General features: G+C 54.1%; 2 protein-coding genes across 3 annotated transcripts; both read right to left on the bottom strand.

Moving 5' to 3' along the window:
* Positions 1-15,881: 15,881 nt before the first annotated feature.
* LOC116574884 (ly-6/neurotoxin-like protein 1) lies at positions 15,882-17,742 on the bottom strand. Its single transcript, XM_032315831.1, has 3 exons — positions 17,693-17,742; positions 17,265-17,369; positions 15,882-16,613 (listed from the first exon to the last, which is right to left on the bottom strand). Exons 1-3 carry the CDS (start codon positions 17,733-17,735, stop codon positions 16,381-16,383), a joined length of 381 nt encoding a protein of 126 aa, XP_032171722.1. The 5' UTR covers positions 17,736-17,742; the 3' UTR covers positions 15,882-16,380.
* A 16,398-nt stretch (positions 17,743-34,140) lies between these two features.
* Positions 34,141-42,110, bottom strand: LOC116575244 (cytochrome P450 11B1, mitochondrial-like). Of its 2 annotated transcripts, XM_032316512.1 has the most exons (9): positions 41,872-42,110; positions 41,314-41,469; positions 37,394-37,593; positions 37,049-37,252; positions 36,619-36,773; positions 35,377-35,543; positions 34,866-34,944; positions 34,572-34,769; positions 34,141-34,307 (listed from the first exon to the last, which is right to left on the bottom strand). In XM_032316512.1, the coding sequence occupies exons 1-9, from the start codon at positions 42,108-42,110 to the stop codon at positions 34,194-34,196; spliced, it is 1,512 nt and encodes a 503-aa protein (XP_032172403.1). In that variant the 3' UTR covers positions 34,141-34,193. The 2 variants fall into 2 exon arrangements, with proteins under 2 accessions (XP_032172403.1, XP_032172404.1); XM_032316513.1 differs by lacking the exon at positions 34,572-34,769.
* Positions 42,111-69,837: the final 27,727 nt, after the last annotated feature.

Genomic DNA, 69,837 nt, shown 5'->3' with positions numbered 1-69,837 from the left:
GGTGGTAATGTTGTGTCTCTCAATGTTTTAAACCTTACTGCTTCTGTAATGTTTGCTCCTCTAAACTAGGGAAACTTTTTCTTAAGTTACCTGTAACTTATAGAGATGTAAAGGTATTCATTTGTAAATGAATCAAGGCATTCAACGTTTATCTATCTGAACCCTCTGAAACCAAAAGGGCTCAATAAGTTCTTCCTCGGCAATCATTCATTTGCATAAGTTCAATAAGAATCTGTTCTCCTTGTAACAGGACAGCATTGGACACTGGTTATTTTACCAAGGCTTTGACTGGAATGTCATATTTGAAAAGACTCTGATGACCAGCTTAAAGGAACTAAGGTTGACTTTGTAAAACCTGGAGCCGTAAAGCCCTTTGGAACTGTTGGCCTGATACTTTGCTTACAGAGTTCCCAGCAGCCTCACCAGGGGAGTAAAGAATGTCACTCCCTGGTAGGAGCAGGGCCTCAAGATACCTTGGGCACCTCCGGAGTTTGCCCAAGTCGACAGGTATTACAGGCACGTCTGATGGCAAGTACGTGGCTTGGCTTCTGGCACGGAGAGGCTATTAAAAGTTCAACCTATAGATTCCTTATAAAACATTCCAGCAAAGCAGATTCTAAAAGATCTATATGATCACACTTACTGATCTTGTTGAACTTATGTAAATAATTAGGCCAAGTTTGTTAAAACTGGACTTGTTTTTCAAACAAGTTAGTCCTGATTTGGCTATCTCTGGAAATGAGGGTTATTTTAGAGAGAAAAATTATGTTTTAATAACATGGCTTTATGGGTGTTAAGTTCTAGATTAGATTGTTATTAAATGTTTGTTTACCTAAGCTAGACAACTTAAGGTAAACTTCAGAGAAGTTGGACGATAACTCAGTGTAGGCCATTTTGCCTTTGCCAGTCAGTCAGCCCCAGATATAAGGGAGAAACTTCAGAAAATTGAGGAATTTGAAAAGAAGAATCTGACTTGAGTTAGTGGGAAATAGCCGCTGAAGACTATGGGTCTTGCTTGCAGGGGATGAGAGCTCTCTTACAGACTCTGCAGGAAAAAGGTATTGGGTGTCAGCAATGAAAACACAGCTTTGTAAGAGCTACAACATTTACTTAGGCTTTGGTCTCCATGAGGGAGTTTCTTCGGACGTTGGGCTACTGCAGGCTGTGGATACCGTGGTTGGTGGAGATGGCGTGACCTCTATGAACTGACTAAGGGAGGACTCACTATGGTGGAGCGGACTAAATTAGACTATAAAGGAGATTGGACTAAGACTAGAAGAACACGCAAGTTTAAAGAGCTTATGGGCAAGCAGTTCTAGGTTTCTAACTTAGGGCGTATGGCTCAAGCTATGGTTGATAGACGTGCTCAATGTCAGGCGGTAAATGCGGAAAGAACTAGAATGGGAAGAGGGAAAAGAGAAAGAGGTTGCTGTAGCAGAAAGGACGGATCAGTCTGTACTCCAGTCACTGCAGGCATCACAGTCTGTCTTCAAAGAGCCCATACAGGGATCCGGACTGCCCACGCTGGGACAGAATCGGAGGTGGAGCCACATCCTCGCCAACCCAGGGACTTCATTTGGATGCGCTACTGCCTGAGATCATGACCTGAGCCGAAGGCAGAGGCTTTAACCCACTGATGCTTGGAGCCCGGCTGGAAGGGACCGTTTATTGTCATCCTGACCACCCCCGTGGCAATAAAAGTAGAGGGCATCAGGATCTGGATTCCTGTGGGTCACGTCAAACGAGCCGAGCACGAGAACGCCGCCCAGAGATGGATGCCGCCGCCAATGGCCCTGCCAATCGTGGACTCAAACTAAGACTCGAAAAACAATGAGTTCATTAAATTCTTAAGATACAGGCGGGAGGTATAAGCAATTACAAATTAAAAAAAAAAAAAAAAAGGAGGGTATAGAACTGGCTAAAAAGTCAAAGATTTGACTTGTCTCCAAAGCAAAGGGGGGAATGTGGGGACCTATTTAGAAATTGTCCCCCTCCCTTCCCCCAGAGGGTTTACAGGTTACAACGCCCAGATACAAGGGTGGGCCAGGCCAGGTGGAGACCTCGGATCAGTGGGGGGTTGCGTACTGTCTCCCTGGTTACCAAGGAGTATGGGCCCGCCCTTTGGGAGCCCTTTTGGCGCCAATCCCAGTCAAGGTGTGATAGGCTGGGTCAAATGTCTGCTAGGGTAAATTGTAACTCTACTGGTCACCTAGCATCACTGTGGAGTTTCCTGTGTGTGTTACGATCTCATCGGTCACCTGTGCGTGGCCAGGCCCGACCGCATGGCCTTTGCCCTTAAAAGCTAGTCTCTGAAACAGAGGGGTCACCCTCTCTTGGGAGAGGTGCGGCCCCGAACGTTTGGTTAGATTCTTTTTTTTTTTTTAATATTTTATTTATTTGACAGATAGAAATCACAATTAGGCAGAGAGGCAGGAAGAGAGAGAGGAGGCAGGCTCCCCGCGGAGCAGAGAGCCTGATGCGGGGCTCGATCCCAGGACCCTGAGATCATGACCTGAGCCGAAGGCAGAGGCTTTAACCCACTGAGCCACCCAGGCGCCCCTGGTTAGATTCTTGATGCTTGGTGCGAAATAAAGCTTTGCTTGACCTTCGCTTTGTATCAGGCTTGCTCCTTTAATCACGGACCCATTATTGGGGCATAACAGCCATGACATTAAAAAAAAATCAGTCTTACATAATTACATTATCAACAAACAAAACAGAAATCATGCAAAATAGTTTCTCCAGTCACCATGCAATTATACTGTAAACTATTCACCATGCAATTATACTGTAAACTATTAACACAAATACAGAAAATCCCCCTCTTTTTGGAAATAAGTTTTTAAAATAAATACCTCATGGGTCACAGAAAAAATCAAAATGAGACTCGGCTTGCTAAGTAAGTGATCGCAGATATGGGATGTGTCCACTCACATGCAAACCACTGACCACACCTGGAGAGAACTGTGTGGTCTTACTTTCCTACATCCAAAACAAGAGTCAACATTGCGGCACCTGGGTGGCTCAGTGGGTTAAGCCTCTGCCTTCGGCTCAGGTCATGATCTCAGGGTCCTGGGATCGAGCCCCGCATCGGGCTCTCTGCTCAGCAGGGAGCCTGCTTCCTCCTCTCTCTCTGCCTGACTCTCTGCCTACTTGTGATCTCTGTCTGTCAAATAAATACAATCTTAAAAAAAAAAAAGGAAAAGAAAAGAGTCAACATTAATGAAGCAATTAAGTGTCTCTCAAAAAGAACCGCCAAAGAAGTCCCCAACTGCTGCTGCCCCTCGGAACAATTTGTTACTTAAACTGCAGCCCCTGGAGGATTTTACTAGTTGCCAAGCACATTTAGATACGGCCTTAAGAATACATAGACTGGCAACAGGTCTTTGGGGAGAAGGACGATGTCCGACCGTGAAGCTGGGCAGCTGGGGACGCCCGGCTCAGGGCGGAAGGCCGCCCCTTCACCGAAGCCGGGCAGCCGGGAACGCTGGCCCGCCCCGGGCAGAACGGCGCCTGCTTCAGGGAAGCCGAGCACCCGGGATCGCCCGGTCAGCTCAGGGTGGAACGAAATACCGGCTGCCTCCCTTCTCCTTTCTCTTCCCAGAGGCGCCCGTTGTCGGGTAGATGAGTCCTTCGAGTGTGCGCGGTTAACTGGAAACTTGACCCTCCCTCTTGCTTGTCCACAAGACGCGACCAGTGACTAACGTCGGACCTTCATCGGTTCTTCTGTTGGCTGTTGTTTTCTGTCGAATAAAAGTGCGACTGTGGAGTTGCTGGGGCCGCCGTCCCTTTCGACGGTTGTCCGCTGCTCCCAGTCTCTTGCCGCTGACTTGTTTGTGCCTAATTCTTCCCCGTCGCCGACTGGAAGCGGCACCCAACAAATAGAAGATACAAGAAAGCGGAGGGAACACGAACCAGAGTGGCACTTAACCACAGGGAAGCCACGCCTGCAGGGGACAGGGCTCTCCCGAAACAGGATGTGTTTGGAAACATTAATTGTAAAGTTTTGCACATGAGGTAGACACACCACCAGGCGAGGTGGGTAGGCGCAAGGCAAGATTTATTAAAGGCATCTCTGGTGAAGTTTTGGGGCTCAGGAGGAGAGCCAGGAAAGTCGCGAGGGGAGGAGGTGGGCACCCTCGGGCGAGGTTCCGGGACTCCAGGAAGGGGGGTCGGGGAAGTCGCGGTGGCAGGGAGTCGGCGGGGGTCTTTCTTCGGGCCAAGGCAGGGCATGGGTTCATGTCCATACATGGTAAGGTATTTGGTGATTGGAGGGCAGGGGGTGGGGGCCCCTAATACTCCTTTTTCCTGCATAGGTACTGGGTTACCTATGGAGACGTGACCTGGGCATACATCTTTAGGCGGGAGTCAAGGGTTAAGGGAGGCGGGGAGGGGCTGGATGACGGCGGCCCCGGCGGTCGTTTCTGTTGTTCCTCTGCATTTCCCGAGCCGCCCGAGCCACCGACCCAACATTAATGACAGGTGGAAATCTGGTGACACTAGTCAGGATAAAAAGGGGAACCAGTGGTCTCAGCCCCTGTAAAATCGTGCTCCTTCAAACCTGCCCCGCAGCCTAACCCTGGCTGGGATCCGAGTCCTGTGAGGGCCGCCTTCTGGAATGGGACTAGTGTCGGGATCCCCTGAGCCCTTGGGGAGGAGCTGACGGCCGGAGGAGACCGCTCTGAGCCAACGGGTGGCCCACACTGACCTCAGTGCTGGGCATGGCTCCCCGGCCCCCAGCCCGGCCTAGGCGTTTGTGGCTGCAGCCCAAACAGACACCAACTGGTTTAAAACACAGCACACAGCGCCTGGGGTTTTTTTTCTAAAAGATTTTATTTGACAGACAGAGATCGCAAGTAGGCGGAGAGGCAGGCAGAGAGAGAGGGGGAAGCAGGCTCCCTGCTGAGCAGAAAGCCCCATGCCCGGCTCCATCCCAGGACCCTGGGATCATGACCCAAACCGAAGGCAGAGACTTTAACCCACTGAGCCACCCAGGCGCCCCCACAGTGCAAGGATTTTACTAACATGTTCAATATAAAAAATTTTTGAAAATTAAAGTTAATGAGGTAAATTATGCATCAAAAGCTAATAAAACTTACAAGAAATAATAGGACACAAAAAGCTCTGATTTTTTTTGGGGGGGTGTTGGGTGTTAACTTTTACTTGGACGGAACTATGCACTCAGGGGAGGCTTGCGGGCAGGCGCTTGGCCCCTAGCAGCGGCCCAGCCTTGGAAGGGGGGGCAGGCGGTGTGGCGCGCACGGGGACACCGGTACAGGTGCAGGGAGGGCTTCCTCGCTGAGCGTCCCGCGGCCTTCACCCCTCCACCGCGCAGCCCCTCCTCCCCCGTCACTGGCTCCCATAGTTGGTCCGCGGCCGCCCTCTGCCCTGCAAACGGGCAGAGAATGATGCTTCGTGCACTTTGCCTTTTGCTTTCCCGCCCATTCTCCGGAGACCTGACCGACGTGAAGACCGCCGGCGTCCCGCGTGCAGTGTTGACGAAGTCACGTGGGCAGTGAACCCAGGGCGGCCACAGGCTGTCAGACGGGGACACAGGTGTCCTCTCCCTGGTCTGCGCTGGGAGCGCAGCAGCACGAGCCGCCCATCGGACGGTGCAGCTCCTGCTTCTCCACCAGGGAAATCGGTCCTTCGGACGCCCCCACCTCCTTCCTCCCGCACTCCACCTGAGGAAACCGCAGATCTGATTTCTCTTAAAAAACTTTTTTAAAAAAAGATTTTGAGAGAAAGAGCGAGCGAGCAAGCGTTACGGGAGTGAGCGAGCGCGCGCGCACGAGCGGGAGGGGTCAGGGGAAGGTGCAGAGGGAGAGGGAGAAGCAGGCCACCGCTCCCCTCCCAGAAGGGAACCCCATTAGGCACTGGGGCCTCTGTCCCAGGACCCTGCGATCATGACCTCAGCAGAAGGCAGAGGCTTAGCAGACTGAGCCACCCAGGCATCCAGATCTGATCTCTTTTTCTAGAAGTTTGGTTTTCCTGCCTTCCTCCTATTTTTTTAGGTTCCACGTGTATGTGAGATCGTGCAGTATCTGGCCGCATTTGTCTCTGTCTGACTTATCTCAGAAGGGCCATCATGCTTCCGGAATGGCAGGATTTCCTTCTTCCCCAGGAGTGACATTCCACTGCGTAACCACCACCACCAGTCCTTTACCCACGGACTGTGGGAGGACACTTAGGTTGCTTCCATGTCTTGGCGACTGTGAAGGATACTGCTGTGAACATGGATGCAGGACAATGTCATTTCAATGCAGTCACACAGCATTTCCCGCACAGCGTACATCCTGGAGACCCCGAGTTAGCTCTTCCACTGGGCCCTTCCCGAGGTGGGTCCGTGACCTGGAGAGGGGCATCTCGGGGGTCTCCACTTTAGGGTGTGGCAACAAAGCTGCCATCAAGTAGTCATGACCCGTGTCTACCTCCTCTTGTGTCGCAGAATTCACGTGTCGGAGCACCCTGGAGGGTGACCATGCCTGGAGATGGGTGTTTGTGGAAGTGTTAGGAGAAAGGCTCTGATCCACGCTGACCGGTGTCCCGAAGAGGAGGGGAGAGCAGGACGCAGACACACACAGAGATGCCCATGGGAGGACATGGGGAGGGGACGGTCATCTACATGCCAGGAGGAGCAGCCCCGCTCGTGCCCGGAGCTCAGACTTCCAGCCTCTGGGACTATGAGTAACAGCCTTCTGTCGCTTGAGCTGTCCTGTCTGTGGTGTCTGTCATGGACGCTGGCGAACAGCCCGCTCCAGGGGATATCTGGGGTCCCACTTGTCTGCAACCCGCCCTGGAGGTCTGTTGGGTGAAGGGGGGTGGAGGGGGTATGTGCGAGGGAGTCACGGGAAAGGGAGGGTGGAGGGGGCAGTGTGTGAGAGGGTCACGAGGAAGAGGGGGCCTGGACAGCTGTGGGCATTCGGGGAGCAGGGGGAAGGGTTTCCTGCTTTGACCACAGCTCAGGTGATGAGGCACGCCGGGTTGGAGAGAGTCAGGAGACAGTGAGGGCTCTAAGGGCCCCACCCCAGTCACAGCTGGACAGAGGCCCTCTGAGGACAGGCTGGCCTGATCCAGGCCCCACACAACTTGCCCTCTTGCCCTGCACCTGCTCTGTCCAGCCACTGCCTGTGCTCCTGCTGGCTTAGCCGGGTGAGCCAATGGATGTGCTGGCCTGGGTCCCCCTTCATTCTTTCCCCCCATCCCTGGGGTACCTGGGTTCCATCCTGGGAGCTGGGAGCTGACCTGCTGGAGGGGTCCCTTGCTGCCCAGAGGGGGAAGCCAGGGCACAGAAAGGAAGGGGGTTGCCAGAGGCCCCACAGTGAGCGCAGCCGGCAGCCGAGCCCTCCTCGTCCCGACATGCCCACACCCCTCCTTTTCCCACATTACCCAGACGTGTCGCTGGACCTACTGTTGCCTTTGCAGCCCCGGGAGAGGTGCCTTCCACCAGGCTGGCTGACGACCCTGGAAATGCTGTGAGGCACCGCCGGGCTGGGCTCACCGGTTCCCAGGACCTCTACCGCTCAGAGCCCCCACCGCAGGGCTTTGCGCTGCCCTCCTCTGGAGGCACCGACAGGCTCTGCATCGTGGCGGCTTCCTTGTCTGAGCCCATGTGTGCACCCACGGGGCAGTGACGTTCAGGGGCTGCCCTGCGTGGGTGAGGGGAGGCGAGCCTGGCAAGCTGGTACTTCCCAGAGTTAGTGTGGGAGACGGCAGTGGGCTCCTGCCAGGCCCCAGGCTGTGCAGCTGTGGTGTCAGAGGACCAGGCAGGGAACTGGGCGCGGTCTCTGACCACCAGCTGTGTCTCCCCCAGCAGCCAAGGTGCTCCTTGGTGCCCAGGGCAGTGCTTCCAGCCCACCTCCTGCAGAGAACATTTGTTTGGGGCACCAGGGGGCTCAGTCGTTAAGCGTCTGCCTTCGGCTCAGGTCATGATCTCGGGGTCCCAGGATGGAGCCCCGCATCGGGCTCCCTGCTCAGCGGAAAGTCAGCTCCTCCCTCTGCTCCTCCTCCCACCCCGTGCTCTCTCGCTCTCTCAAATGAACAAAATCCTTTAAAAAAAAAAAAAGGGAGAGAAGACTGCTCTGGCGGACCACACGAACAGCAAGCGCAGCGCTGCCGGAGGGCAGGGAGGCTGGGCGCCACGGAGCTCGTGGGTCCTTCAGCAGGAGGCGGCGGAGGGGCAGGCGAGATCGGCAGAGTCTGAGAAGACCCGGTTTCTCTTCTGTCTCCCTTCCATCCCCCCTTCCTTCTTCACATCTTTCCTTCCGATCCTTTTAGATTTTATTTGTAAGCAATCTCAACACCCAGCTTGGGGCTCAAACTTACAAACCTGAGATCAAGCCACATGCGTCACTGACTGAGTCAGCCAGGGGCCCCAAGAAAGCCTGGTTCCTTCCTTCCTTCCTTCCTCCGCTTTTTTTCCCATTTTTTTTTTTTTTTTAAAGATTTTGTTTATTTATTTGAGAGAGAGCATGAAAGCGGGAGATTGAGAAAACGAGCAGGGGGAGGGGCAGAGGGAGAAGCAGACTCCCCGCTGAGCAGGGAGCCAGACTCGGGGCTCCATCCCAGGACCCTGGCATATGACCTGAGCCGAAGGCAGACACTTCACCGACTGTAGCACCCAGGTGTCTAAAGACCTCGTTTTTTATTTTAAATTTTTTTTTCTAATGTTTTATTGATTTATTTGACAGACAGAGATCACAAGCAGGCAGAGAGGCAGGCAGAGAGAGAGGAAGCAGGCTCCCCGCCAAGCAGAGAGCCCGATGCGGACTCGATCCCAAGACCCTGAGATCACGACCTGAGCGGTAGGCAGAGGCTAACCCACTGAGCCACCCAGGTGCCCCTGAAGACCTCGTTTTTAATCCAAGTACATGCATTTGCCAGGAAAATGCTGGTCTCAGTCTTCTCTTGCCAGAATGGGACTGAGGTGGTTGTGTCCATCTCAAGGTCCTTAGGATGAGTGAAGGAGGTGGTCCATGTGGACATTCCACACAGCGTGTGGCACAGGCATGCCCAGGTGGTAAGACAGGTGGTTACAATTACTGACTGGAGGGTGTAGGCTGCACAGAAAGGAAGAGGGAGAAGTATGGGGCAGTGGATGGATCCCAGTCACACGCTGGGCCCTCTCCAACCCTGGTCACCCTCTGAGCCCCGATCCTGGGTACATGAGGAGACATGACTTCACTTACCTTTTCCTGTGCATCCCCACAGAATGGGAGAGTTATCTGAAAAGGTCCAGGCAGGCCGCTGGCAGGTTTGCTCAAAGGGGTGAAGAGTGCATTCTGCAGGTTTCAACCAATAACCCTCTGTCCCGTGGGTCCCGGGTTCCCCAGGCCGGGAAAGGATAGCCATCAAAACCGCTGCCCTGCGTTCCACGGAGACTGGTTTCCTCCAAGTCCTCCCGTCGGAGCACAGCTCTCTGCAGCCATGTGGCCAGTGCAGCAGCAGGGGGGCGGGGCTGCAGCGGCCGGGGGGCGGAGCTGCAGCGGCCGGGGGGCGGAGCTGCAGCGGCCGGGGGGCGGAGCTGCAGCGGCCGGGGGCGGAGCTGCAGCGGCCGGGGGCGGAGCTGCAGCGGCCGGGGGCGGCGCTGCAGCGGCCGGGGGGCGGAGCTGCAGCGGCCGGGGCGCGACTGGCCCTGCGTCCTGGAGCCCACCTCGGTAAATCGCAGAGGGGCCAGCCTCAGGAATACCCAGGAGACGCAGTGTTAGGAGTCTGGGGCCCGATCTCACTGTGAGGCTGACATGTTGTGTGACCTCAGGCATGGCGCTCCCCATCTCTGGGCCCCACCTCCCCGCCCCAGTTCCCGGCCTGCCCCACCACTGGGCCTGGCACCTCCATACTTCAGATTCCAAGAGAGACCATCCTCTCACAGATGTGAGACATTACAAGACACTTGTGTGTGTCTGCGCTGGGTCCTTGCCACTGTCCAGGGTATGGTCTGGGGAGCTGGCCACTGCTGGTCTTCCCCGGGGCTCCTGGGCTGAGCCCCGATCGCCTCCCCTAGCTGCCTCCAGGCCCAGACCTACAATCTCTGTCAGTCTCTTAACCCTCTGAAAAATCGCGCTCTCTCCTCTTCCTCTGGTTCTTCTCCTTCGAACTGATTCGCTCATGCCTTTCCTGAAATGAATAATATAGTCGTAAAAGCACATTGCATTTTTGTTTATTGACTTTCAATAATTTTCTTAAATTGGGATGACCAGGTCAGAGGCTGGGGATAGTCTAAAGCTTTGGGCGCAGATGAGCCTACTGCCTTCTAGAAGAACCCCCAGCTATGTGCTGTTTTCCGCAGTGCTCATTCCTAACTCTGAGTAACACTGGGTTTTATGACCAAAAATCAAATAGAACAGTGGAAGGCATGGGCTGGGTGAGACGGGGCTTCCTTGTTGGAATTTTATTGCCAGGGAGGCTGAGGGTTCACGTCTGTCTGTCCACATGCTTCAGAATCACTGGCCCCTCCTTCCTGTGATTTGCCTCCATGGAAATTTTAACACTTGCTCATGTATTAAAGATAAAAATCTCCCGTTGTGCATTTTCTCAGCTTTCTATATACTTTAAATTTTCTTGTGCATAAAATCGACGTTTCCTTTCTTTCTTTTTAACGATTTTATTATTTATTTGACAGAAAGACACAGGGAGAGAGGGAACACAAGCAGGGGGAGTGCGAGAGGGAGAAGCAGGCTCCCCATGGAGCAGGGAGCCTGACACGGGCTCGATCCCAGGGCCCTGGGAACGTGACCTGAGCCGAAGGCAGATGCTTCACTGACTGAGCCGCTGGGAACCCCAAGATTGACCTTTTCTATCCTGGAAACTATGAAGCCTTCCCTTTGCTGGCCAGAAAGTCCCTTCCACAGCTGGAGCAGAGTCTCTCTGAAGTTGCTGTCTCTCCTTTGAACTTTGACCCATCTGGGTCCCGATGACATTTGTTCTGATGCCAAGTGAAGGGCTGGCCCTCGGGGGAGGGGAGTGGCTGGCAGAACCCTGAGCATCTCTGCTTCCTGAGGGAGATGGCATTTCTCTGAGCCCGAGTCCGAGTCCCTTCCTTCCTCGTGTTCCTGACGCTGGGTGTGGGGGACAGACAGTGTCCGCGCCTCCCCAGCTCACAGCCTCAGGCAGGCCCCACTTTCTGCTTAGCTTGCAACGCCTGCGTGTGACATGAAATTGGGAAGATGAGTCCTTAGAACAAAAGGCTAGAATGGGGGGCGCCCGGGGGGCTCAGTCAGTTCAGTGTCTGCCTTTGGCTCAGGTCTTGATCCGGGAGTCACGGGATCGAGTCCGGCATCCGGCTCCTGGCTTGGCAGAAAGCCTGCTCCTCCCTCTCCCTCTGCCTGCCACTCCCCTTGCTTGTGCGCGCTCTCACTCTCTGTCAAATAAATAAGTTTTAGGAAAAAAGGCTAGAATGGCCTCAGAAAGGTCAAAAGTGGGCAAACAGGTAAAAACCCAAAACCGCACACTCTTGGGATGGACCCCGACCATTGTGACTGCTGTAAATTGCAAGCTAGATTTTCACGACTGGTCCATCCACCACGGTGTCCTTTTCTAGAATGTGACCGCCAGCCCCACCTGCTGGTGGGCAAGAGCGACAGGGCAGCTCTGCCCTTGGGGACAAGGGCAAGGCCAGGCTTAAAGGCGCAGCAGCAGCAGCCCTGCCCTAGCCGGGCATACCTACCACCCTCCCGCCCCGCACACAGCCACCTCTGCAGGCCTCGTCCAAGATCAGACCCAAAGCACAAGTCTGGGGATAGCTGGCAGGGAGGGGACCGTGCCAAGATAATGGAGGTTCCAGGGGTCTCTGCCATGTTCCCCCGCCGCCGCTGCCATGCAATTAGTTCTTCTACCTGACTAACATTCCCTGTGCACCTGGCCAGAGCAAGGAGGTCCCTAAAACAAGCGGGTCACCTGTCGCATGACAGGTGCTGGGAAAACCTGGTGAGAAATCGCTCCAGGGAAGGGAGTGGACACATCACCGGTTGCCTGTCTTCCCCGGGGTCCCTCCTGAGGGGCGGGTTGGTCGGGAGGGCAGAGGCCCCAGTCAGGTTTATGCAAAGTACTTCCAGCCCTTCCCTGGACATCTGCCTGCTGTGTACTCACCTCTGTCCCTCCACATGTTAGTCCACGGGATTGGGATGTGCCTTGATTTTAAAAACTGACAACACGTCTTAGAGATACTTGAATTTCAGGACCCAAATCTGGTTCTGTAAGCGGCCGCGTCAGGAGCTGTGGCTCAGCGCCTGCCCCTTCAGTTTGTACTTAGTGTGTTTCCAGGTTCTTGTTTTCACGGCTCTACAGATCATCCGCACACACCTTTGCGCCCAAATCAGTATTTCTATTGGACAATTCCTAGAAGAGAAATTTCTGGAAAAAGGAGAAATGCCAGCATGTGTAAAATTTTGGTTCTACTAACAAATCGCTACCCTCCATCACCCCCAAAATGTTGCATCAGCTTATACAGTGAATAAGCTCGTGTCTCCATCCCTTACAAAGTTTCAGCCGGCATGGACACCTTTGCCACTGTCGGGGACTGCCTCCGGCCGGGAAAGTCCCCGCCATTACAAGAAGGTGCTTGGCTCACTGCTAGCAAAGTACGCTGCAAGTATACAATGAACTTTCCGGTGAAGCCCGCCTAAAGGAGGACATAGTTATTGGCTGTATCAAATTTAATCAGCATAGTAACAGGGCTCTCATTGGCTCTCCCCATTGCTTGACCCCTTATTGGTCACCCTGCTGTATATAAGCTAAGGAAGTTGATTAAATAAACGGAAATGAAGCATTAACACCATACCAGGCTCATTGTCGTCCTTGCGGGCCGAGGGCGACAGCCACCTCCCAGAACATTCTGGAGTCGAGCTGAGTTTCCCTTAGTTGGGGGGGGGGGCAGGTTCTCGCCTACAAACTGCCTACTCATATCCCTTGCTCTTGTATTTGTTGGGATGTATATATTCCATGTTAATTAGGGGACAGTAGAAGGTACTGAATATTAACCTTTGCTTGTTACACGATTGCAAATATTTCCTCCTTTTTATTTTATTTATTTATTTATTTATTTATTTTAAGATTTTATTTATTTATTTGACAGACAGAGATCACAAGTAGGCCAAGAGGCAGGCAGAGAGACAGGGGGAAGCAGAGAGCCTGATGAGGGGCTCCATCTCAGGACCCTGGGATCATGACGTGAGCTGAAGGCAGAGGCTTAACCCATTGAGCCACCCAGGCGCCCATATTTCCTCCTTTTTACAGTTTGCTTTTTTTTTTTTTTTTTAAGATTTTGTTTATGTGGGGGTGCAGAGAGGGCATGGGCAAGGGGAGGGGCAGAGGCAGAGGGAGCAGCAGGCTCCCCACTGAGCAGGGAGCCCCATGTGGGGCTCGATCCCAGGACCCCAGAATCATGACCTGAGCCGAAGGCAGACACTTTGCCCGCTGAGCCCCCCAGGTGCCCCACATTTGCTGTTTTTACGTTTTACTGTTTATGTTTGTTATGCAAATATTTTTACTTTTGAAGAATTTAAAATTCATAAACATTGGTCCAAGCTATTCTGTTATAAGGCCTTCAGCAGGAACCTCTGGTCGTCTCTAAATCGCAGTTTCTAGATTTCTTTCTCTTGCCTCACTCCTCGACAGCCTGCGCTGCGCGGCTCTCCCCGCCTGCCCGGCCGCCCGCTCTTTCCTGCCGGCTCTGCGCGGGTAGGATGTCGCTGGGCGCGGCAGGCGTGGAGGCTGGAAACCTCCTGTCCGTCCTTGTATTGCATGCACCCGCGCGCCCATGTCTGGCGCGCGCGCGTCCGTCTGTCCTGCCGCCGGCCTGGCGCAGCTCCTCCGGCGCGGACGTCCGCTCCCTTGCTTCCTGCTCGGACACTTTTTAGTCCTCTGGGAGACCGGGGCGCACATGCAAGTCGCGCTGGGGAAGTATCTGGAGGGTCTAAATGCAACGACACGTCTCCCGCCACGGAAACAGCCCTGAGGCAGGGCTTAGATGCGTGCGAGCCGGGCGCGCTGGGCGCCGTGGAGACCCTGAGAGGCCACGCGGCGGCCTCCAAGTCCCGCTGGGCGGGGTTGTTAGGGTTCGTGGGATTCCAGTGGCTACCTCTCACCTCCAGAGAATAATTTCTTGGACTCTTCTTTATTTTTCAGAGTTGTCCGTCGGGTCATGAATTTACAGCTCTGGGGGGTCCTTGTGGGCCGAGGCCATCAGTGGGCTCAGGGCTTGGGGGTGGACTGGACGCGCTCTGCTCGCTCCGTCGCGGCCTTTCTGGGCGTTGCATCGTTGCTGCCGGTGTGCGGGGCCTGCCGTTCTCCATCTCACCGGCCCTTAACATCCACTGTAAGAGGCACGGTTACTAGCTTTGTCATACTGTGAAGTGAGGCAGCCGTCCCCGAGACCCCGTGGGGTCCGCTGATTCGCTCCAAGAGCTTCCAGAACTCACGAGAGCGGTCAGGCTCCCAGTTAGGCTCATCGCAGGGAAAGGACGCAGATTGCCCTCAGCCAGGGGCAGGGGCGCGCGGGCAGGGCCTGGGAGGGTCCGCACCGCCCTCTCCCCGTGGAGTCGCGGGCAGCGTGTGCTCTCCCGGCCCGAAGTGCCGGCTCGCACGAGTGCTGCCGGCCAGGGAAGCCCCCGCCTCCCCATCCAGGGTCTTTGTCCGGATCCCGTCACGCTGACCTGGTCGTCTTCCTGCGTGGCCGACCTCCGTCTCCAGCCCCTCGGGAGCCCGAGCTGACACTGTGTGGCCCAGAGCCCCGAAGAAACGGGACACTGGGCTCGGGATGTCCCCAGGCTCTGCGATGACCTCCCGAAGCGGAGGACCTATGCCGGCATTCCCTGGGGCGAGATTAAACATTCTACTCACAGGGACCTGCGCAGCTGTCTGGGCTGGACCTTCCAGCCGCTCGTGCTGGAGCAGCCCCTTCCCGTCTGTGGGATCCTGGTGAGTCTGAACTTGGACTTCAATGGGACCCTCCCTCCTCCTGTATAGTGGCCTGAATTGAGTCCTTCCCAAACTCCGAGGTTGAAGTGTTAAGCCTCAGGACCTCAGAAGGTGACTGTGTCTCGAGATGGTCCTACAGGTGCCCTAAACCTGTGTTATTGGTGTCCTGATAAGAAGGGGAAACCCGAAGACTATGTGAGAGTAGGGGGAGGAGACGCCGGCGGCCGCAGGACCAGGGGAGGCTAATCGCACTGGTCGCACTGGTAGCTGGTGATTTGTCACACCTGAGCTGACCAGCACTCAGACTCTCAGCAGGTCCCTTCACCAGACAAAGGACAATTAGAGTGACGTCTGATTCTCGGGGTGGGGGGGTGGGGGGGTGGGGGTGGTTTTGGGACTAAAGGAGAAAAGGAGCTGAGAGCCCCGCCCGGAGTGCCTTCTGCCCAGTGTTTGGTAAGGTCTTTGGGAAAAGCCCACCTCCCCCGGCTGTGTAGGGGGGGTCCATGGTGAGTACCCCCCGGCCTCCCACCGGCCACCCTCTCTGCCAGGCATCAACTTAGGGGTCTGAGTTCTGTCTGCAGGGCCTGAAATGGGCCAGTCCTGCCCAGTGCTCCCGCTGGTCCCTGGCCCTGCCTGGGACTCCTCCCCCGTTGCCTCAGGAGGAGGCGGCGGCTAACAGGCCACTGGACTCTGGCAAACTGATCCAGGCACCCCGGCTTGTGGCCACTTTGTCTCCAGAGGGCCCCCAAGTCACCTCTTCTCAGAGCACCCCGAGCACTTCCTGTCTGATGGCCTCAGTGCCACACGAATGACACACTGTATGGTTTGAAAGGTTTCGCGAGGCGCAGAGACCTCCCGGGAGAGCAGAGAACACGCCTCCGCCTGGGAGCCATGGCCACAGCCGGCACGAAGCTCGGCTTCAGGCTGGGTTCTCTTGAAGCAGACACTGAGGCAGGATTCCCATGTACGAGCTTTATTCCAGAGGCTCCTGGGGGACCCGTGAGGAAGCGAGGATTTGGACAGGGACGGGAGGCACTGCGGGGAGGGCTTGTGACCCCCAGAGCCCCAGCCTGACCAGGGGCTCTGGGGTGTGAGTCAGGCCTCACTTTCTGCCCTTGAAAGCAACATCCTGGCTGTTGGGTCCTCCACCCAGGGCAAAGGACACTCCTCCCAGCACCACCAGGGTGGGGCGGCAGCTCCCAGAGGACAGGGGCAGGGCCGGTTTTGCTGAAGGGCCAGGGAGGACCCTCAGACAAAGTCAAAGACTGGGGGGTTCTCTGCATCGGCGTGCGGGGGGTGGGGACATCTGTCAGCCTTGAAGATTGGGGATGAGTTGGCGCAGTCCTTTGTGACCATCCCGCCCAGTCCCCCACCTCCCCAGGCTCCGTCCTCCATGGATGTGCTCACAGACAGTTGGATGGGGACAGGGGCTGTGCTGCCTCATGCACGTCCTGCGCCTCTGGGTCACAAGAAGGCCCCTGGGAGGGTGACGAGGACAGTGGCCACAAGCATGAGGCCCACGGTGGTGGTCCCTGGGCCCCAGTTCCCGGCTCCGTTACACAGGTCAGTGCTACAACAGTGTTGGAAGACCTGCATCTCCTTGATGTACGCTCTGGCTTTCACGGGCATGGGGTAGTCGCAGGACTCCACACAGCTCTTGGCCACTAAGGTGTACTTCCCGCCCAGCATGTCCATGCCTGTCGCACAGAAGAAACACCCAGAGGCTGCGGGTCTGCGAGCCATGCCTGGAACCTTCCTCCTGACCCCAGAATGGGCTCATTCTGGAGCCCCAGGCCCGAGAGCCCACGGATGGCACCCAGCCCAACAGCCCAGAGAGCCAGGCTGGCCACAGAGCCCCTGGCTGGACCCACGGTGGAGGGGTGCCCTCGAGGCCAGGATCTGGCTCACACTACAAAGCCACATTTGGATTTACAGGAAATCCCCTGGGGATTCTCATTCTGACATCCAGATTTTGGGGTTTTTTTGGTTTTGTTTTTTGTTTTTTGAGTGAGAGCTAGAGAGGGAGGGGCAGACTGAGAATGAGAATCCCAAGCTGGCGCTCCCCTGAGCGCGGAGCTCCAACCCCCCACCCTGAGACTGTGACCCCCAGAAGTGAAGAGTGAGACGCTCAAGGACGGAGCCACCCAGATGCCCCGGAACACAGGCTTTCTTTTTACAGAGTGACATGTGTCGCACCTCTGCCAGGTGGGGAAGTGGCCACCCCCCCACCCCCCGCCCCGGGCTGCCCTGTCCTGCTCCCCCAACCCCTGCCGAGGTCTTCACATCCCATCTACCCCTCTTGGCTTCTAGAAGGCAGAAGGGGGAAGAGCAGGAGGAGAGGGACTCACTTAGCTTCTCTGAAATGCAGGCTTGCGCGCGGCTGGGGCATTCTACAGGTCCTGAGCACGTGCTCCCTCCAGTGCTAGAGCAATTGTGGCATCTCAAGGCCCAGGCTGTGGGGGGACAGAGGCCAGCATCAACTGCCTGGTATGCCGAAGCCCCAGGGCCTGGCCACGGCAGGAAAGGAGGCAGGAAAGGAGGCAGAGCCCCGTCTGCTGCCCGGGACCTGGGATCCAGGACAGACCTGAGTGCAGAATCCAGGGGCTCCAGGGAGGAGGGACAGGTAAGGGAGGGGCAGGGAGGAGGACCCCCAGTGAGCCGGGGGAGGGGGTGGTCAGAAAGTACAGCAGAGGACACACGGCAGGCACTAGGAAGGGTGAGTCTGGGAAGAGGCGTCCCCCCCCATCCACCCCGTCACCCCGTCTCCCTGCCTCACCACCCTGGCACAGCAGGGCCACCAGCAGAACGAGAGCCTTCATCCTGACAGCGACCACCGCCCAGAGAGCTCGAGGCTGCGCTGGGCTGGCCCTTATGTAGCTGCCAGTCTCCTCCTCCTCAGTGGCTCCTGCCTCCAACCCTGCGGGTCACAGTCACGCCCCTGCAGCCGGGGCCAGACACACCCCCAGAGCAAAGGTCCTTTATCCCAGGCCCACACGGACGAGCGATCAAGACATCCCTTGGCGGTGCTTCCCACGTCCTGCGCTGAGGACAGAGACGAGGCGCTTGGGCTCACTAGTTCCTTCTGGGGTCTCTGGGTCAAAGGACGTGGAAGGAGGCAAGAGCCCAGAGCAGCCTCTCAGAAATGTGGAGGGCCTGGAAGCCTCCATATTTATCCTGCAGCTGGGAGTCACTGCCGCCGCGTCTGCCGATGAGACCCACGTGTCTGGCTGAAGAAAACGGTGCTTTAACGCGGCCTTGAGGACACGTGCTCTGATGAGCGGCCCCTTCTTCTGTGGCTGTGGAGGCCTGGGGCCCCTTGGGCAGAAACCCAAGCCCGCGTACCAGGGGTGCCCACGCAGCCTGGGTGCCTGTGGGCGCTCACAGACAGGAGTCCGTGCCATCCGTGGGAAGCATCGGGCGAGTGGCCCGGAGCTCAGCCTCACCAGCCTCCCTGCCAGGAGATGGAAGTCTGCGCCTCTGGGCGGCTGACAAGGCGGACCGGGTGAGCGGAGATCTTGAGACCCCGTGACCTGGCACTCAGCGACAGGGGGTCTTTGGTCCCCAGGAGGAAACGGAGGGAAGGAATATGAAGAAGGGGGTGTGGGAGCCTCTGCGGGGGGAGGAGTGCAGCCGTCCTCACTGGGAGGACCACAGCCGCCCGTGGGGCATAACACTGGCCAGACGGGAGGCGAAAGCCCAGAGCAGACGGACCACAGGGGGGGGCCACTGGGGTAGACTGGCCGGTTTTTGTTGGTTTGGGGGCCGTGAGGGGAAAAAAAGAGGGGCACCGTGGGGGCTACAGACAGGACTGTGTTCAATGGTACTGATGTGAGAAGGCAAAGAAATAAGCCGCCCACTTACCACTTAGGGAAGTCTCAGACCTTCTAAAAATCCTCCTGTATCTTTATAAAAAATCGGGCTGGGCCGCCTGGGTGGCTCAGTGGGTTGTGCGTCTGCCTTTGTCCCCGGTTGTGGTCCCAGGGTCCCGGGAAGGAGCCCCGCATCCAGCACCCTGTTCAGCGGGGAGCCTGCTTCCCCCGGTCCCCCTGCCTGCTGCTCCTGCAGCTGTGCGCTCACGGTCTCTCTCTGACAGATAAATAAAATATTTAAAAAAATAAAAAATCGTTTTACAGTATATAGAACATAAAATTTACTATTTTAACCATTGTTCACTAAGCACGATCACGCTGCTGTGCGACCTTCACCCAGGCACACCTCCAGATCCTTCCACCTTCCCGGGCCGACAGGGACGGACCGTCCCTTCCAACACGGGCTCCCCGCCCCTCCCCCACCTCCACGGCCGCGGGGAACCGCGTCCGCAGGTGCTTCGCGGGAGCGGCGTCCACAGGGCTTGCTTTCCCGGCCCCGGCCTGTCTCGCCGTCCTCCGGGTCCACCCGCGGTAGCAGGTGACGGCGTCTCCTCCTTCCTCTGCGGCAGCCCGACTGCATCGTGTCGGTCGGTCACCCGGCCGGAGGCGCGGCTGCTGCGGACGCGGGTGCGCGGCTCTCTCTGGGGGCCCTGCCCCTGCACCCCTGCCCCGAGCTCGGGCCTGCAAATCCAAAGGGGACTCCGGCCTAGGGTTTGGGGAGAATCCAGACCGTGTTCCGCAGCGGCGGCATCATTTTATGTCCCCGCCAGCAGCACATGGGCCCCGGTGCCCCGCGTCCTCGCCAACACTCGTGACTCGACCTCGCAGCAGCCATCCTAGCGGGTGGCACTCGTCCCTCTCCGTGCGCGGCTCCCCTTTCCCCATGGCTGTGGGTCAAGGGAGAGGGGTCGTGGTGGCTGCGGAGGTGGAGGGCTGCGGTCACTGTGACCCTGGGGAACATGGCTGCACATTGGCCTGGGATGAGGATGTGTTTGCTTACCTGCCCAGCTTTTCAGAGCCACTGTCTGAGCAGGAAATGTGCATCAGGACTCTGGCATTTACGGAAAATATTTAGTCTATTCCGGTAGCTTCTCAGTGTTCATTACGCAATGTGGCTTAATTACCACCTCTTCTGTATCTGAGGGTGTAAAAGTAGATGAGGCAGGCCAGTGACTTGCCCAGCATCATAAACCTGGTGGTGATAGAGTACCGACCTTTGGGCCCGTGGCTGACTCAGTCCACCAGGCCGCTAAGCTGTGACATTGCCCAGTGGTCCAGGATCTTCAGGGTGTGAGCGTTGCAAGACCAGAGCCTCAAGCAGGAGATCTGGGTGGGGTAGATTAGGAGGGTGAGGGGAAAGACCCTGCATTCTCAGGCTGGGCGAACGCGCTAACAAGATGGGGCTGTGGCTGGGCGTGCAGCGAGGGAGGGCTCCGGAGAGACGGTGATGCTTCCTGTCGGCAACTGGGGTCCGGGGCTTGGGAGAGAAAGACTGGCAGATGGCAGGTTCCCGGGTGAGTCATGGGAGGGGGTTGCTGGGTTCCATGGGAGGGGAAGAACCTGACACGCTGCAGCCCTCCCACCCCCACTCCCGGGCGGGACGTGTGTGACGTTCTCCGGGAATCTCACAACATCTTAATGTTAACAGCCTGTAAAAAGGGCAGAACGACCCTGGATGGCAAGGCCTCTGGCATCCCGGGTCTTGCAGGTCCTCGTTAGCAGATGGAAGTTCCGTTGACACCTCCCTTTCCCTTCTCTCCCCAACTCCATCACACATGCAGAACCTGCCCCCCTCACATCCCCGGGGATCATACATGAGAACCTGCCCCTCTCACATCCCCGGGGCAGCAGCTCTTCCCACAGGTCCTGTCCCCGGGCTTTAATAAGCCACCGTTTTGCACCAAAGATGTCTCAAGAATTCTTTCTGGGTCCTCGGCTCCAGACCTCACCCCCGTTGAACCTCACCTATATTCTAAAACTTCATCAAGACAAGGCCAGGAACCAGGTGCTGGGGGCTGTGGTCTTCCGTGAACGGAAAGAGAGATCAGGCAGGCAGCAGGTGCCTGTGTAGGATGGGCACATGCGGGTCCTTTGGGACAACGGTGTCATGTAAGGAATCTGGGCAAGTGCCTCCGGGGAGAGCAGCAGGTGCCCCCTGTGCTGGACGGAGGCCTCCGGGAGTCCTAGCTCACCCCTCTCCCCACTTCAAGATGGCTCCTGTTAGAAGACCCAGAGGCCAAGTGAGTTCCTGAAACTCCACTCTTCCTGGTTTCTGTGTCCTTGAAGCCCTGAAGGAAGAGGGTGGGGCCCTGGCCAGGTCTGATAAGCCAGGTGCTTGCTGCCCCGAGGCCCCGCTGTGCACGGGCTCGCATCACCAACAAGGAAGCGTCCCCCAAAAGCCCAGGTTTGGGGAGACCGCTGCTCTTGAGGCAGCACACAGCCCCCTCCTAACTGGAGCCTCCAGGGATGGGGGCAGCAGAGCGGGCAAAGACGGTCACCGCCAGGGCCCTGAGGGCGTAGCACCTGCTGTCCACTCTCAGGGCCTGGGGGTCGGAGGGTGCACACCCGAATCCGCTCCCCGGGCCCGCGCAGCCAGGAGGTCTCGCTGCAGAAGGGGTGACCCTCACGAGGGTTGGCAATGCAGGGACTGAGAAATGCTTCTTCAGAATGGCCTACGGCCTTGGCCTTGGTTGACAGCTGACGGTGGTGAGTGTTGCTTCTCTTCCTTGTCTCGTCTCCAAGGCCGCAATCCGGGGGGGGGGGGCTCTGCCAAACACTGTGGGGAGCATCTGAGCCGGTCCAGTGCTCCCAGATCCGCTGTGAGAGCCCTGAGTCACCCCGAGGACGTGTCTGTGCGTACACGCTCCCTGGCGCTCGGTGCGGACAGGCCGCCCTTCTGTCTGCTCCCTCTTTGCATCCGACTACTGGTTGTCCTCCCTCCTGGATGGTCCCCCCCGAAGAACAGACCGCGTTCGCCTCCTGCGGCTTTTAAGTGTGGAGGTCTCCGAACCGCCTGCTCCCCGGCGGGTGTTGTAGTGCCCGCTCACCCTCTGAAAGCGACAGTGTCCTCTTCTCTTTTCTTCATAGTTGTGTCCGAGGGCGAGGGGCTCCCCAAGGACACTCTTTGCTGAGTGTCATAAGTTGGGGGTCTAGTGTTCGTGACTCAGAGCCTGAGAGAGAGGCTCCTGCCGGCTGCATCTCCACCTCACTCGTCCCAGCGAGGGTCGTGGCTGCAGGGGGGCCCGTGGCCAGCGCTCTGCTCCCCAGCAGCACTCGCCCCCGTCTCTCTGCTCAAGGACAGGGTTCCAGGAGCTGCTCCTCTCACCGCTGTCCCCTTGGTAGAGCAGCGCCCCACTGGGGTATCAGCTGCGATGACGCCCTTCTCTTCCTGATGTCTCCTCCTGTCCAGCGAGTCCCCAACCCCATTTGTCTACTTTTATAGAAAAGTGGCCGAGAACCTTCTCTGTGTTCTGTGGCTGCTTCTCCTCTCGCTCCTGCTCTAGAAGTGTTCCCAGCCGTCACTCCACGAACACAACTGTGTTCATGTCCACCTGGGACCGCTGCGGTGCAAACCCAGGCATTGACTTCAGTCCCCGACTCACTCCTTGCCCACGCACTCAGTGCTGGGGGGCCCTCCTTCCTGCAGCACCCCCCCCCCCCACAGGAGGCCCCCAGCCCCACGCTGGCAGGGCCCCCAGCTTGGTTTTCAGACTTGGCTACCGAATTCCCTGGGGGCCTGTCTGGTGGCTTCACATATCTGTAAAAATGTATTTCCATGTCCTGGTTCCCCACTAAGGAAAAAAAGTCAAAACTTGGGAATAAGGTGAAAAGATTGACTTTATCGGAGAGAGGCTTGTTGTCCTCAGCGGAGCTCGGGCACCCTGTTCTCCCCCGCCCCTGGCCTCTACCCCCGCCTCAGCGCACACACCTCTCCCGCCCCATCTACGCGTTGACTCTCTGACTAGTGCGCAAAGTCCATGCAGAGAAGTTTGCGGTGGAGTCCGGCCTGTGCCCCAAACCCGCAAAATTACTTGGCGAACGGTGGGCGCTCAGTAAATACGTACTCACTGCTGCAGAGAGCTGCTGGTCGTGCGGCTCCTCAGGTACCACGAGTCGCGATGCCCTTCGGAGAGCCGCGTGTGCACACACGTGTGTGGGAGGGACAGAAAGAGAGAGGGGACATGGGACTGAGCAGCCGAGACCCCTCGGCCGGGTACTGCTGCTCTCACAGGTCCAAGGCCCGGTCCCTTCATGGGCTCTTCTCTCCGTAGAGGAAGATTAACAAGTACGTGTCGGACTGCACCAGTACGAAGGCAACAGCACTCCAGGCTGGGTTCACGACTCCATCGTGTGTATGATCACATCAGCGCTATTGTTATGACTCTTTCATTGTCGTTTACAAAAATTAAAATGAAAACATTTTCCCACAATATAACTCAGAGCATGGACCCCAGCCCTCCTTGGCCTGACGGGGAAGTGGACCTTGGGGGGTCTCGACTCCGTAAGCAGGATCTAATCCTTCAGTAGAGGACCAGGGGACTCTGGGGTCTTATCGGGGAGGAGTGTGCCCAGGGCATGGAGGAGTGGGAAGGGGGCAGTGGGGAGTGTTCCCCGGGCATGGAGGAGCACGGTGTGCTGGCTGGTCTCCTGTCTATGCCATGTCCCTCCTTCCAAGCAGCCCTCCCCTTCCATGCTGGCGGCTCTCCCAGATCTTACCGGGAAGGAAGGACCAGGATCTAGGCAGTCGGTGTTCTCTTGCCTTATCTTCAGAAGGACAGACAGCCTCTGAGCGGAAACAGATATGAATTTTATTCAGATAAGGGGAAGGCACGTCTTACCCAGGGCAGTTAGGAGAAGGAGAGCTGTAAACTTGATCTGTCCGAGCACCAGACCCTGGAGCCCTGGAGGCTCTGCCTAAGTGAGAGGCACAGGGGCACCAGGGGAGCTCCTGGACAGAGGTGCTGGGTGTGCCCGAAGTCTCTGTCAGGGGAACAGCCCAGACTGGACTCAGGGGTTACAGGGACTGAGCAGGGTGTGGGAGACACGTGTGCAGCTCTCCGCGGGTGGGTGGACGTGGGGTGGCATCAGGCCCTGGGGAGATGTTAGCCCTGTTTCCTAGGGGTGAGGGGCGGGCTGCTTGCTTCTTATTTCAACTGCTGTGGCAGGTAAGAACTGAAGGACAGGAGGCCTCATAGACCCCACTGAATCCCAGAGTCAGTCTTGGTCAGACCCAGCATCCTTCAGGTGGTCCAGCTGGGGTCAGTTTCCCCAGAGAGTTTCCTCCTCATGCACCCTGATCCCTGGCCTTCACCGGCAGGAAGGCCTCCCCATACCTGGCTTTGTGTGCCAGCCCAGGAGGACCTCTGGCCATGCAGTCACAGGGATGAGGGTGCTGATCCCCGCTGTCCCACCCATTAGCCTTATATCCTCAGGCAAAGAAAGATGTTTATATTTTGGGCTTCCATTTGCTGATTGTAAGGTAGAAGAATGACAGTCCCTCCTCCATAACCTTCTAGCTATGTGACTATCAGAAACTGCGGACCAGGTCACACCTGAGGGCTCAAGACTGCTCATGGTTGATACATGAAAGCAATATCATAACTACCATGGTTCTTACACGTTCAGTATGGTTTTACAGATGGAGGAAAAATCTTGGAGGCCAGGAGTTAAACCACTTCTCCAGGCTCCCAGAGTGGGAGCTCACTCTGCGGCTCAGGCTGCCCAGGCTGCCTTGGGCCATCAGGGAGCACGTTGGTTTCTGGAGGGAGCCTGGTGCTGGACAGGGATGCCTGGTGCTGGGCTTGACACAGTGCCCTTGGAATATACTGAAGGCTGAGAGGGACTGATCAGGAACGTTGACGAGGAACATGCATCACAGCTGGGAGCTGGTTGCATCCAGATGTTCCAAGTGACCCAGAGCTCTGTGCTGCAGGATATGGCTCTTGGGTTCTGTGGTCAGTGGCTGGTCACTGTGTCCACACGTAGCCGCCGCCGCTGCTGGGCTCACACTCATGGTGTATGCTCTGCAGAGTACCTCAGCTCCTGTTCCTTTCCCTTCTCTTCTTCAAAAGGAAGCTCTCCCAAAACTGAATCAGGAAGAAATAGAAAACCTGAACAGACCCATAACCTAAGGAGATTGAAGCAGTCATCAAAAATCTCCCAATAAACAAGAGTCCAGGGCCCGATAGCTTCCCAGGGAAATTGTAATAAACATTTAAAGAAGAATTAATACCTATTCTCCTGAAACTATTCCAAAAAATAGAAATGGAAGGAAAACTTCCAAACTCATTTTATGAGGCCAACATTATCTTGATCCCAAAACCAGACAAGGATCCCATCAAAAAAGAGAATTATAGACCGATAACCTTGATGAGCACAGATGTGAAAGTTCTCACCAAAATACTAGCCAATAGGATCCAACAGTACATTAAAAGGATTATTCACCACGACCAAGTGGGATTTATTTCAGGGCTGCAAGTTTGGTTCGACATCTGCAAATCAATCAATGTGATACAATACATTAAAAAAAGAAATAACAAGAACCATATGATACTCTCAATAGATGCAGAAAAAGCATTTGACAAAGCATAGCATCCTTTCTTGATCAAAACTCTTCACAGTGTAGGGATAGAGGGTACATACCTCAGTATCATCAAAGCCATCTATGAAAAACCCACCGTGAGTATCATTCTGAATGGAGAAAAACGGAGAGCTTTTCTGCTAAGGTCAGGAACACGGGAGGGATGCCCATTATCACCACTGCTAGTCAACATAGTACTAGAAGTCCCAGCCTAGGCAATCAGACAATAATAAGAAATAACAGGAGCCAAATTGGCAAAGAAGAAATCAAACTCTCAGGCTTTGCAGATGATATGTTACTTTATGCATAAACCCAAAAAATTCTATCCCAAAACTGCTAGAACTTATACAGGAATTCAGGAAAGTGTCAGGATATAAAATCAATTCGCAGAAATCAATTGCATTTCTATACACCAACAGCAAGACAGAACAAAGAGAATTTAAGGAGTCAGTCCCATTTACAGTTGCACCCAAAACCATAAGATACCTAGGAATAAACCTAACCAAAGAGGCAAAGAATCTGTACTCAGAAAACTATACAGTACTCATGAAAGAAATTGAGGAAGACACAAAGAAATGGAAAAATGTTCCATGCTCATGGATTGGAAGAACAAATACTGTGAAAATGTCTGTGCTACCTAAAGCAATCTATGCATATAATGCAATACCTACCAAAATACCATCCATTTTTTTCAAAGGAATAGAACAAATAATCCTAAAATTTATATGGAACCAGAAAAGGTCCCGAATAGCCAGAGAAACATTGAAAAAGAAAACCAAAGTTGGTGGCATCACAATTTCAGACTTCAAGCTCTATTACAAAGCTGTAATCATCAAGACAGTATGGTACTGGCACAAAAACAGACACATGGATCAATGGAACAGAGTAGAGAGCCCAGAAATGGACCCTCAACTTGATGATCAACTAATCTTCAATAAAGTGGGAAGGAATGTCCAGTCTCTTCAACAAATGGTGCTGGGAAAATTGGACAGCCACATGCAGAAGAATGAAACTGGACAACTTCTTTTTATTTATTTATTTATTTATTTATTTATTTATTTGACAGACAGAGATCACAAGCAGGCAGAGAGGCAGGCAGAGAGAGGGGGGGAAGCAGGGTCCCCAATGAGCAGAGAGGCCAATGTGGGGCTCAATCCCAGGACCCTGGGATCATGACCTGAGCTGAAGGCAGAGGCTTAACGCACTGAGCCACCCAGGTGCCCCGAAACTGAACCATTTCCTTACACCACACACAAAGAGACTCAAAATGGATGAAAGACCTCAATGTGAGACAGGAATCCAACAAAATCCTTGAGGAGAACACAGGCAGCAACCTCTTCGACCTCAGCCGCAGCAACATCTTCCTAGGAACATCGCCAAAGGCAAGGGAAGCAAGGGCAAAAATGAACTATTGGGACTTCATCAAGTTCAAAAGCTTTTGCAGAGCAAAGGAAACAGTCAACAAAACCAAAAGACAAATGAAAGAACTGGAAAAGATATTCACAAATGACATCAGATAAAGAGCTAGTATCCGAAATCTATAAAGAACTTATCAAGCTCAACACCCAAAGAACAAATAATCCAATCAAGAAATGGGCAGAGGACATGAACAGACCTTTCTGCAAAGAAGACATCCAGATGGCCAACAGACACATGAAAAAGTGCTCCACATCACTCGGCATCAGGGAAATACAAATCCAAACCACAATGAGATCCCACCTCACACCAGTCAGAATGGCTAAAATCAACAAGTCAGGAAATGACAGATGCTGGCGAGGATGTGGAGAAAGGGGAACCGTCCTACACCGTTGGTGGGAATGCAAGCTGGTGCAGCCACTCTGGAAAAAACATGGAGTTAACTTAAAAAGTTGAAAATAGAGCTACCCTATGACCCAGCAATGCACTACTGGGTATTTACCCTAAAGATACAAATGTAGTGATGTGGAGAGCCATCCAGCAGATGCAAGGAGTCACGTAGACGAAAATGCCTGAGATTAAGGAAGTGAGAATGATTGGCTAGGTAGGGTATGGGTGCGCTCGTGGCTGATGCATGAACAGCACCAGGAGCCAAGAGAGAAATGCATGATTACTGCTTGAGAACAATAGAGCCCTCTGTGGTTACATAAGGGTTCACGAGGAGACCGAGTGCACAGGGCAGTGACTAGATAACTGGGCTGGACCGCCTACATGTATATATTGCCAGAACTTGCTTGAGAGAGAGATAGAAGTAGAAGTAGAAGTAGTAGTAGTAGTAGTAGTAGAGACGCTAATAGAAACCCTAATAAAGAAGTTTGCTCCTCATCACGTTTGCGGGTCGTTCTTGCTGGCGAGAGCGACAACTGGTGCCGACAACCCGGGAAACTGTCTGCATCGCAAAACGGAGATTGAGATAGAGCAACGATAAGGTAAGGAGTGCACCTATTTCTGTCTAGTGAGTGACAGGGAAAGTTCCTAGGATTAGGACAATACAAGTGAAAGTTTCCTCAGGATGGGGAACGAGCTTAGTAGACGTAGAATGGAAGATCCCCTAAAAGACGTTCTCAAGATGAACGGTACCCCCTTAAAGGCAAAAACAGCCCGAGCCTTTTTAAAAGAAGTAGCAGAGATTGCCCCCTGGTTTATAGAAGAAGGGCTCCTAAATGTGCCACAATGGGAACACCTGGGCGAGGACTTAAAACTCTGTCCCTCTACATCCCCGGGGACTCTCGCCGTGTGGTCCCTGGTGAAAGTATGTTTGCATTCCCCCCGAGAGCCCCTGCAGCGAGCAGTACTACAGGGAGGGGAAGTTTTTGAGCAAGTGAAAGAAGAATCCCGTAAGGGCTCCTCCCGAGACTCTGACCTTGAAAGCGAAAGCTCAGAAGGGATGTCAGAAAGCGAGTTGCAGGAGCTAGGAAAGGTAGAGGCAAACAACAAGAAGGAGGAATCTCCCGGTCTCCAGACAGACTTGGGAGCCATGAGGCAACGACTTGAGGATAAAGAGGTGGAATTGCAAAAGGTATTAGGAGAGTTAAGAGTGCAGGGAGAAGTAATGGCGCAGCTGAGAGCAGGGGTGGAAGCCGCAGTTGTGGCACAATCGAAATTAAAAATGAAAGTTACGCCGCTTCCGCATTCTAGCCCCACAGCGCCACCCCATGAGTGGCCCCCGCCTTATAAACCCAGCTGCACCAAGACGTGCTATTGTTCGGGCTGCGCCGCGGAGAATTGGAGAGAGGTCCTTGGCCCGGGAAAAGGCTTTTTTCCAGTGTTAGAAGATCAGAATCAGCAGAGGTACCACCAGCCACTAGATTTTAAGTTGGTAAAGCAGCTGAAGGAGGCAGTTAGCAGCTATGGGCCCCAGGCAGCCTTTACGGTCTCCCTTGTGGAGTCGCTGGGAGCACTCTACCTCGCTCCCGAGGATTGGGCCAACTTGACCAGGGCGGTATTAAGTGGAGGACAATATCTAGAATGGAAAATCCAAAATCAGGACAATTGTCTGGACACAGCACGGAGAAATGCAGCCGCAGGTAACCCGCAATGGAATTTGGAAATGCTGACAGGCACGGGGCCATACCTCGGGGCCCAAGTGCAGAGTACATACCCCCCTGCGGTGTATCAACAGATAGCCACGGCGACCCTCAGGGCTTGGAAGACTCTGAGAGGGGCAGGAGACTTGCAAGGCCAATTATCCAAACCCGACCCGGTGCTTAGATGGCACCGAGGTTCCCTTTGTGTTTTCCCACAGGATGCGCCTGCTCCACTCTGGGTGCCGGAGTGGAACCTGTGGAGGATGCTGCTAATGATGATGATAGCAACGACGACCGTCCTGCAACCTGTCCCCGTGAAGGCGGAGTCAATTCAACTGTGGCCGAGACAAGAGACTGCCCAGCCTCAAGCCCTTCTTCAAATGGCTCAGCATAGAGTGCAATCTTCTCACCCTAACTCATGTTTGTTACTGACGCTTAAAGCTTTGTGAGCTCTTTATTCTCTCACTTCCCTGACGCACGCATGGTATGTTGTAGTAACAATTGTAGGAGTACTAGTGGTAATTGTTCTTTTCATGTGCCTCCTGCCTTGTGCACTTAAAATTATACTCGCAGAAGTTTATAAGGTAAAAGCTATCGTACGTAACCACCAGTTAATCACTCGCAATAGGCTCAAAGTACCACCTTGAATGCCACTCAAGTATCTCTTGACTCCGTCAGCAATTGGGTTAGTATGTCATAACAATCAGTCTCATTCCTCAAAACCTGGGCAGGCATAAGAGCCCTGATCATGTTGATGATTCTGGCTCAAGTACTCCTTCTAATATGCATCTGTAGAATTGCGCGACAACAGCGGCTATAGCAACGGGCTTTGGTCTAAGCCATGATGGCTCTGGAGGCTGGTACCTCCCCCCAAATATGGCTTAGTATGCTGGATCGGTAGCCAGAGACGGGTAAGACTGATCCCTCACCATAGCAACCTAAGACAGGGGCTCTTCGACCAGGGGGAGTACCCGATGACGGGTAAGCATGTGTGCTGAGGATTGGCAACCTAAGACAGGCACGATCCCTGCCATATAAACAAATAAAAAAGGGGGAGCTGTGGAGAGCCATCCAGCAGATGCAAGGAGTCACGTAGACGAAAATGCCTGAGATTAAGGAAGTGAGAATGATTGGCTAGGTAGGGTATGGGTGCGCTCGTGGCTGATGCATGAACAGCACCAGGAGCCAAGAGAGAAATGCATGATTACTGCTTGAGAACAATAGAGCCCTCTGTGGTTACATAAGGGTTCACGAGGAGACCGAGTGCACAGGGCAGTGACTAGATAACTGGGCTGGACCGCCTACATGTATATATTGCCAGAACTTGCTTGAGAGAGAGATAGAAGTAGAAGTAGAAGTAGTAGTAGTAGTAGTAGTAGAGACGCTAATAGAAACCCTAATAAAGAAGTTTGCTCCTCATCACGTTTGCGGGTCGTTCTTGCTGGCGAGAGCGACATAGTGATCTGAAGGGACACGTGCACCCGAATGTTTATAGCAGCAACGTCCACAATCGCCAAACTATGGAAAGAGCCTAGATGTCCATCAACAGATGAATGGATAAACATATGGTGTATATATACAATTGGATACTATGCAGCCATCAAAAGAAATGAAATCTTGCCATTTGCGATGACGTGGATGGAACAAGAGGGTATTATGCTTAGCGAAATAAGTCAATCAGAGAAAGACAATTATCACATGATATCTCTGATTTGAGGAATTCGAGAGGCAGAGGGGGGATTATGGGGGGCAGGAAAGGAAAAAATGAAACAAGATGGGATCAGGATGGAGACAAAGCATAAGAGACTCTGAATCTCACACAAATAACTGAGGGCTGCTGGGGGGTGGGGGGTGGGGAGAGGGTGGTTGGGTTATGGACATTGGAACATTGGGGAGGGTCTGTGCTATGGTGAGTGCTGTGAAGTGTGTAAGCCTGAAGATTCACAGACCTGTACCCTGGGGCAAATAATACATTATATGTTAATAAAAATAATTAATAAAAAAAAAAAGGAAGCTCTCCACCCCCCGTGGGGCAGGCTGGAACTCGTGAGCCTGCCAAACATTTCCCCCTTTCCCAACTTTCCTTTTTTCTATTTAAAAAAAAATATATCTTATTTATTTGACAGAGACAGCAAAAAGGAGTGGGGGGGACAAGCAGAGTGAGTAGGAGAGGGAGAAGCAGGTTCCCTTGGGGCAGGGAGCCCAATGCGGGGCTCAATCCTGGGGCCCTGGAATTACGACTGGAGCCGAAGGCAGACACTTCACTGAGCCACCTAGGCGCCCCTCAATTTTCCTTTTTTGAAGCCGATTCTGAGTGGTCCCTTCAGAAAGGTTCTGGATAATGAGAGGCTTGGCTGAAAAGTTTCATTCAGCGGGTACGCATGGCTGTGTGGTGGGCTGAGCCACGCCTCCGCCTCGGAAGTCATTCTCCTTGGTGCTGTGAGCACACTGTCCTCTTCTCCGAAAGCTAATGACCTCAGCACAAATGCACAGGACATTTGGCTGAGATTTTTTTTTGGGGGGGGGGAGAAGTTTATTTATTTGAGAGACAAGAGAGAGGATGAGCAGAAGCAGAGTGGGAAGCAGACTCCCCAGTGAGCAGGGAGCCTGACGTGGGGCTCGATCCCAGAACCTGAGGATCATGACCAGAGCTGAGTGCAAGCCACGGAGCCACCCAGGCGCCCCACATCATTTGTTTTGTAGTGTTCAAGGATTGTAGCGTTCAAGGATTGCTAGTTGTGTGTAATACCTAGTGCTCATCAGATCACATGTTCTTTTTTCCGTTAAGATTTTATTTCTTTGTCAGAGAGCGAGCGAGCGAGCGTGTGGGCACAAGAGGGGAAGCAGGAGAGGGAGAGGCAGACTCCCCACTGAGCAGGAAACCCGATGCAGGGCTTGATCCCAGGACCCTGGCATTGGGACCCGAGCTGAAGGCAGACACCTAACCTTCGGAGCCACCCCGGCACCCCAGGACAGGACTTTGAAAGACCACGGCGACACTGAAGACGTAGGGCGGCAATGGTCTGTCTGGCAGTATCGCGACAAGAGAAGGAAGCTGATGTCCACAAGGCGGGAGGGACACCTGTTCCCGCCCGACAACCAGGAGAAACGCCCTCATGCTGGCTTAGGGTTCTTGTCACTCACGTCCTCGGGGAACCCTCACGCTGAGGGATGAACACAGGACGTGGCCCTGGGCAGGGGACCATGCTTGGGTGACTGGAAGAAGCCAGAGAAACGCCCATGGGCAGTGCCGCCTCAACCCAGGCCCCCTCTGGCCAAAGAACAGGTGCCCTGCTTGGGGACATCCATGATGTGAAGGTCTAGGCAGTCTGTGCATGGGAAGTCCTGACGAGACAGGAGTGAGGATCATCAAGCTGGGTCTCTCCAGATCGCCTGGACCATTTCCAGAAAGAGCCCAGGGACATCCACCGCCCAAGGCCTCAGGGAATCCCAAGCGGGACTCACGGGAAGGGACTGCCACGAGCGATCGCACAGTGAGACATCGGGAGCCACGCGAAACGAGAGATGACCTTGACCCCGAGACCCGTTACTGGGAGGTCATTTCCAAGATGTGTGCGGTCACTGCCAACCCAAGGTCCTCCGCTGGGGGGAAGGGGTGCGGGGAGGGCCTGACAGGCGGGGGTCGCAGGGCGCCTCTGCCCGGGGGAGCTGCGAGGCTGTGCAGCAGGAGGGACCCTCTGAGCCTCGGCTTCCCGGCCTGGCCCGCACGCATGAGCTCCTCGCTCCCCTGGAGGGCTGCAGGGACCATGAGGTGAACACGTGTGCTGCCCGCAACAGAGGATCCCTCCGGCCGAGCCTCTTCCGTTCCAGGCCCGCCCTCTCTCCCGCGATCCCACAGAGCAGGGCCGCAAACAAGGAAGGGACTTTGGAGCCGCGGGAGAAGCCGGAGCTGCTGACTGAGCGCCTGCTGCAGCAGAGAGCTGGGCCCCTTCCAGACCCAACCTTGCTGTGTCCTCCCCGGGGCCTGGGGGGTGGGAATTCTCCAGCAGAATGCCCACGGGACGCACTCGAGGCTCAGAGGGGTGAAGGGCCGGGCGCGATGGAAGGGCCAGGCCCGCGTGTGCCTGTGCCCGCCGGGTCCGGGAGCTGCTCTCTTCTCCACGGCTCCACGGCCCCTTGAGCCGTGCCTGGCGGGAGCGGGAGAAGCCCACGCCCCCCGCTGCGGCCCTTCTCCGCGGCCCGTGGAGCCAGAAGGGTGCACATCGCCTCCCTCCTGCAGGGAATCTGGGCAGGACCAGATGCCCGAGGGGCCCTCAGTGCAGGCAGGGCGGGCCAGACCAGGGTGGAGGGCAGCCCCTCCTCCTCACTGCCTTGCCTGGTTCTCCCCGGGTGAGGTGGGGGTGGGGTGGGGACGGAGGGCGAGCACAGCGACCCCACCCCCCAGCTTGGACTCCCGGTCCCCTTTCGACTCGCGGGTGTCACCTGGCCCCAGGCCGCGTGGGACGCACTGCTCGCTCCTGCCAGCTAGGAGACCCCAGCCGACTCTCAGCTGTTCAGAGCCTCTTCCTCCCAGGTCAGGGCTGGCCCCTGTCCTGAGGGTCACTGCAAGAGGGCAGCCGGCACCGCACACGGAGGGCTTCATTAAAGGGAGCATGTGCCTGTGCCTGGCTGTTATGGCCCCAAGCCTTCTTCTAGAGACTCCTCTGAGGTCGGTCACCCTGCGGCCAGCCAGAGGAGTCCACCTCCACCCAGCTGTCAGAGGAGGATCATTGGCCCAGATGTCCCCGGCAGCTCCTTGGAGGCCATCCTTCCAGGACACACGACTCCCGACCCGCGCATCTGGTTCCCCGGCTGGGTGCTTCAGCCACAACCAGAGCCTGGCAGTGCCGGGAGGACCCAAGCAGCCTGAGCGCAACAGGTAAGGGGACTGAGAGCCCAGCTCGAAGCTCTGGGCCGGACGAGAGCAGTGCAGACAAGGAGTTTGAAGTGGCAACGGGCAAGACCGAAGGAGCCCCAGCTGTCAGCTCTTCATGGGGACAGAGTTGAGTACAGAGGCTGAGGGTTCCCCGAGAGACTAGACAGGGAGGCAGGCGCAGGGCGGGTCTGAAGACCCTGGAGCTAGTGTGGGGCGACTGGGCTCTAAGGCCCTCCGATGGTGCTCCTTGGTGGACAGGGCGCTGGCGGGACTGAGCACGCAGCCAGGACGTGCAACCGAGAGTCATCCCCGACCCTTCGAGCAAGGTGCTGGCCTGGCCGCACAGTGTCGCGGGGCAGGGAGCAGGGCTCTTGGGCGATAACAGGGTGGCCTGGGGTCAGGCAGGGAGGGGCTGGTGGCGCGGCTGTCCCCACAGCATGGTGACGTGACTAGTTGATGGCCCGGAAGGTGAGGAGCGGGAGGGTGGAGGGGATCAGGATGAACTGGTACGTCATCTTTATATCCTCCTGCGTGAGGGTCTCCACCAGGAAGTGGTTCAGCACCTAGGACAGAGGCGCGGCTTCCACCTGCACAGCTGCGCAGCCTGGGGTCTGGCCCAGCCTCCCCCTCCTCCTCCTTCCTGGGCCCTGCTCCGTGGGCTGCGTGCCGTGGGCTGCGTGCCGTGCCGTGCCGGGGAAGCCAGTGGTTCCCAGCCAGGCCGCCCAGCACGCCCACCCCTCACCCCACTCACTTCCCCCCACCCCCACCCTGGGCCGGGCCCGGGCAGTGGCATGTCATTGCGGCCAGGGCAGCCCTGGCCTGCTCACGTGGTGCAGCAGCAGCAGCATCTCTGTCTCTGCCAGGCGCCGCCCCAGGCACTGGCGCAGGCCGAAGCCGAAGGCCAGGCTGGGGGACCTGGTGCCAGAGCTCCTGCTGTCCAGCCAGCGCCTGGGATGATAGCGCTCCGGCCTCGGGAACACAGAGGGGTTTCGACCCAGGGAGTAGAGCAGCACCTTGACCACGGTCTGTAGAGAGGTGGGGAGGGGCAGCGTCAGCGCCTCGCTGCGGACAAAGGTCAGCCGGGCCTGGCGTCTGCTGCAGGGGCTGGGGGCCCCACTCACCCCTGCCGGGATGTGGTAGTTCTGCAGCACCACGTCCGAGCCCACCTGCCGGTCCAGTGAGATGCCCACGGGGTACAGCCTGTGCACAGGGGCGTCCAACGGGGACCTCAGCTTCACCCGGACCCTCGCTTGCGTTCTGCGGCCTTCCTAGCCCAGGAGGCACCGGCGAGGGCGAGGGGAGCTCCCCGCCACGCCCACAGGTGGCTTCGGGCACTGGGAAGCCCAGACCATGAGGGGCGGGCTCCCTGCACCTCCGGAGCCCAGGCAAAGCTCTCCTGGCCTGAGCGGTCCGGCCGAGGAGGGCGCAGCCGAGGGGGCGCCCAGGGCGCTGAAGCGGGATCCCAGGGAGAGAAGCGCCCCTATCCCTCAGGGAGAAGAAGAGGAGCTACAGGGCACGCATCTGGGGCAAAGCTGCTCGTCAGCCCCAGGATCTGTCTGCAGGTCCGCTGAGCACGGCTCTCCAGACACTGGGGCCGGGGCACCGGGGCAGCCAGGGTCCTGCCACACCCACCTCAAGGTCTCCTTGAGGGCCGCCCGCAGCAGGGGCAGCTCTGTGGTTGCCCTCTGGGGATTCTCAGTGATCCCGGCCTCGGCCACCAGGCTCTCCTGGCGTAGGGCCTGCTGCACGTCAGGGTTCCGCGCCAGCTCGAAGAGAGTCATCAGCAAGGGGTAGGCCGTCTGCGGGAGCCACGGTGCGGGGCTCAGACCCTGGCACAGGCCACGCACCTCCGACCCCAGGGGCTCTCCCCCAGGAAGACGCCCTTCCCCCGGGGGTGGACGTGCGTGCCCAGGGAAGCACCGACCCTGGGGATCTGAGACCTCAAGATCTAACCCTCGCCTCATCTGCTTCCACTGAATCCCTCAGGGAAGGTGTCCCCATGTTTGGTGAAGACCCAGGCCGCCTCCTCCCATCCCCCAGGGCCTGCTTCTCACCCTCCTCGGGGGTCCGTCTACTCAAGTGTATAGGTATGGGGGGTGCGGGGGTGCAGCCCTTCATCCCCAGACCCCTTGGCACCCACTGCGTCCTGTCCCCTGGGCTCCCATAGGCAGGTCAGCCCAGACCCCGGGGTCCCAACAGGAACGGGCCACCCTGGACCCTCAGTGGCCGAACCGCAGCCTCTGCTCATGGGCTTTCTCCAGCCAGCGCTCTGTGCCTCCGCTCAGAAGCCTGCGGGCCTGGCCCAGAGCAGGACCTCAGGGATGCTGGCAGATGAGGGTTGGCTTAGGGCAGGAGGCTCACGGCACTCCACACCCTGGGACCTGCCTGCACCTCCCTACAGCACCCCGGCCCCGGGGCTGGGCTGCCAGCTGCTCTCTCTTCCACAAGCTGGAGCCTCCCCTGCCCTCTGTGTCTTCAGCCCATCACCTCCGAAGCCTCTGTAGCGACCGCCCAACGGACCGCGGCCCCAGCAGGGGCTCCTTGTGCGGGCATTCCTGCTTGTGCGCACCCTTCCTTGTGCAGCGGCCCCTCGGCCCCCTCCTTCCCAGGGCCCAGACCTCGGCAGGGGTCTGCGCTGCTGCATGTTGCTGGGCCTCACCCATTCTGCACTGGGCCTGGAGCACGCTTCCCTCCAGAGCGTCTGCAAACCCTTCCCTGGGAAGATCAGCTCTGGAGTGCTCTCCCCCCCAACCCCCTCAGATCAGAGCCCTCCATCCGCTCCAAACAGGGCCTGTGGGAGCCACGCGGCATGGGGGTCTCTGCCTGCAGTCAGGAGGCTCCGAGTGCTAGGGCAGGGCTGGCTGCCGGCCTGACCGTGTCCACGCTCCCGGTGGTGAGTTCGATGGAGTTGGCCCTGACTGCCTCCAGGGTCATGTCCGCGTGCATCAGCAGCTCCCCCACGATGCCGCTGTAGTGCTGTGGGCCGCCGAGGGCCAACTCCTGGTAGATTTTCTGGATGGCATTGTTGGCTGTGCGGAAGGGAGAACAGGGGCTTGGGCCGGGTGCTGGGCAGCACCTGTCCCCATGCCGCCACCTGGCAGCCCCCCCACCCCCAAGACTCCCTGTTCCTGCGCCAGATACTCAGGACCGGCCCAGCCCAGCCTCCCTGCCAAGTCTCTTGGGCCCCGAGGACAACATGAGCCCAGAGAAGTGGCTTCAGCGCCCCCCACCCCGATTTCGGTGAGTGGCTACTGGGGGCCCTGGTGTCCTTGCTACCCGGCACTGCCCCGTCTCTGGGCCTCACCGTACTGGAAGATGTAGTCCCAGGACTCGAAGTGCTCCTTCCACACCCTGGCGCTCGTCCAGCGTGACAGGTCCCTGGGCATGAACATGAGCTGCGCGGTGGACTTCAACATGGCCTCCAGGGCCCGGATGAACTGCAGGCTGGCAGGACTCGGGCTAGGGCCGAGGAGGCCCAGCCGCTCTCCAAAAAGGGCTAAATTGCTGGCTGAGGAGAGGGTATGGCTGCTGAGCCTCGGGCAGCCGATGGCCTCACGGGGGCCTCCTGCAGCACACCCACACGGTCCCAGTCCAGTTCCTGGCTGCCCCTGCCCCTGCCCCTGCCCCACAGAGCCCGGCACCTCCCTACCTTCTACGGTGTAGTTGAGGATGCTCGGCTGGATGTCCAGCGTCAGACTGCCCCGGGCATTCTGCAGCACTCTTGACTTCAGGGCCTTTGAGAAATCCCTCGCCACCCTGTCCACCATGGGGATGTACTTCTGCACCGCCTGCGGCGACAGCACGTCCGGGTTGAGCTTCAGCCGGTTCGCGCGCCATTCGGGCCCGTTTCTGGAGAGCAGAGACAGGAGCTTCAGGGAAGCCGGAGTCAGCCGCTCGGGGCCAGCCCCGGACACATCTTCTCCGGATGGGGTGTGGCGGGGGGCGCGGACAGGGAGCTGCCTGCTGGGCCTGAGGGGCAGATGCCTGCCTGTCGGCCTCAGCCGCAGCCCTTTCTCTGAGGGAAGCCTTGCGTGCTGTGCCCAGCGTGCTCCCGTCCAAAGAGGGGCTGACCCAGAACTTCTGCCTGGCCACGCCACGAGTGGGTTCCTGGCGTTCACTCGTGCACACCTACAGGTCCCCTGCTGGCCCGTCAGCACCCGTCTGGGCCGTCCCTGTCCCGGGAGGAAGGAGGGAGGGGCGACTTCCTGTCCGCCTTTGCCACCCTGCTCACACCAGGCCCCAGAGGCAGAGGCCCGGGGCCCGCTTCACTCCCACCCTCCCCGTTGCTGAGAGTGCTACCCCTGTGCCAGTCACACCTAGTCCGCCCCGGCCCGTCTCCTGGTCCTCCAGGGCAGGAGCCAAACCACGGGTCCTGCCACGTGCTCAGAACAGAGCCCAGAATTGTACTTCTTCCTTTCCCAGCTGCATGACTTTTGTTTCTTTTTCTTGTCTGATCGCTGTGGCTACACCTCGAGTGGGTAAAGAAGCAGTGATAAAATGTTCTCCCCGCCTGTAGATGGCATGAGACTGTATAGAGGGAAAGCCCTAAAGCGTCCAGCAGTGAAACCAACACAAAACAAAAAGAACTGACAATGGAATTCAGTCAGGCCGCAGGACACAGAATCAATACCCAGAAACCTGCTGGATTTCTGTACACTCATGAGAAGTAGCAGTAAGAGTATGAAGAAAACAGTCCCATGTACGGTCGCACCCAAAATAACAAAATATCTAGGAATACGCTGAACCAAGGAGGTACGAGCCCCGTAGTCAGAAAAGTCTACGGCACAGATGAAAGAAACAGAAGGAAATGGAAAGCCATCCCAGGCTCATGGTAAGGAAGAACCAGTCTTGTTAAAATGTCCGTGCTGCCCAAAGCAATCTACAGGTTCGCTGCAATCCTTATCACAAGAGCAACATTTTTCACGGACTAGAACAACGAATGCTAAAATTTGGAGGGGACCCCAATAGACCTTGACTAGCCAAGGCAACCTTGAGGAAGAAGAAGGAAGCCGGAACCCCGGAGCCCCAGATTTCCACCCAGACGACAAAGCGCTAGCGATCAGTTCTGTGTGGTGCTGGCACAGAAGCAGGCACACCCATCGATGAAGGAGCATAGGAAGCCCAGAAGCAAACCCATGATTGGACGGTCCACTGTATGGCCGACCTATGACGAAGGCGGCAAGGACACCCGATGGGGAACGACCGTCTCTTCAACAAATGGCGCTGGGAAAGCTGGACAGCCCCAAGCAGAAGAATGAAACCGGACCACTGCCTTACGCCACACAGAAAAATAAACTTGAAATGGATGAGAGACCCGCGTGTGAGACCTGAAACCACAAAACTCCTAGAAGACAAGGCAGGCAGTAATGACTCTGCCACGGGCCACAGAAACATTTTTCTAGATGTGTCTCCGGAGACAAGGGAAAGAAAAGCAAAATTAAGCTATCTGCACCTTGCCACAATTTGGAAAGGTTTTGCCCAGCGAAGAAACCATCAACAGAAGGAAAAGGGGGAAGCTCCTGATTGGCGGAAGATACTTGCCAGTGGTACGTATGATAACCTTAATATCTAAAGCATACAAAGAACCCAAGCAGCAGCACACCGAGCAAACACACTATCCCATTAAAAATGGCAGAAGACCGGAAGAGACCTTCTTCCACGGAAGACCTCGCAATGGCCAACAGACACGTGAGCAGGCGCTCAGCAGCACCCATCATCAAGGAGGTCCGCGTCAGCTGTAAGGACACATCACCTCCCAGTGGTCAGACGGCTAAAATCAGAATCACAAGAAACAAGGGGCGTTGGCGAGGATGTGGAGAGAGGGGAACCCTTGTGTGCCGTTGGTGGGAATGCAGACGGGTGCAGCCCCTCTGGAGAAAAGTGTGGAGGTCCCTCAAAAAGCTAAAACGAGTTCCACTACTGGTCATTTGCCCAAAGACAATGAAACCACAAATGCGACGAGATACCTGCCCCCTGTGTTTCCTGCAGCACGGTTTCCGATGGCCCGGACAGGGATACAGAGAGATACTCGTCCACATGATGGGGTACTACTCGGTCCCTAAAAGGAATGGGATCTTGGCCATTTGCGAGCCCATGGATGGACGCAGAGGGTATTAGGCTAAGTGAGAAATGTTAGTCAGGGTAAGACAGATTAGTATAAGGTTTCGCTCACGTATGGAATTGAACAAAGCAAATGAACAAAGACACAGAGAGATCAAACCAAACGCGGAGTCTTAAATCCAGACAACAAACTGTGGTTGCAGGAGCGGGGAATTCGGGGGTGGGGGACGGGGACCCAGAGTGCGCGCGTCGGGGTGAGCGCTGAGCAGCACATGGAAGTGTTGAGTTTTCCACCGGACCCCGGGTCCTCGTGCGCGAGTTCATGGGAGGACACGTCCGTGAGCCGGAAGTAGCCGCAAGAGGAGAACAGGAGCGGAACAGGAGAGGGAGGGGAGGAAGAGAAGGGGAGACAGGCTAAGAAGAGGGGGAGGGGAGGAGGGGGAGGAGGGGGGGAGGGGGTGAGGAGGAGGAGGGGGAGGGTGAGGAGGAGGAGGAGGAGGAGCTGGGGAGGAGGAGGAGGGGGAGGGGGAGGAGAGAAGCGTTCTCCCCCACAGGCTGATGAGGACACGGTTGGACCAGTTTTCTCCCAGGGCACCAGGGCCCAGGCCAGTATGGACGGAAGCCCTCAGCGCACGGCGGGGAGGCCCCTGCATTCTCAGCCACACTCAAGCAGAAACACCTTCTTGGCTTCAGCTGGCCGCCGGCAGGTCGTCAGAACGATCGCGTGCACACACGTGCACACTTGCACACCAGCGCACACACGTACCCCCGGAGAGATGCGCATACCACAGCGGGACGCCTGCACATGCGCTCGCTGACCAGGACGACACGCGTGAGCACGCCCACAATCCCCACACGCACCGCTGCCACAGCACAGCTGGAGCGCTCAACCCACGCGCACACGGAGACACGCGCACGTATGTAGCACTCACAGCGCACACCTACTCCGAGGCTGCGGACAGCTCCAGCCAGGAAGCCACACACACACAGGCACATGCACAGGCTCACGCTCGCACGGGCACCCGCTTAGAGTTTCGCTTCTGAACAAGGGCGCCTTTCCTACTGCCTGCCCTCTCCCCACCCCAGCCTCCCCATCCTGAGCTACCTGCGCTCACCTCGAAGTCCCACAGGGGACCTCGTGCAGAGGGCTGCAGTCCGGGGGGGCCCTCAGGCTGACATGGACGCCTGGCCGGTGACCCCTCCCCCAGGCCTGGGCGTCCCAACCTATAGGAAGGGAGAAGCCCACCCTGCCGGGACAACGCGCGGAGGCGGGTGCAGAGTGGGTGCTCCCTAGTGCCAGTGGTCATCCTTCCTGGGGTCCCACAGCCCCTTCCCACCCCTGCGACACACAGGGCCCACCTGCTCTCAGGATGTCCCTGGCCAGGGGCGCTTGTGGGCTTCTGGACCTGGCTGGACCCTGCACTGGGACGCGCGCCACCTGTGCCCCCCTCCCCCGCCCCGGCCCCGTCCCCCGCCCACCCCGCCACTGCCACCCCGCCTGGCTCTCACAGCAAGAACACGCCACATTTGTGCCCACGATGCTGTCGGTAGGCCAGCCAGGGATCCAGGAGCGGCCGCCAGGGCTGAGGGCTCTCGGCCCGCTGCAGGCTCTCCACATCCTCGGGCAGCATCACGTACACCATGTGTGTCCCTCCCACGTCATACCTGCGGGACAAAGCTCAGATCCCTGCCAGAGGGGCCTGCCCTCCCCTGGGCCTCGTTCAGCAGCACCAAGCCGGCCTGTCTCCGGGGGCCTCTCCCTTCCAGAACAGGCGCTCCCTCCCGCTGTCTAAGGCAGGAAGCCTCTGGGGCTCTGCTGTCTCACTCCGCCCGGCCTGCCAGGGACTGCTCCGTCCTCACTGAGAGCCGCCGCCTCCACGGTCAAAGGCCCAGAGCAGCCACCGCTCGGCTCCCACCCTGCCTTCGTGAGGGCGCAGACAGAGCCCAGGCCAAGGGCGCCCGGCGGGGACGTGGCAGCGCTGGTGCAAGGCGCCCGGCCGGGACTCAGCCGTCTGGAGGGACAGCCGGTTAGGGTGCTCTCGGCCAGGCGGGCAGGAAGGGCTTTACCTGAAGATGGGCCCCAGCTCCTGGAAGGTCCGGTGCATCTCCAGGTGGAGGTTCTCGGAGCCCTGCTCCTTCCAGATCTGCAGCAGCCTCAGCCACTTGTTGCCGGGGCACTGGGGGATGGCTTCGAAGGGCAGCACCGCCTTGGGGGCCTGAGCGGCTCTGGTGCCCAGTGTGCGTGCACAGCTCAGGGACAGCCGGCGCCCTGCCAGCCACCGGCGTGCCTTTGCCCCCAGTGCCATTCTGAAGCTCCCTCCGCCCCTGGGCAGCGCAACCCTTTTATCTCGCCAGGAGGCCTGGAGCGGCCGACCTGACCACGTCACGGGAGAAGCTGTCCCTGGACCAGGCCAGGAAACCCAAGGCAGGGGTCAGGGCTGGAGGCCTCCGGCTGGAGGCAGAGGAAAGAGATGGATGGGTGCCTTGTCTCCCACTGACGCAAGACCTGCGGGCGGGTGGCTGGTGAGAGCCTGTGCAGGGTCTGGCCTGGGGGCTCGGTGGGGTCGGCCGGTCGGGGTAGGGGCCCTTCCGTCCTTCCCGTGGGGAATAGAGAGAGAGGAGAGCCGCCTGGGACAGGAGCTGGGGACGAGCGAGGGCCTCCATCCCATTAACGCACGGGCCTTTCTGTCTGCTCCTCCCCAGGCCTCTGGCTAGGTGCAGGGCACCGGGACTCAAACCAGGAGCCCTGAGCTGGCAAGAGTCCCCGAGTCCCCGCCAGTGAGGCCTTTCAGTGCTGGGGGTCAGTCAGAGGAACCCAGAGACACACCTGGGGATGGCACTGATGTGGCGGAGGCCCCGGGAGAGGCTCGCTCGCCTTGGCCCAAGCTTGGCCGGCCCGCCCGGGCCTGTGCTCGGGGCCCACGCCCTCCCTTCTCCTCCTTCGGAAGGGGGCTCTCCCGGACGCAGACTCTGAGCGCAGGCCGGGGGCAGCGTGGAGTCTGTGCTGGGGGGTGCTGCGGGCGTGGGCTGTCCACCCTCTGCAGGCTGGGCCCGCGGGTCGGGGTCCAGGGCACCTATCCCCCCGATTCCTGGCAGCCTTCCCACGGCCGTCATTGTTCCCATGCCCAGACAAGGGGACAGAAGCCCCTCGCTCCTGCTACCTCCCAGGGTCGCCCTCCTGCTGAATCCGTTCCCTGCTCCCGCCCCTTCTGTGGGTTGGCGGCTTAGGGGAAGGTCTTCAGGTGCGGCGGCCGAGGAGTCAGGACGGCCAGGCAGGCCCCTTCAGCAAGCTGAGATGTGTGCGGTGCCTCAGCCCCGGAGGGGGCCCAAGCGGTCCTCGGGCAGAGAGGCAGGCTGGAGGCACATCGGCCCACGCCACGCCGGACACTCCTGTTGCCCGTGCCTGCCCGTGGGCCCTCTGCCTCCCGGCCCCTCCGGACCTCTGCTGCCCGTTCTCAGGCCTGACAGGGCTACCGCAAGGGGTCTGCTTTCCGTGTCCCCACACAGCCTGCCACGAGGACCTGGGGAGGCAGGTGGCCTGCAGCCAGCCTCTCCTGCCGAGAGGAACGGTGCAGCCGGCTCCATCAGGGAGGTGCCGGCGGCCGACGGTCCTGCACTTGCCCCGAAGTCCCGGTGTGGGCCGGCGCCCCAGCCCTGTGCCCGGGAGCAGGTTCCGGAAAACTCTTCCTGTGAAGCCTCCTCCTTGGTGCGCACCCAGGAGGGCTGCCAGTGCCGCTGCTGGGCTGCTGCCCCCACCCCATGGACCCACAGGCCTGGCAGGCCCTGGGGGGCGGGGCAGGGTGGCTGCTCTGAGGCAGAGCTGGGGGGCCAAGGCCCAAGCGGCCTGAGAGGGAGATCCCCAGCCCTGGCACTGCCCGTTCCTGCTGACAACGCTCCAGCGGGGGGTGGAGAAGGACACAGTCGGCGGCGGGCCAGGGCAAGGCCAGGCCAAGGTGTCCCTGAATGAGGCGGGCGCCCCAAGGCCCAGTGTCCGGAAAAAGAACCGTCCGCGGACGGGCACCCTGAGCCGCGGGCCCGCCTCTGCAAAAGAGCTGAGGTTGGCACGTGGGCTGCTGGGAGCAAGTCCGTCAGGGTCAGCCCTCCGCCCTCCCTGGGGCTTGGGTCCCAGCTGTCCACACTTTATATCTAGTCCTTCCCGGCCCCAACTGCAGAGACGGAGCCCGCCCCCAAGGGGCTTCTCTGACTCCCTCCCCTGGGCTGCGGGCAGCAAACCCAAGCCCGGCCTGGCCCCATCAGCTGCCTCGCAATGCCCACCGCACAGGTCATGGGGAACACGGGGGCCCCTCTTCTGGAAGCAGGGAGCTCCGCACAGAACATGCCCTGGTACCCGGGAGTCCCCGCCCCTCTATTTCCATTGTTGTGCCCGAGTTTTCCCCTCCGAGAGACCACCAAGGAGCCAAGCACCGATGCAATCACGCGAGGGTTTATTTGTCAAGCTTAAGCTTGGGCCCAAGTATACCCGACACAGCGGAGCAGGGACTCGGATGCGAGCTTGGTAAAGGCAGGGGTATTTATGGGTTCCTGCTACTAGAGCAGGGTGGGGATTCCCGGAACCAAAGCAGCGTGGGGCTTACGAAAGCGAAGTAGGGGAAAGTTCAGCCCTTGGGCACAGGGTCTGAGCCGGCTGCCCGGGCTGAGGTGGCCGTACTTATGCGAGAGCTAAGCCTGACGGGGGATGCCCTTAATGTTCTCGGCCTCCACGCCATGATACTATATTCCCAACATGGCATTATGTGTGCGCTGGTGCTCTAGGAGAACCGGGGAGAAACGGGGAACAAGTGCCCCCCGATGTCCGGTCGGGGGGAAAGGGCTGTCACGGCCGCGCGTGCGCACCACTGAAGGGGAAGCGATGGACGGGCCGGGCCGGGGCTGCCTCCCTCCCTTCCCCCTTCTGCCCCTCCCTCCTGCCCGCGCTCAGCAGGCATCACCACGTGACCGGTGCCAGAGAAGCGCCTCTTTGCCTTCCAAGCCGGTAGCCGGCTTCCCCGGGCGGGGGGCGGCGCTGCCCCAGGGCCTGCAGGGAGAAGCACCCGCAGCGAGGGCAGGGCCAGGGGGCCAGACAGACCCGAGTGACGAGGAGCACGTCTCAGCTGCTCACCGCGGCACCGCACGCTCCGCATCAGGTTTGAGCCCGGCCGGAAGCTAGACGCTGAAGTGCACTATATATGGCTGTTTAAGGTCAGGTCCCCCATGAGGTCTGGGGGAGACGGAGACCCCACGACGGGCCTTACGTTGGGGGGAACAGGGAGGTGGTGCGCTGGGAACGGGAGGTGGGGGAACTGCCCGCTCTTCTTCTAGGGCTGGGCTGGGTCCTTCCTTCCACTCCGAAGAGGGCCCCCGCGAGAAAGCAACAGACCTCGAGGCCTGTAGGCCAATGTCAGTGGTCCGCGGGCACCAGTGCGGGGAGCCTGCTCTGGCCGGGCAGGACCCAGTCAGGCCCCACGCTACTCCTGGGTCCCGGGGACAGGAGCGCTGCCCCCGCGGCAGGCTGCAGACCAGCAGAAGGCAGGCACCTGCTCAAATGCCCTGAAGCTCTGGACGGGAGCCCCTCCTACCAGACAGACGGACAGACCATCCCGAGCTCCCCTCCTCCCAGGCTGATCGCTGGCCGGTGGCAGACCGCCAATCCGCACGCCAGGCAGAGAGTGGCCCCCACAGTGGCCGGCAGCTCCTGCATCGAGCCTGGGCTCTCTGAGCGCCTCCTGTGGTGCTCGGGGAACACGAGGGGCTCCAAATGCAGTGTGCTGGCTTTTCAGCTTGTCCTTCCGTGCCGGACCAGCACCTGGGTCTGGCCTCGTGGGTGGCAGAGGTGACGTGGGGAGGACTCAGGCAGTGTTTCTCGAACGGACCAACAGCCCCGACGTGCAGACAGCAGTGGCCGCCCAGCGCCCTGTGCCTTCTCCCCGCTAGGTTCTTTGGGGCCCTCGGGTGCTTTTCCACAGAACATGGGTGTCTCCAACCTCTGGACCATTGTGCTTCCTGCTTCCCTGCCGGGATCAACTCTGAGAACTGCAGAGCTCACTGCTTTGAACTTGGGTCTCCGGGAGGCCGGTGCCCGCAGTGGGAGAGGGTGTGTGTGTGTGTGTGTGTGTGTGTGTGTGGGTATGTGTGTGCGTTCGTGCACGCGCACACACACCTCTTCCTCCCTCTGTCCCTCTGCCACCCAGCTTGCTCACCAGTGTGAGATGGGACAGCACGAGGCCATGAGAGGGCCGTTAGCGAATCTTGCCATCCGGAGTGGACGTCACTCTGTCCAAGCCAGGCAGCTGGACCGACCTGACGCTTTCTGCGCTGGGTGCTTCTCCGGCGTGGCTCTCCCTTGCAGTGTTCTGACGTCGCCAGCTGCGTCTGTATTCCGGGTGGTCAGTCGCTGGAGAAGACGCTGACAGCCCGAGGGCTGGTGAGGTGTGCTCATCACCACCCACGCCTGCCCGGGGGCCCCCATCCCTCTAGGCAGACTACTGAGCGGGTAGCAAGAGGGACCCATGCTGGCTCACCGGCCCGGGGCCCTGCCCTGGTCCACGGAAGACATGGGTGCACCTCCCACCCCAGCAGCACGGAGGCAGCCTTTTCCTTTGGCCACCGTCGCCTGCGATGTAAATTTCCGTCCTGCGACTCTCCGCCTCTCAGGAAGTGCATCGGAGACAGTGGCTCCTGGAGTGCCGTGCGGCGGTGTCTGGTTGCCCATCTCAACTCGGCGCCTTTTCCTCCCAAATTCATTCTGGTGGCATACGTGTGATAACTGATGTAGAATGATTATTCTTCACGTTCTGTTTTCAGATTACGCCATGTTTTCCGTTTGTCTCGCTTTCCCTGGTTTTAAGATGCGCAGAGTAAGAACTTGACCTTCTTGACCATTTTGTAGTGCTCAGCTCAGGGGTATTGAGTGCCATCAGCTCGCTCTGTGTCCATCACTGCTACCCTCTGCAAGTCTCTTCGCCCCATACAACGGAAGCGTTGTGCCGAGGAAACCATCCATACCTCCCATCTCCCTTGCCCTGCCCTTCAGCCCCCTTGGCACATCCTCCACGGTTCTTACTTTGAACGTTGCCTGTGCTTCCTCTTCCCTTGACCTCTTTGGCCTTCTCCCTACTTCTCTACACTGTGTCCTCCACTGGCCAAGCACTTGGGCCTCTGGCTGCATTTCCCATCTCTTTTCCTTTCTGTGAATTTCAGTTAAGGAACGTGTTTAGCTTTGTGAAAAAGAGTAAAGGTAAACCTTATGGATGTGGACTCTGGGAGCTAGAAGGGGACGCCAGAAGGGGTCCCTAGCCCTCCATGTCTGTCACAGGAAACACCATGAGTTATGGGACCCCGCAGGGAAAGATGGGGCTCCACACGAAGTCACCACCCCCTGCAGCACAGCCACCAGAAGCCAGCATCTGTCTGGAGCCCTGCTAGCCTCCGGTGGCCTTTCCTTCAATCCCACGCTCCCAGCGTCCTTCTTCTTCACCCGAAAGTAACATTCGTGCCCTTTGTTTGTGGGACTAGACTGTGGCTCAGCTGTTGCTTGCTCGTCCGGTCCTGCAATTCTCTGAAACTCCCATTTTGCTGGCAAAATCACGGCTGTGACATTGACAGCTTACACCCCCGTTTCTTACTCAGTCTTCACCTATGTGTAATGTGTAATATTTCACTTTCCTCAATTTTTTTGCTCAGCTCTTCCATTTCTCATTCCTAAGAGTTATCTGTAGAATTTTTTCTTTCAGGAAAATCCCCATACCATTTTTTGACTATGTCTTCTTCTTTTGTCGTGTTTTCTATGCTCTTCGTCTTCGTCTTCTTCTTTTAAGATTATTATTTGTTTAGTTGACCGACAGAGATCACAAGTAGGCAGAGAGCAGGCAGAGAGAGAGGGGGAAGCAGGCTCCCCGCTGACCAGTGAACCCGATGTGGGGCTCAATCCCAGGACCCCAGGACCATGACCGGAGCCGAAGGCAGAGGCTTTAAACCACTGAGCCACCCAGTCACCCCATATGCTCTTATTCTTCTATAAGCAAAGTTACTTGTGAGATGGTGGTCACTCCATGGCTTCGTGCCAATCCAGCGGTCACCTGACCCTCTAGTTTCACTCGGATTTCATTAAAGTGTTTATATTAGCTGCAGACCTATTCACAGAGACCTGACAGGCCAGAAAGGACTGGCATGATATATCTGGGCACTAAACAAGAAAAATATGCAGCCAACAATACTATATCCAACTAGGCTATCATTGAAAATAGTAGGACAGGTAAAAAGCTTCCAGGACAAAGAGAAACTAAAAGAATTTGTGATCACCAAACTAGAGCTACAGGAAATATTGAAAGGGGTCTTCTAAGCAAGGAGAGAGTGTCAAAGTAACATAGACCACAAGGGAACAAAGAGAATACACAGTAACAGTCACCTTACAGGCTTTACGATGGCACTAAATTCCTCTCTCCATCATTATCCTGAATGTAAAGGGACTAAATGCCCCATTCAAAAGACACAGCTTATCAGATTGGATAAAAAACAACAACAACAACAAAAAAACCCCAGATCAATGGATATGCTGTCTGCAAGAGACTCATCTTAGACCCAAAGACACCTCCCGATTTAAAGCGAGGGGGTGGAAAACTATTTACCACACTAAAGGATGTAAACAAACAAACAAACAAACAAACAAAAAACCTGTGGTAGCAATCCTTTTATCTGACAAAGACTGTAATAAGAGACGGGGAAGGACACTATGTCATACTAAAAAAGTCTATCCGACAAGATCTAACAACTGTAAATATATATGCCCCCGATATGAGAGCAGCCAATTTCCTAAGCCAATTAATAACAAAATCATGAAACACATCAAGAATAATACAACCATACTAGGGAATTTTAACAACCCCCTCAGTGAAATGGACAGATTGCTGCTGCCCCTCGGAACAATTTGTTACTTAAACTATAACCCCTGGAGGATTTTACTAGTTGCCAAGCACATTTAGATATGGCCTTAAGAAAAGCATATACTGGCAATGGGTCTTTGGGGAGAAGGATGATATACGACCGTGAATCTGGGCAGCTGGAGATGCCCGGCTCGCTCAGGGCAAAAGGCTGCCCCTTCACAGAAGCCGGGCAGCCGGGAACGCTGGCCCGCCCAGGGCAGAACGGCGCCTGCTTCAGGGAAGCCCAGCACATGGGAACGCCCGGTCAGCTCAGGGTGGAACGAAATACCGGCTGCCTCCCTTTTCCGTTCTCGCTCCTTTCTCTTCCCAGAAGCGCCCGTTGTTGGTTAGATGAGTCCTTCGAGTGTGCGTGGTTAACTAGAAACTTGATCCTCCCTCTTGCTTGTCCACAAGACATGTGATTAACGTTTGACCTTCATCGGTTCTTCTGTTGGCTATTGTTTCTATCTAATAAAAGTGCGACTGTGGAGTTGCTCATGGCAGCAGTCTTTTTGACTGTTGTCCCCTGCTCCCAATCTCTTGCAGCTGACTTGTTTGTGCCTAATTCTTCTCCCGTCGCCAACTGGAAGCGGCAACAGATCATTTAGACAGAAGCTCCACAAGGAAGTAAGGACTTCCAGTGACACACGGGACCGCATGGACATCACAGATATATTCAGAACATTCCATCCCAAAGCAACAGAATACACATTCTTCTCTAGTGCACATGGAAGAGTCTCCAGAATACATCACATCCTGGGTCACACATCAGGTCTCAACTGGTACCAAGAGACTGGGGTGATTCCCTGCATATTTTCAGACCACACTGCTTTGAACATTGAACTCGATCACAAGAGGGAAGTTGAAAGACCTCAAATAAATGGAGGTTAAAGAACATCCTACTAAAGAATGAATGGGTCAACCAGGAGATTATAGAAGATTTTTTAAAAATTCATGAAAACATAGCTGTTTAAAACCTTTGGGATGCAGTGAAATCTATCCTAAGAGGAAAGTACACAGCACTACAAAGCCTTTCTCAAGAAACAAGGAGGTCTCAAGTACACAACCTACCCTCACACCTAAAGGAGCTGGAGAAAGAACAGCAAATAAAGCCTAAACCCAGCAAGAGAAGAGAAATAATAAAGATCACAGCAGCAATCAATTAAATAGAAACCAAAAGAACAGCAGAACAGATCAATGAAACTAGAGGCTGGTTCTTTGAAAGAATTATTAAGATTGACAAACACCTGGCCCGCTTTATCAAAAAGAAAAGAGAAAGGACCCAAATTAATAAAATCATGAATGAAAGTGGAGAGATCACAACCAACACCCAAGAAATACAATCAGTTAGAAGAACGTATTATGAGCAACTATATGTCAACAATCGGGAAGAAAGGGATGCGCTCCTAGAGATGTAAAAACTACCAAAACTGAACCGTGAAGAAGTAGAAAACCTGAACAGACACATAACCAGCAAGAAAAATGAAGCAGTCATCAAAAGTCTCCTAACAAACAGGATCCCAGGGCCAGATGGCTTCTAGGGAAATTCTACCGAACTTTGAAAGAAGAATTAATACCTATTTTTCCAAAAGACGGACATGGAAGGAAAACTTCCAAAAACATTTTATGAGGCCAGCATTACCTTGATCCCAAATCCAGACAAACACCCCATCAAAAAGGAGAGTTACAGGCCAATGTCCCTACTAAACATGGATGCGAAAATTCTCACCAAAATTCTAGCCAATAGGATCCAACACTACCTTAAAAGGATTATTCACCATGATTTATTTCTGGGCTGCAAGGTTGCTTCAACATCTGGAAATCAATCAACTAATGCAACACACTACATTAATAAAAGAAAGAACAAGAACCATATGTTCTCGATAGATGCAGAAAAACAATGAAAAAAGTACAGCATCCTTTTAAAAAAATTTTTAATTCATTTTTTAAATTTCTATTTAAAATTTTTATTTATTTTTAAAATTTCTTTTCAGTGTTCCAGAATTCATTGTTTATGCACCACAACCAGTGCTCCATGCAATACGTGCCCTCCTTAATTCCCACCACCAGGCTCACCTAACCTCCACCCTCCACCCCTCCCAAACCCTCAGATGGTTTTTCAGAGTCCACAGTCTCTCTTGATTAAAACTCTTCACAGTGCAGAGATAGAGGGTGCATACCTCAAAATCATAAAAGCCACCTATGAAAAACCCACACTGAATATCATTCTCAATGGGGAAGAATGGAGAGCTTTATCCCTAAGGTCAGGAACACAGCAGGGATGTCCACTGTCAGCACTGCTACTCAGCATAGTACTAGATGTCCCAGCCTCAGCAATCAGACAACAACAACAACAACAACAACAAATTTTTTAAAGGATTTTATTTATTTATTTATTTGACAGAGAGAGAGAGAGAGAGAGAGAGCACAGTAGGTAGAGCTGAGGGAGAGGGAGAAGCAGGCTCTCCACTGAGCAGAAAGCCCAATGTGGGGCTTGATCCCAGGACTCTGGGATCATGACCTGAGCTGAAGGCAGCTGCTTAATGACTGAGCCTCCCAGGTGCCCCCCCCCCCGCCTTTTTAAAGATTTTATTTATTTGACAAAGAAATTTTTTTTAAAGGCATTTGAATCATCAATGAAGAAGTCAAACTCTCACTCTTTGCAGAGGACATGATACTCTATGTGAAAATCCAAAGGACTCCACCCCAAAACTACCAGAACTCGTGCAAGAATTCAGTAAAGTGGCAGGATATACAATCAATGCACAGAATTCAGTTGCATTTCTATACACCAACAAGACAAAAGAAAGAGACATCAAAGAGTCAATCCCATTTACAATTGCACCCCAAACCATAAGACACCTAGGAATAAATCTAACCAAAGAATCAAAGAACCTGTACTCAGAAAACTAGAGAATACTCACGAAAGAAATTGAGGAAGACACAAAGAAATGGAAAAACGTTCCATGCTCATGAATTGGAAGAAGGAATATTGTGAAAATGTCTATGCTACCTAGAACAATGGACAAATTCAGTACAATCACTATCAAAATACCATCAACGTTTTTCAAAGAATGGAACAAGTAATCCTAAAATTTGTCTGGAACCAGAAAATAGCGAGAGGAAGGTTGAAAAAGAAAACCAAAGCTGGTGGTACCACGATTCCAGACATCAACTCTATTTCAAAGCTGTCATCATCAAGACAGTAAGGCACCGGCACAAAAACAGACACATCGATCAATGAAGCAGACTAGAGAGCCCAGAAATAGACCCCCAACTCAATGGTGAATTAATCTTGACAAAGAATGAAAGAAAATCCAATGGAAAAGAGTCTCTTCAACAAATGGTGCTGGGAAAATTGGACGGCCACATGCAGAAGAAGGAAACAGAACCGTTTCCTTACACCACACACAAGATTAGACTCCAAATGGACGAAAGACCTCAATGTGAGACAAGAATCCATCCAAATCCTTGAGAACACACGCAGCCACCCCTTTGACCTCAGCTGCAGCAACTTCTTCCTAGACACATCTCCAAAGGCAAGGGAAACAAGGGCAAAAATTGAACTGTTGGGACTTCATTAAGGTAGCGTGCTTTTGCACAGCAAAGCAAACGGTCGATAAAACCAAATGACAACTGACACAATGGGAGAAGTTATTTGCCCATGACATATCAGATAAAGGGCTAGTATTTGAAATCTAGAAAGAACTTACCAAACTCAACACCCAAGGAACAAATAATCCGATCGAGAACTGGGCAGAAGACATGAACGGACATTTCTGCAAAGAAGACATCGAAATGGCCAGCAGATACACGAAAAAGTGCTCTACATCACTCGGCATCGGGGACATACAAATCAAAACCACAATGAGATACCACCTCACACCAGTCAGAATGACTAAAATTAACCAGTCAGGAAATGACCAGCACTGGCAAGGATGCGGAGAAAGGGGATCCCTCCTACACTGTTGGTGGGAGTGGAAGCTGGTGCAGCCACTCTGGAAAACAGTATGGAGGGTCCTCAAGAACTTGAAAATAGAGCCACCCTACGACCCTGCAACTGCACAACTGGGCATTTACCACAAAGATACAAACTGCAGTGATCCAGAGAGTCCCATGTACCCCAATGTATAGCAGCAATGTCCACAATAGCCAAACTATGGAAAGAGCTATCAACAGATGAATGGATAAAGAACATGTGGTTTACCCATACAATGGAATATTATGCCTCCATCAGACAATGAAATCCTGCCATTGCAACAATGTGGATGGAACTAGAGGGCATTCAGAGAAAGGGAATTTTCATATAATCTCACTGGCATGTGGGATTTGAGAAACAGGGCAGAGGGTCATAAGGGAAGAGAGGAAAAAATAAAGCAAGACAAAAACCAGAGAGGGAGACACACCATAAGAGACTCTCTTGATCTCAGGAAACAAACAGAGGGTTGCTGGAGTGGAGGGGGTGGGAGGGATGGGGTGGCTGGATGACTGACACCGGGGAGGGTATGTGCTATGGTGAGTGCTGTGAATTGTGTTAGACTGATGAATCACAGGCCTGTACCCCTGAGATGAACACAACATTGTATGTTAACCTGAAAACATTACTTTGTATTCCGTATCTATTATTTGCAGTGTTTGACATCCCTGGTGGTCTCTTTCTACTTATTCCTTGTATCTTGTTTCCTTGTGCTTTTGTCTTTTTTTTTTTTTTAATTTTATTTTATTTTCCCAGTGTTTCGAGATTCACTGTTTATGCACCACATCCAGTGGTCCATGCAATCCGTGCCCTCCTTAATACTCACCACCGGGCTCACCCATCCCCCACCTCCCTCCCCTCCAAAACCCTCAGTTTGTTTCTCAGAGTCCACAGTCGCTCATGCTTCATCTCCCCCTCTGATTTTCCCCAATTCATTTTTCCTTTCCTTCTCCTAATGTCCTCCATGTTATTCCTTATGCTCCACAAGTAAGTGAAACCATATGGCAATTGACTTTCTCTGCTTGACTGATTTCACTCAGCATAATCTCCTCCAGTCCCGTCCATGTTGATACAAAAGTTGGGTATTCATCCTTCCTCTCGGCTGTGTAATATTCCATTGTGTATATGGACCACATCTTTTTTATCCCTTCATCTGATGAAGGGCATCTTGGCTCTTTCCACAGTTTGGCAGTTGTGGCACTGCTGCTATGAACGTGGGGGTACATATGGTCCTTCTTTTCACTACATCTGTATCCTTGGGGCAAATACCCAGTAGCGCAATTGCCGGGTCATAGGGTAGCTCTATTTTTAAGTTTTTGAGGAATCTACACACTGTTCTCCAAAGTGGCTGCACCAACTTGCATTCCCACCAACAGTGTAAGAGGGTTCCCCTTTCTCCACATCCTCTCCAACACGTGTTTCCTGTCCTGTTAATTTTGGCCATTCTAACTGGTTTCAGGTGGTATCTCAATGTGCTTTCTGACTTGAAATTCTGTGATGGCTAAAGATGATGAACATGTTTTCATGTGTCTGTTAGCCATTTCTAGGTCTCCTTTTGAGAAGTGTCTGTTCATGTCCTCTGTCCATTTTTTGACTTGATTATCTGTTTTCTGTGTGTTGAGTTTGAGGAGCTCTTTACAGATCTTAGCTATCAGCCCTTTGTCTGTAGTGTCATTTGCGAATAACTTCTCCCATTCCATGGGTTGTCTCTTTGGTTTGTTGACTGTTTCCTTTGCTGTGTGTTAGGTCTGCTATTAAACGAAATGAGACTGAGACCAAGTGAAAGTCATTTAAAGCTTTATTTTATGATAAGTATTAGAAATCAGGTTGATTGGCCAGGGGAACGAGACTGAAACAAACTTAAAGTTATGCAAGGCTCTATTCCATGCCAAGCACTAGAAGTCAGACTGATCCGCCAGGGACATCTCTGAAGAGCTCAACCACCCGCAGCTTACATGCTTAAGAATCCACTGACTGACCAGTCAAGGCTGCCTCCAAAGAGTGCGACCCCTCCCAATCTTACAGGCTACCTTTTATTGGGTGAAACTGCAACCCATATCTTGGTATCTCAACCCACTGGGTTTGTGTGTCTCTTGCTGATTGGCTAGTTCCTCTGGTCTGGTGACGTGTTATTCAAGAGTACCCCATACTAGGAACCGTTACACACAGTACTTTCTGGGAAGGCTTAGTCAGTTAACATATTCAGTGTGAATAATAAGATCGTCATCCTTCCAAGATGGAGTCATTTAGGTTTGGGGAAGACCTTCTCACTGTTACCAAAAGTACTTCCTACTGATTAGATGTTTCCGTCTGGCCTGACTCGTCCTTGTATTCTGGGCTCTATTATCAGGAACTAGCCGACTACATTTTACTGGTTTCCCAGACTTGTTTCTAAGTAAGTTTCTCTGGGGGGCTGGGGAGGGGGCGTCAGTTTAAGTTTACTGCACAAACAACAAAGTGGCTATTTACCCAAGATGGAGTCACTCTGGCTAAATAGGTCCTCACATTCTCCCCTTTTCTTTGGAGATTAGTCAAATCCTTGACTTTTAAGTTTGTTTTTGTTTTGGGGCATTTAGGAGTGCCTGAGCGATGCTACATACGTCACCGAGGTCGGGGGAGGAGGGGTGGAAGGTGCCAGTTTTTGCTTTGTCCTCCGTCATCCTTCTGCTCTCTTATCATTTTCCCCTAAACAATTTTGGCCCTTAAATCTTTACAGTGGTTGAAGGTGGAAGGTCTCATCTTCTGTAACTTCTTCCTGCTGAATAGGGGCGTAGAGTTGTCCCTACCTATTCGGGTCAACATTGATCAGTTGAGGAATGTAGGGGAGTTACGAAAGATGGAGGAAGCTGAATGCAGTGCTGACAGTGAAGAAGTCTCTGTGCGTGGTAAGGATCATCTGTAACAATATTCTGATTACAGAGGATTACTGGCAAGTGGGAGAAAACTTGTCAAGAGATGAGGGGAGTCCCATGTACATCACTTAAAGAAAGTGGGGTGTATACTGTGCCCTAAGGAGGGTGAAGGAAAGGAGATTCATCTAATCATCACCAGTCTCCAGAATTAACCCTGTCAAGGTCTCCTTAAGAGTTCAGTTTATCTTTTATTTTTACTTATCTGGAGTTCTGGGGCTGGTAGGCACAGTGTAGTTTTTAATTAGGGTCCATGGCCTTGGCCAATGCCTGTGAGACTGAACTCACAAATGCAGGGCCATTGTTTGACCCGATCATGAGAGACAACCGAAGCCTAGGAATTGTTTTTTAGTAGTTTTTGGCTACTACTTTTGCCATCTCATGTTTGGCGGAAAAAGCTTCTACCCAGCTTGAAAAGGTATCCACAAAAACAACGTATACTTGTGTTCATATTTTTCCTGTTGTTAAACTTTTTTTTTGCTATTTTTACTAACTCAGTTAGATTTTCCCCTTTAAGTCCTTTAATTTTTTGAATTTTCTTCCTTATATCTGGGGATGACTGACTGGCAAAGGCAAGATCGTCTAAACGAGCTATTGTGCAACTTCTCTGAAGTTTACCTCAAGTTGTCTAGCTTAGGCAAACAAACATTTAAGAACAATTAAATCTAGAATTTAACATCCATAAATGTGTGTTATTAAAACACAAATTTTTCTCTCTAAAATAACCCTCATTTCCAGAGATAGCCAAATCAGGACTAATTCATTTGAAAAAACAAATCCAGTTTTAACAAACTTGGTCTAATTATTTACATAAGTTCAGCAAGAACAGTGAGTGATCATATAGATCTTTTAGAATCTGCTTTGCTGGAACTTTTTATAAGGAATCTCTAGGTTGAACTTTTAGTAGCCTCTCCGGGCCAGAAGCCAAGCCACATACTTGTCATCAGACGTGCTTGTAATACCTGTCGAATTGGGCGAATTTTTCTTCCTGAGGCTCTGCGCCTACCAGGGACTGACATTCTTTCCTCACCTGGTGAGGCTGCTGGGAACTCTGTAAGCAAGGTATCATCAGGCCAATAGTTCCAAAGGGCTTTATGGCTCCAGGTTTTATAAAGTCAACCTTAGTTCCTTTAAGCTGTCTGGTCATATCTGAGTCTTTTTTCAAATATTTCATCCGAGTCAAAGCCTTGATAAAATAACCAGTGTTTCCAATGGTGTCCTGTTACAAGGAGAACAGATTCTTATTGAACTTACGCAAGTGACTGATTGACATGGAAGAAAGAATACTTGCTGAGACCTTTTGGTTTCCGAGGGTTCAGACAGAGAGAAAAGTTGAATGCTTTGATTCGTTTGCAAATGAATACTTTTACAGCTCTGTAAGTTACAGATAACTAAAACAGTTTCTCTAGTCTGGAAGAGTAAACATTACAGTTCTTAGTCTAGAAGAACAAACATTAGAGAACCAGCAATGTCTAAAATTAAGACAAAACATTAAGAGACACAACATTACAATCTTTTAGTTCATCTAGTCCCATGTTACTAATTCTGGTTTAGTCCAAATGCAGCTTTTACTTCTGTAAATTCTTACCCATTTCAATTCCAGGATTTTAACATATCAGAGACCTGTATTTGTCCTGAAAGTCTCCCATATGAATTTCCCTTAGGGCAGAATTCATTTTACAAGAGAATTAAAACAATTACAAATGACAAGAACTCAGAATAGATATGTTTAAATTACCAGGTGATGACCCTATTAAAACATTAAAACCTTAGGAAATGTATAGAACCCTTAGTTACAGCACTTATCCAAATGTAACTCAAGGTTTATTATTGGTTTAGTAGTACCTACTGAGTAACTTAGTATACCAAGGAAAAGTCTTATGAGTCAAAGAGGTCTCATTTATAATTTAAATCTTGTCGACAATTGCTAAAACCTTAGGAAGTTTTAAAGTACATTCCTAAATATAACTAGGGATGTTAAACATCTGATAAAACAAAACATAGAAACTGGGTTTTCTGGGCAGGCAAAGAGAAAACCATAACAGATCAATTAACCTAAGAAAACTTTGCCCTTTTAAACAGAGAAAACCAGGTTTTTGTACCGGTGTCTTTCCTTTTTTTCTTAAGCATGCAGTCTCAAGATAGTGAGTTTTCTGGGTTTCCCTCCCATCATGAATGATGTCGCAGACAAAGGGAGGGGCATCTTTCAGATGCTGTCCTGCTCGTGTCTCTCGCGGGAACTTAAGAGTGTCTTAGCTAAGGTCTGTCCATGTAAGCCGCGCGAGACTCAGGGTGCAGCCCACTCAGACTCCATAGCCGAAGCAGTGGAGCCACACAGACAGATTCACACTGTCAGGCACTCTTCAGATTCAAACAGGTTGGACCCCCCTCTGGTATCCCTGGCTAATGGGAGATGATCAGTCTCCCCTTCCATTTTTTTAACGAATGGGTCTGGCTCAGACAGTGGCCCCAGGGCTTTCCTGGTTCAACGGGCAGATCCAGTTAGTTGTCCCCGGCCTCCTACTCAGGGTGGAGGTGAGCCGCGGCTGTCCAGGAGAGCCCAGCCTTGGGTCTGCTGAAATCAGCAGGGCATGCCTAAGCCCTAGGGCAGGTGTTCCATTTGCTCTCCATGGCCCATCTCCTGTCCCATACTGGTGGCACAATGGGCCAGCACAGTTGGGATTCCCGGTCAGGGAACTAAATGTTGCAGAAAATCCGAGGTGACAGAGGGAAGCCAAATGGCACACGGAGAGATAGGAGAACACAGCTTTATTAATGCCATGACACGGGGCTTTAGTCTTCCTTTCTTAAATACTATGCCTTATTTGAACAGAAACATTTTATAGGGAAAGATTCATTAGTCTTTTTTCTCTTCTTGTAAATAAATCCACCAAAACTGATTTAATATGGTCAAATTTTCAACATATTTCCTTGTTTTCTTTTAAACCTATAAACCAAGGCAAATAAAAGTCACTTCCCCCAAGCCTTCTACGACTTACTACAGACCCTCAGGGTTATTTCCTTCCACGTCCTGGTGCAACCAGATATTTTTACTTTAAGACAAAACCACTCACTCTCTTAGGCCCTCTTTTTTGTGTGTACAGTTAATCTTAGTCTGTCCTGACCATACCTAAAATTCCTTTTCTGAAGATTTCCCTTCACAAACCTTCTACGACTTGCTTTTGCATTCAGGTTTTGTCCCAAGCCATTTCCTTCCAAACAGCCATCTCATTTAGGACAAAATTACCTTCTTTTACCTTTAAAAAATGTATTCTCATTCCTTAAATCTTTTTTACATATCTCCTACTTTCCTACATACAGGGTTGCTTTCCTAATTTCCATCAGCCTTACAGTTAGCAGAATTTTGTACTCTTAGAAACATCTTAATCTCTAGTGAAGACTAAATATAAACCAATTGTGAACAGTTATAACAATTCTTTAGATGGCAAATTTATGAATCAGTTAAGCACAAAACATGTTTACCAACAGATTTAAATATTCCTAGTTTCTCTGCAGTAAGAAGTCAAAAGCACAAACCTACATCAAGTACTTAATGCTTTAGTATTTTATCCTTTGGTTAAGACCTAGATGTCCATAATTTAATTTCATTTGTCATCCAACCAAAACTTTAAAGTTTGAGGTTACCAAAGACTTTGAAAGTTACTTTAACAATTACCCAGTAAAACTTTGAGACAGACAATTAACCATCAGTTCAATCATCTCTTTGCTAACAGATTTTAACAAATAACAGCTTATCTGACCTTCAGTAAACCTTAACAGAATAAAAGCTTCACATTTACTGCTGTAACTTGAAAGACACGTCTATCGTAATTAAATCAGCAAACTCAACTTAGTTTAAATACTGATTTACGTTCCACCTGGGCCCACTCCACTTTGAATGTTTACCTGAGATCTGGAGTGGGGGGGTGTTGGGTCCAGGGCTGCTCTTCTTGCTCCTTGACAGAGAAGGAGTCGTGGTACAGGAAGCACTGAGGATGGTCTAGAGGCCAGTTATGCAGGCTGCACCCAAGTTGGTGCAGAAACAGAAGGGGGAGACAGAAGAACAAAGTGCTGCCAGAAGGCAGAGAAAGGATTTCCAGTTTAGAGCTCATCAGCCCCAACAGAGAAGCAGACACCATGCTTTCCCGCCAGCAAGGAGGGAGGGGTTAGGCAGTCCATATCGGGCCAGAGAAGACGGAATTTCCCCATAACAAAGGTAGTTTTGGCAGCTGCTTGGGAAGTCTCTGTCTCCAGTTAGACTAATCCCAGTTGGCTCCAGTTATAGCCCCAAACAACACGAAATGAGTGAGGGAGAAGCCCCACATCTATTAGGAGGAACAGAGAGATAAAAGTCAGAGTCCCTTTACTCTCCGCGTGCCCAATTTCTTCAAGCCGATAAAAAACACAACAAACAACAAAAAGACAAGACAAAGACAACCACAGACCCAGAGGCCCTCCCTCGATCAGATATCAAGTCTAAGGGTGTGCAAGATATAATTCCAACTCAAAACATAACCTGCCACTGGTGGGGATTTTCTCGGTCCCCTAACCGCCCAGGGGGACTCAACCCCCCTGGTGACCGCCCAGGGGGACTCTAATCCCCTGAAATGGCAGGGGACTCGAACCCCCTGGCGATCCACCAGTGGAGGGATGGGGCATCCCCGCATCCACTCTATCGCCCTCGACCCACAAGGACGACAAGAAGTCCCAGTTCAGATGCATCTTCTCTCTCTTTATTTCCACAAGTCTACACACTTATATACGCTTACATGACCAATCAGCGAGCAGGGTACAGGAGGGAGCGAATCAGGCTGTGCATCCAAACGAACAACTTTGCTAGCAACCAATGCTGTTTACCTCCTCTTTGGGCGTTCCGCTTAGTCTCATGAGGCAATTTTTCTTGGCAGCTCCCCAGGCGCCATCTTTTAATGGCGGAGGTCGCCCTGGCCAGGGGCCTGCCTCCGACACCACTCCAGCCCTGGGGAGCAATACTGTGCCCGGTTTCTCCCTGGTGGACCATACCCCTGGAGCTCCACAACCAGACAGACACAGACAGGATCTCGAAGGATGGGGTCTCACCATCTTACCTCAGGAGGCTTTTCCCAGAAATTCTGATGCTGGCTCAGTTCTCATCATTTAATCCTGGAGAAGCCCCCAATGTTAGGTCTGTTACTAAACGAAACAAGACTGAGACCAAGTGAAAGTCATTTAAAGCTTTATTTTATGATAAGTATTAGAAATCAGATTGATTGGCCAGGGGAACGAGACTGAAACAAACTTAAAGTTATGCAAGGCTCTATTCCATGCCAAGCACTAGAAGTCAGACTGATCCGCCAGGGACATTTCTGAAGAGCTCAACCACCCGCAGCTTACAGGCTCAAGAATCCACTGACTGACCAGTCAAGGCTGCCTCCGAAGAGGACGACCCCTCCCAATCTTACAGGCTACCTTTTATTGGGTGAAACTGCAACCCATATCTTGGTATCTCAACCCACTGGGCTTGTGTGTCTCTTGCTGATTGGCTAGTTCCATCTGGTCTGGTGACGTGTTATTCAAGAGTACCCCATACTAGGAACCGTTACACACAGTACTTTCTGGGAAGGCTTAGTCAGTTAACATATTCAGTGTGAATAATAAGATCGTCATCCTTCCAAGATGGAGTCATTTAGTTTTGGGCAAGACCTTCTCACTGTTACAAAAAGTACTTCCTACTGATTAGATGTTTCCGTCTGGCCTGACTCGTCCTTGTATTCTGGGCTCTATTATCAGGAACTAGCCGACTACATTTTACTGGTTTCCCAGACTTGTTTCTAAGTAAGTTTCTCTGGGGGGTTGGGGGGGGGCGTCAGTTTAAGTTTACTGCACAAACAACAAAGTGGCTATTTACCCAAGATGGAGTCACTCTGGCTAAATAGGTCCTTACACTGTGCAGAAGGTTTTTACCTTGATGAAATCCTAAAAATTCATTTTCACTTTTGTTTCCTTTGCCTTTGGAGACATGTCTTGAAAGAAGTTGCTGTGGTTGATGTTAAAGAGGTTACTGCCTATGTTCTCCTCTAGGATTTTGATGGATTCCTGCCTCATGTTGAGGTCTCCCATCCATTTCGAGTTTATCTTTGTGTTATGGTGTAAAAGAATGGTTGAGTTTCATTCTGTATGTAGCCAAGCAAATTTCCAGGCACCACTTGTTGTTTTTTAAAAGATTTTATTTATTTATTTGACGTCAGACAGAGATCACAAGCAGGCAGAGAGACAGGCAGAGAGAGAGGAAGAGAAGCAGGCTCCCTGCCGAGCTGAGAGCCAATTCGGGTCTTGATGCCAGGACCCTGGGATCATGACCTGAGCCAAAGGCAAAGGTTTTAACCCACTGAGCCACCCAGGCGCCCCATCCCAGCACCATTTATTGAAGAGACTGCCTTTTTTCCACTGGGTATTTTTTCCTCCTTTGTCAAAGATTATTTGACCACAGAGTTGCGGGTCCATATCTGGACTCTCTATTCTGTTCTATTGCTCTATGTGTCTGTTTTTGTGCCAGTACCATGCTGTCTTGGTGATCATAGTTTTGTAGTAAAGTTTGAAATCAGGCAATGTGATTCCCCCAGCTCGGTTTTTCTTTTCCAACATTTCCTTAGCGATTCAGAGTTGTTTCCGGCTCCATACAAATTCTAGGATTGTTTGTTCCAGCACTTTGAAAAATGCCAGTGGAATTTTGATCAGGATGGCATTGAAAGTATAGATTGCTCTGGGCAGTATAGACATTTTCACAATGTTTATTCTTGTGATCCATGAGCATGGAATGCTTTTCCATCTTTTTGTGTCTTTTGAATTTCATTCATGAGTGTTCTATAGTTCCTCGGGTACAGATCCTTTACCTCTTTGGTGAGGTTTACTCCAAGGTATCTTATAATTCTTATTGGTATTAGAATAAATGGAATTGATTCTCTAATTTTCCTTTCTATGGTTTCATTGTTAGTGTATAAGAAAGGAATTGATTTCTGTGCATTGATTTTGTATCCTGCCCCATTACTGAATGGCTGTATGAGTTCTAGAAATTTGGAGGTGGAGGCTTTTGGGTTATCCTTGTCATGTTCCTGATCTCAATGGGAGGGCTGTCAGTTTTGTCCCACTGAGAAGGATATTTGGTAAATTTTAGTATTTTAAGCAGGTATTTATGAGATAATACTGGAAAGGTCATATGAATTCTGAGTTTTGGCATTTGTTTTACATTTTGGGTAGGTAACTTTTATTACATGATTGAAATTTCCCACTACTCTGGAATTTTTAGAAAGTCATGTTATGTGAATGTAGACAATCATAGGGTTCTTACCTGATATTCTCAGATGAGCGGACGCGACACCCTGTGTACCATGGACTGTGCTCCCCTTGCTGGAGGAAGCTGAACTTTCTCATACCCTTCCCATTGCCTTTATCTGCCCAGGCTTGGTTAGCTTCCATATCTCTCTCGTTCACAGTTACATTGGCCCCCGGCCTTCTTGGGCTACTGATGCCTCGTGGTCATACCCGTTCTGTACAAAGGAGGAGGTAGTGGAAGGTTTCTAAGTGCTTGGAACAGAATGATGTTTCAGACAGATGGACATGTCATTCAAAGACGCAGAGGCTGCAGAGAGCCTGCATGTTCAGGAACGTGCCAGCAGCTGCACGAGTATCAATCAGGGGACAGGTCCCCGGCAGCCTCTGATGGGCAAGATTTGAAGCCTCGACTCCTGAGCTCCTCCCATGGGCCCTTGCGTGACCCACCAAGTCCAGACATCAGAGAAGAGGAACGGGCAGCTTATGGAGCTTCAGAGAGTTTTCTTCCCCTTGGAAGATGGCTTCTTAGACTCAATGTGGACCCTCAGACTCCTGTTTTTCTAGGTCTGAAAGCCAACACAGAGGTGCTGAAGCTCACGGGCGTGCATGTTCTAACATGGGGATATCGGCCACCTGGCAGCACTGCTGCCTCCGCCCGACCCCACACCGCCCACTCCCCAGGCTGTGCTCCCAGGAGCAGCGGCACTCAGCAAGGGGAGGCTACCCGGCCCTGCTGCCGGCTACTGGACCCACGTTCCCGATGATGGATGAAGGAACATGGGCACACCTGTGAGCCCACACAACTCTGCTGGGTGCTGAGCAAAGTCCAAATTCATTGCACAGAATTTCCCCTGTTCCATCTCCCATAGTCTGCATGGAGGAGTCCAGAGAGAGCAGCTGTGGTCTGCTCTGCTGGGCTGTCCCTGGATGCTGTCCCCCACCACATGTTGAGTCCTTCACTGTCAGAGGCAGGCCCCTGGCCAGGGCGGCCTCCGCCATTAAAAGATGGCGCCTGGCTAGTTGCCAGGTTAGGATTGCCTCGTGAGACTAAGCGGAACGCCCAAAGAGGAAGTAAACAGCATTGGTTGCTAGCGAAGTTGTTCGTTTGGGTGCACAGCCTGATTCGCTCCCTCCTGTACCCTGCTCGCTGATTGGTCATGTGAGCGTATATAAGTGTGTAGACTTGCGGAAATAAGGAGAGAAAAGATGCACCTGAACTGGGGCTTCTTGTCGTCCTTGCGGGCCGAGGGCGATACTTCACTCCTGGGTGTCCCACGCCCAGCTCCTCCAGTCTTCCTGCTGGCCTGGGGTCCTCCCAAGGCCAGAAGCATCTGAGCACTACTCTCCCTGGGTACCACTAGAGCTGGTACAAATACACACAGAGAGAAAGGAATCAGCCCCCAAAGCACGTTCTGTCAGTACCTGCCCATCCCTGACCTTCTGGTTCTCCCTGCTCAGAGGCCCACGCTTAGAGGCCCCCTCTGTCTAGAAGGTAGTCAGGAGCCACCGCTGAGGGGGACTGGGACAGGCCTTTACGTTAAGAACTGCTGTAGTGGATGGGGAAGGCTTGCCTACAGAGTGGCCAGGAGATGGTTGCCCCACCACGCCCCACAGCCCCTTCCCCAGGTCTGGCCTGTGCATGCGTACCAGGAACCTGGGGCTCGGCTCTCCATTTGGGACAACAGAGGCTCCTAGGCCTCAGCATGTCACTAGCAGGGAGCCCAGGCCTTGGTAGCCAGAGGACACACTCGGGAGCTGGGACTTTTGCTTATCTGTGCTATGGCCCAGGGATCTGCTCTGGGCTGTCAATGAGCCGCCAGCCAGCGCCCCAAGCTGTTGCCGAGCACCTCTCAAGGGCACCATGGCTCGGCACTGATGGCTGGGCACTTTTCTGGCTTCCCTTTTGTCTTTAGTTCCTTGTGCCATTCACTCTTCCCTAGGAGCCTGTGAAGTCTGCCATGGGGCGAGCGCGGGTCCTCAGCCTCCACTCTGCACCCCACACGTTTCCGGTTCGTCGGCAGGACCGCCGAAGTGGCTGCCACGCTGCATCTGAGTTCCCGAGTCCTGACCACGCTCTGCTCCCTGGTGCTGGGCCTCCAGACTCCTCTTCCGAGGGGAGCATCGTGTGGCCAGAAGGTCTTGGGTGATTTGCCCGCAACAGAACGATGGTCTGCAAACATTTAACAGCGTACGCCTTCGTTCCCGAACATATGGTGCGCTCACACCCCTGATTATGTAGCTCTCTTGTAGAAGCTACTCCCCCCGGGACAGGTGAAATTATTACAGCTTCACTTTTCACTTAAAATTGAGTACAAATAGGGGCGCCTGGGTGGCTCAGTCAGTGGAGCATCCAACTCTTGGTTTCAGCTCAGGGTGATCTTCGGGTCCTACGATCGGCCTGGCATTGGGCTCCACGCTAAGTGGGGAGTCGGCTTGGGACTCTTTCTCCCTCTGCCCCTCCCCTAAGGACCCCTCTTTCCGTCTAACTCTCTTTCCAGGGTAGATACACACATTTCTATAAAAACAGAAACAAATACACTTCGACCACTTTCCTCATGCACCCCACTATTTCCCCTGGTCCAACTCTTTGTGGTCTGCTGTATGTCGGCACTAGCCTTCCAAAAGCTGGTGTCCTCTGCCACCAGGTTTCGGTCCTGATGCCTCAGGACGTTGTTCTCCAATTTTTTTAAAGGTCATTTTTATATTAGTTATTCCCTATTGAGAAAACCTGGACAGACCCTAATTCCTGTTAGCATTTACTGACCTGCCTGTGAACCCCAGGAGAAGCTGAGATCCTTACTCATGGCAACAGAGTAACTCAGTTAACTCAGAGTAACTCAGGGCACATTTTTTTCCTGGGTGCAGCGGAAGCTGTTCTCTGCCTCACATAGATGACACCTCAGTGTTATATCTAAAAGGAGGGAAAAAAACCCGAAGTGGGTAGTTACAGTCCCCGGTCATGTCAGATGAACACCCAGCACCATCATTTCCCTCCTCCAAGTGGGTCTGGAGTGCTTTGTCTTCCCTCCTGGGCTTCCCTCCTCCTCCCCCAGGCTGTGCCTCGCTCACACACCCACACCCGGACACACGGCATGGACATGTACACACACAGACACACACCAGTGCACACGGACACCGGAACCACCTGCCTGCCCACCCATGCCTTTCCAGAGAAGAACCCTCCCCACGCTCACACGTGCACACGAACACACAGGCACACGCACATGCACACGCTCGTAGGCACATTCACACACATGCACACACACACACGCACACACTTGGCAATTCACATTCGGCAGCTCAGCAGATTTGCCATCTGTTCTCCCGGCCCTTCCCACTCACCTTCGTGGGCCGCCGAACCTCCTGCAGCACTAGCTGCGCTGTCCTCAATCCCTCTCGGCCCTGCGCCCTGACCCCTGCGCAGTAGCCCGCTGTTGGGTCTGTATTAGGGCAGGACATGCTCCCGGGAGAGAAGCTGGTCACCGTCTCGCTGCTGCTCCCGTTCTCGGACACAGCCCTGGACGGTCCCATGAGGACCAGGCCAGGCTTGGCTCCCATCATGACATCTCCCAGGAAGGCAGTCTGACGGGACATCGAGGAGACAGCAGGGTGCTAGGGAAGACACCAGGATTCCAGCACTCCTGCCTGTCTCTGCCCGGGGAGCCCCAAGATGAGAGACTCTCCCGTGAGGTGACCAAATCCGCAAGCTGGCTGTCCTGACCATCTCTTGCTCCCTGATGCTTCTGCTTTCCACTGCCCAGAACCACCTGGGGCCCTGAAAGTGTCCATTATGGGTGGCCCCGTGATGTCTGCAACTCAACACATGCTGGCCTGCCTTCTTCTCCCAGTCAGGAGGCTGGCGGCCCGACTTACCTGTTTGGTGACATTTGTCTCCACGCATGGCAGGGCCATGACCAGGATCGTCATTTCCAGCGATGCCCGATCCCGGACACAAGGAGCTGGACGATGTGCTCAGCTCTGTGGCCCCCGGGTCAGGCCTAACTGCCTATGGGACCAGGAGTCCAGGATCAGGGAGGGAGTGTGGTCTCTCTGGGAGGGTGGACACCTACTGACACATTCCATCGTCTGGTAACCCATTTTACGGCCCACCTCCCATGCCAACCAGATCCCAGGTCCAGCCACGCTCACCCTCACCATCCACTCCAGACCCTCCTGCTTCCTGACACCAACTGTGCCCACGGCCCACCTCACTCAATATAGCCACCGAGCATAGGCCCTATGGACCCACACACTGGTTAGTAAGCTAGTTAAGCCACTGACGTTTACTGAAATGATTGGTATGTTGGGTGTGAACTCCCTCAGAATCTCTCTCTGCTTTGGATTATTACACATATTAATCATAATACAAATTCGACTGATTCTTTGTGTGATGTGTCACCCCTGTTCTTTTTAATATCCCTCTGGACGGTTCAACTTTGCATTTCTGTTTCCGTTTTACCTTACACCCCAGGCTCCTGAAACAGCTTTCTTTCTCCACGTTTTCCTGTGTGACTGTTCACTCCCGGCTGTCTCGCTTCAGTGGTGCCCCTTCATTGCCGCTGACCGCCAGGATTAATGACGACCACTCCCCGTGACCAGTGAGCCTGTTCTCCTTGACGCTCTCTTCTTACCCACTCTGGAGTCCCATGACCTCCGCTTCATCTGCACTGACAGAGGAAGCCTGCAGCATTTAGCCCTACATAGCAGGAGCCTGGGGCCATCACTCCCAAAATTAAACACCAGCCAAACTGGAAACCAACCACATTTCGTAGCCCCTCAGAAAACTGAGGTCACCGAAGTGACAGTCCCAAATCCGCTGAGCCTGGGGGACCCTGCCAGGACACAGTGAAACACGCTGACCTGGAGCAGAAGCTGCTGTCAGCTGCTGTCAGCCAGGAGGATCTCACACCTGATTTTGAAAACATGCCGGAGGTTGGGTGCAGCAGCAATCCTCGGGAATCTCCCGTTCTCACAAGAGTCCGCATCCTGCCCCAAGCACTTGGCCACCAAGCCCTTTCTTTTGCTTTTGGAAGGATAACTGCTGAAAGTGCCACCAAACACACCCTCCGCCTGAGGCGCAATGCACAGGAAAGATGCGAGCTACAACAGGAGACAAAAGCAAGGACACTCAAGAATGTGAACCCTAAGGAAGCAGAGCTGCAGCAAACATTACAGCGTCCAACCCCAGGCCAAGTAGCATGAATCGTCATGCCCACGGCCTATTTACAGCAGTTCCTACTAACCAGCTCCACGCGTCGGCTTTCAACCAGAAATACAAGAAGTGCCAAAGCCAAGAAAACAGTTTTGCGGAGGGAGAGCACGCACGAGGACAAGACCTATGTAACAGATATATCACAGTCATTAGAGAGGGGGGTGACAGGACTAGGATTGGAACACGAAGAACCGCAGTGGAAAATGCAGATGACACGTGAGAACACATACATAATGTGAGCACAGAGATGAAAACCCTGACAGTCAAATGGAAATGCTGGAAGCCAAAACCAGTGCGGCAGAGACGCCGAAGGCTGGAGAGGGCCCATCAATGCATTTGAGACACATTCGCAAAGACTCGGTGAGTCTGAAGACGGGTCAGTAGAAATCTCCCCAGCCGAAAAACAAAGGCAACAGACAATGAGAAAACAGAACCGAATCCCGAAGAACTGCGGGAAGGTGATGTGAAATAACATACAGGTAGTTGAAAGACCAAAAGGAAGAGGACGGCAGGCCACAGAAGAATCGCCTGACATATTAACGGCGAAGGCCTTTCCAATGCTACTGATGGACATCACTGGCAAGACTCTGGAAGCTTCGAGAACAGTACGCGTACCAAACGAACAAGATGAACACACACACACACACACGCACACACAGAGACATTTTACCTACACCTGAGCGTGTTCAAGTCCCATGAGTCAGAGAAAACTTTAAGGAACCCGGGCAAAGAAACAAGCAGGGGAGCTACAGTGGGCTTCCTGTCCGAAAGCACGCAAGCCAAAGGAGTGAAACGAAACATGTCCCGGGTTGGAAGACAGATCGCGCCGACCTAGAATCCCGCACCCGGAGGGGTTATCCTTTGAGGTAGAGCAGAACGCAGTTTTGAAAAAGCACACAGCGTGTAACCTCCATTTCGTCCATACCGACTGGAACTTTCCTTCACTACTGCGTGTATGCCGAAATGCACCGCACACGTTTGCGGTGGAAACTCCCGTCTCCTTCACAATTCCGAGTAAATGGCTCCGGAAACGAACATTACAACCGCAGGGACGCTCTCCGGACGTCGTGGTCGGCACGTGCTACACAGCCCCAGGCCTCCGACAGCACAGACGCACCGGGCGCGCCCTCGCTCCCTGCACGTCAGCAGAGGGCACAGCTCCTCGGGAGGGGCGGCATCGACCAGCCAGCCGCGCGGGCCTCCCGGCGCCTCGCCCCACCGGCCCCCGCACCCCCACGCGGCAGGGCCCCAAGCTGCTCCACGCAGGGACTGGGCACAGCAGGCCTTTCCCAGCACGAAGGCTCTGCCCCTCCGGCCTCCGTCTGGAGGAAGGTCCCCCGCCTGCTGTCCATCAGGCGGCGCGGACCGGACAGCCAGCTCCCGCGGCCGCCTCCCCCCGGAGCGCGCCCCCGGTCCCTGTGCCCGCAGACGCTTCTCCCGAGGTAGTCCTGGACCGGCCCCTCAAGAGCAGCTTGGGACGTGCCAGGACAGCGTCCATCCGTACTCCCTGCTCCCACGGGCGTCCTGACAGCGACTTCTGGGAAGCGGAGGCGAGTGTGCGACGTGCCAGAAGCCTCCCTCGCGCGGAGGCTGCAGTGTGACCCGGACACCTCCTGCCACGCCCACCCCCGCCCCCTGCCCCCTGCGGGATCAGGGGGCCCGAAGGGTGGGCGCGGAGGGGCTGGGACCCCCGCAGCTAAGCCACAC

Source organism: Mustela erminea, chromosome 16 (genome assembly GCF_009829155.1).
Source record: "Mustela erminea isolate mMusErm1 chromosome 16, mMusErm1.Pri, whole genome shotgun sequence".
Lineage (NCBI taxonomy): Eukaryota > Metazoa > Chordata > Mammalia > Carnivora > Mustelidae > Mustela > Mustela erminea.
Note: the sequence above shows the minus strand (reverse complement) of the source record. Positions and strands in the feature narration are given on the sequence as shown.

Excerpts from the sequence above, each read along its gene's own strand:
- LOC116574884 (XM_032315831.1), bottom strand. The coding sequence starts at position 17,735 with ATGAAGGCTCTCGTTCTGCTGGTGGCCCTGCTGTGCCAGGGTG. Across the intron at positions 17,370-17,692 it reads GGCCCTGCTGTGCCAGGGTG|CCTGGGCCTTGAGATGCCAC; the intron begins GTGAGGCAGGGA and ends GTCCCCCCACAG. Across the intron at positions 16,614-17,264 it reads CTGCATTTCAGAGAAGCTAA|GCATGGACATGCTGGGCGGG; the intron begins GTGAGTCCCTCT and ends TCTGTGCGACAG.
- LOC116575244 (XM_032316512.1), bottom strand. The coding sequence starts at position 42,110 with ATGGCACTGGGGGCAAAGGCACGCCGGTGGCTGGCAGGGCGCCGGCTG. Across the intron at positions 37,253-37,393 it reads CCTCAACTACACCGTAGAAG|CCAGCAATTTAGCCCTTTTT; the intron begins GTAGGGAGGTGC and ends CCCTCTCCTCAG. Across the intron at positions 34,308-34,571 it reads TGCTGCTGCTGCTGCACCAC|GTGCTGAACCACTTCCTGGT; the intron begins GTGAGCAGGCCA and ends CCTCTGTCCTAG.